Here is a 53,803-nt window from a genome sequence, read left to right on the forward strand (position 1 = left end):
AGACTCCTCAGGACCTTCATTTTCTTGTGTAACATCAGTAACATATTCATTTCGTTACTAGAAGATCTATTCTTTTGATATGCATGAACATTCCTTTATGATGGTAACCATAATCTCATCGGCATTTTGGTGTTTCTTGGTTCTTGATTTACTGTGTAGTGTCTTTTGATGAGTTTTGACTCGAATACTCATGATGGGTTGGTTTCATCATATTCTTCACTTTCTGAAAAATCTTGCTAAGAGTCATATCTGGTTCGTTGCAGATTTCTTTCAACATGTGTTGATGATATTGGTGTGCTGGAATGACTATATTTTGGTTGGTCGATTTAGAGGTGCAGAACGTAATGGTTATTAATTTACAAGTTGTTAGCAACCTTTAGATTTCTAACTGGGTAAACAAATGACTCTCTTCCATTCTCGTCCCTGTAGGCGGAGGAGAATGCTTGTCAGCATAGAGGAAATACTGGTGGTAAGGTTTCTGTACTTTGTATCGTCAAGGAGAGATAGGAACCAAGGACTGTACACATAGCTCGAAGTAGTTTTGGTTTAAGAATGAAAATCAACAGCTATTTGTTAGAATATATGTTCCCCACTTGTGAGACTACACTGAGTTTGTTGTTGTTCTTTTTGTTGTTGTTGTTGTTAGAATATATGCGCCTAATGTTTATTTTAACAATGTCATGAGAAACAGGTCACTTTGAGTTGAAAGCCGGCCATGGTCGGGGTACTCCATACCCTCCAACTTTCTGCCTTCCATGTTCCATAGTTTTCTTCTCCCAATCTGTTCTAGTTCACGGTTTCCGTTCCATGAGGGGTCACTCAAGGCATTCAGTATAGGAAGCGAGCATATGCTTGAAGAAGATTGGGCTAGAAAATCAATGGGTAGGTGTAGGTGAAAGCTACTTATATTGAGGTTTCTGGAAAACAGCAATGTCAGTTATGTAACTTTAATATGAATTTGTCCTATGAAATAAATAGCAATGTCATCTCTCACGTTTATGTCTGCCCTCTTTCTCACCACCCTTTTGTTCCATCTCAAGTCAACAGGTGCCTAGATCTTAGTATCTGTACTTGGTGATGAATTTATGTCCATTTATTGGTGTAGGAGTTCTGCTCTTAACAGTTATGCAGGTTGCCTTAAGTTCTTTGATAGATGGCCACAATCAGCTCTATGTAACTTGCTGAGTCCTTGCTGTTGCAACTGAAAAAATGAAAATTGCAGTCCTACGCTCCTTTTGGTGTATAATTTCAAGTTTACAATGGCTATGATTTTGTCATAGCGGTTTGTGTACGGTGGCGGTCAGTCGGGCATTTTGAGAAGAGAATTTAAAAGAATGCCTCATTGAACCATCTTTATCTCTATACCAAAAAAGCTTTTCTTATGTCAAAGAGATTTAACAATTATATGTAAACAAAAAACGGTTTTTAACTTTTTACCCTATTTGCGCTCTATTATATTTCGACATGGGGGATTAGAAAAGAAATTAAAAAAAAAAAAGAAATAGTATTCAGTAAAAATCTCCCCCCCCCCCCCAGATGACCGACGCATATCCAAATGATATTAAGAGCTTGTTTGGCCATGAAATATTTTTTACTTTTTTCGAAATCAGTGTTTGGCCATAAAAATTTCAAATTTCACTTGAACATGAATTTTGGAATTTTTCGAAAATTTGAAAAACTCCAAAAAACTATTTTTCAAAAGTTTCACGCACATCACTCACAAAAAATAAAAAACAACCCAAAATTATATTCATGTCCAAACACAACTCTAATTTTTAAATACCATTTTCACTTGAATTTTTTTTCCACTTTTTCCGGAATTTTACAGTTCTTATATCCAAACGCCCACTAAAATTGCTCTTTGGAAACAAATAATGATCTAAGTTTCATAATGAATTAGGCTTCTGTATATTTCTCCATTATTATGGTAAAAAGACATTTTGAACCCCCAAAACACAAATGGAGATTGGGATAGAAACGCAATGAAGACTCTTTGAAATTAAAAAAGTTGAAGAGAAAAAGCAACAATCGCGATCGTTATATAAAGTGGCACATTTCATTTTATGTAACATTTCGTCGTTACGTAACGACGGATTTAACGATACGATACAATAAAATTTAAGTAACAACCAAAACTTAACATCATATTTAAAGTAACAATACGATACGATACGTAACGACCATCCAAACAAGCTGTAAGTTTGCCCTTGGTTGAAGTGGGAAATTGTTGTATGGTTCTTTTGAGCTTGCTTGAGTTCAAATTGGAAGCTTGACTTTTGCCTTTTAATTTGCAATCTCAATAACAGAGGTGCTGAAGATGGCAAATCTGCAAAGGATCAATTCCAAAAAGTCAATCAAGTCTGTACCAACTATTTTTTTTTAAGCGGATAATATGGGTTGATTCATATTTGACCCGCTTTTAGTGGATCAGGTATGCAATCCATTTTTGAATGGATAATATAGGCGGATATTGATGGGCTAAAATTATCATTATTATATGTGAACCTAGTCGACATTAAGAAAGCTTTCGAAGGCTGTCACGTGTCATTGACTAGATGCAATGATTTGGTTATAAAAGGTCGACGTCACGAGGTCGAGGTGGCTCAATAAAAGACGAAGACGAGGACGAGCACTCCCTTTAGTTACTATTTAACATCAACATTCCACGTGACATATCTAAATTTCAAGGGCATTGTGGTACATTATCCATATTTTTAGTTTAAGACTATAAAATTCAAAAGTCTTCTTTACTTTTCTTAAAACACGTGCTCAATCAACGCGAGACACAAAATAAAATGGAGGGAGTACTACTTTGTACTCCCTTCGGTCCATAATAAGTGACCTTTTGGCCTTTTTATTTTGGTTCAAAATAAGTGTTCTTTTACATAATCAAGAAGGAATTAATTTTATTTTGGGATAATGCATAAAATCCATCATATCCTATAACCCATTTACCAACTACACACCTTCTTTTTGGGGGTCCTATTACTCCCCTAAACTTATTTTTACCATAATTGATTTAACATTATATGCTCAATTAATCCCGACCGTGACTACACCTCTTCCAAGCGTGTGAGGACTAATTTTAAAAGGCCCTTCTGCTATTCAATTGCCACGTGTAATGCGGGTCCCAAATGTTAAATCAGTCATCTCAAAGATATATTTTACAACTATATGAGCTTCTTAAAGCTGCAGTATCTGTTGTTTTGGATGTCAATTTGGAATGTAAGAATGAAATAAAAGAGACCAGTTGAAACTGAGAATTCACAGTAAATAAATTATTAAGATACTCTTGAATTGATCTAACGATATAGCCAATAAACCACTTTATTTTTACATTCTCATGGAAAAGAGGCGGAAAATTGAAGAAGAAACATTAAGGCTTTTGAATTTGAGCAAATAATTTTACTTTCAGAAAACGTAGCGGCGCCGGAACCTCGCCAGCAACTCGAACAGAACTAGCAACCAACAAACGGAGCTTTAACTGAACTCGATCTCAATAGAAACACTGCTTTTATGAGGAAAAAGGGCTGTGAAAACGGAAGGAGGAGAGGGAGGTTTAGCTGCGGCCGCTTCTTTCTTTTTCTGTCCAGAGCAAATTTGAGCAAATATTCTTCAAGATTTTTGGCTAAATCACCACCCCAATTGGATTTTAAATCCCTGGGTGGCTGTACAATACTGTGGAGAGCTTATGTCTTTAAATTTGATGGAAGATGCTACTAGTATTCATAGAGGAAAAAGAAAGTGGAGCTGCTACTGGAGTGATTATGATTGGAGTGATTTTATGGAAGGAATCGAAGAGGGGGATTGAGAATTTAGTTTGGACCGTCCGTCGAAAATGGGAGAGTATGAAAGGAAATAATGAAATAGGGTAGGGTTTAATTAATGAATGGGTTTAATTTAGTTTAGAATAAAGAGGATCTGATAAAATAAAAGGGAATTGGGTGGGACCCATTAGCGCGTGTATACACTGATCGTCTTATAGATGGGGGTTGGGTTTAATTGAGCATATAATGTTAAATCAATTATGGTAAAAATAAGTTCAGGAGGGTAATAGGACCCCCGAAAAGAAAAGGTGTGTAATTGGTAAATGGGTCATCGGATGGGGTGGATTTTATGCATTATCCCTTTTATTTTCTAAAATTTGCCTTATTTACATATCCCAATTTGTCAAGGTAATAATTAATTAAGGATAATTTAGTAAATACATCTTTTTTCTCTAGGAGTTTGAATTTTCTTATGGGGTGTCCCAAAAGCTAATAAGTCACTTATTATGGATCGAAGGGTATATTCTTAGAAAAGAAAGAAATGGAGCAGTATTCAGTAAAAATCTGCTCCCCCCAGATGACCGACGCATATCCAAATGATATTAAGAGCCTGTTTGGCCATGAAATATTTTTTACTTTTTTTGAAATTAGTGTTTGGCCATGAAAATTTCAAATTTCACTTGAAGATGAATTTTGGAATTTTTCGAAAATTTGAAAAACTCCAAAAAATTGTTTTTCAAAATTTTCATACAGATCACTCACAAAAAATAAAAAACAACCCAAAATTATATTCATGTCCAAACACAACTCTATTTTTTAAATACTATTTTTACTTGATTTTTTTTTCACTTTTTCCGGAATTCTACAATTCTTATATCCAAACGCCCACTAAAATTGCTCTTCGGAAACAAATAATGATCTAAGCTTCATAATGAATTAGGCTTTTGTATATTTCTCCATTATTATGGTAAAAAGACATTTTGAACCCCAAAAACACAAATGAAGATTGGGATAAAAACCCAAGGAAGACTCTTTGAAATTTAAAAAGTTGAAGAGAAAAAGCAACAGTCGCCATATTTCCCCCTTGGATCTTCACGGGTGAAATTTCAATGTATCGTTTCAGGTTTCAACTTTTCTACTCCACAGCTGCAGCTGCTGCAGCAGCTCCCCGCAACAATTTGTTGGCGGAAATGCTAGTGAACTCACTTGGTTTCTCCACAGAAAAAGCTATTTCTACTAGCGCCAAGGTAACATTCTTGAAACCTGGAAACAACAAGCCTCAATTAGTCATAAATTTCTTCCAACAAATTGGTTTGGACAAGACCCACATCAAAACCCTTGTTTGTGCAACCCCTAGTTTGCTGTTTTCTGATGTTGACAAAACCCTTAAACCCAAAATTAAAGTTCTTCAAGAACTTGGCTTATCTGGGTCCGACATAGCTAAAGTCCTCTCAAAAACTGGGGATTTCTTGTTTTCAAGTCTTGAAAATACAATCAGACGCAATATTAATTATCTCCGACAACTGTTAGGTAGTGATGATTCTCTTGCTAAAGCCATTAAGAAAGACTCTAAAATCCTTTGGTATAATGCCCCTAAAGTAATGTCACCAAATGTAGCTTTCCTGCGAAATCTTGGGTTTTCAGGTACGGATATTGAGAAGCTTATTGTACGAGATCCAAGGATTCTTCTTCTTAAAAAGACTAAGTGGCTTGAGAATGCAGTGAATCGAGTTGAAAGGAATTTACACATTCCTCGCGACTCCAACATGTTTATCTATGGATTTATGGTTACTGCATCCCTTGGGGAATCGTGTTTGGAGATGAAATTACGAACTTTCAGGAGATTTGGGTGGTCCGATTTGGATATTCTTACACTGGTGAAGAAACTTCCTTTATGCTTGACCTTATCAGAGGCTAGGCTTGGTAAAGGATTGAATTTTTTCATGAAGGAGCTTGGGTACGGAGCCGGTTACCTGGCTTCTCGCCCCGCTCTCTTAACATTCAGCTTGGAGAAGAGGGTATTGCCTAGGCATGAAATCTTGAAACTTCTTGACCAGAAGAAGCTAGCAAAGAGTAGCCTAATTCTTTATAGTGCTCTGACGGTGCCTGAATCAAAATTTTTAAATAATTATGTGCTGCCTTATACAGATGAGATGCCTGAGCTATATGAGTTATACATGAATAGTAGAAGATAATAGAATGCGTCGAGGAAACCACTTTGTGGATAATGTTGTTCTCAAGAAAATCTCTTCTTGGAAATGTTAGCTGGTTCACCTTTCATAGCTTAGGAGAGATTCTGTTGACAAATAGATTCTTATTTGCCATTTGATGCTGTTTTCCTAAGTGGAGAATGAAGACAGTTTTACCTTCTATTATGTGGATTTATAAATGCAGAAATGCAGGGTAAGACTGCGTAAAATAGACCCTTCTCCGGACCCCGCACATAGCGGGAGCTTAGTGGGGCTGCCCTTTTTTATGTGGATTTATAAATTTATATCTCTATCAAGATAATTTCCTGGTTGTAGCTGAAATTTCCACCTTTCGGTCGTTATGAGTTTGGTGCTGCTAAAGCCATAACCTGCAGCACTCAATTCAAATGATATATTCTTTCTTGGGATGATTTGCAAGTCTCTCTTTTATCAGTGGATAGTGTTGCTGCTAAATTTCCTTCATTGTCTTTCACTGTCTTTCATCTTTTGACCCCCTCGGGTGAAGGGGAGAATGCATGTTACAGCAACAACAACAACTGCTACTGCATCTCGGTCCCAAAGGAGGATGCTTGTTAGCATAAAAGAAATACTATACTATGGTTTTTGTAACTCGAAACTCCAAGAAGATAGGAACTAATAAGAGTACACATAGCTGAAGAAGAGTTGGTTAAGAAGTGAAATTTAAAGCTTTTTTGTAAAAATATATGCGGAAAATATGTTTCCAAATGCTTAATTTAATCAGCATTGTAGGCTCTAAAAGCAGCTTCTTTACATAAATAATCAGCATTTACCCCATCTTCGAAGATTCCTTGGTGCTGAACGTGTCAATAGGATTTTAAATGCTACTGGTGTAATGGTTTGGAACATTTTCAACATCAATGTACACATGCCTATTTCAATCTGGATACTCAATGCCAGCTTCATTTATCCGCACTTTTCTCATAGAAGGAGATGGGACTTCTTTGGAGGAGTTGTCTGTTTTACGCAGATGCAAGGTCCTTTTTGGTTCTCGAGTTCTTGAACCAGAAGTATACAAAAGAAAAAAGAAAAAAAAGCTTATTTTAAACAATATCTGGAGAAATCATCGTGAGTTGAAAGTCGACCATCGTCTGGATATTTCTTTGCTCTATAGACTCAAGCTCTTTGCCTTCCATGTTCCATGCTCACTGGTTTTCTTTTTCTCTGTTTCTGTTCCGTGAGGGGGCAATGAGGAAATCAGTGTAAGAATCGAGCATGTACTTGACGAGATTGGGTAGGAAATCTATGGATTGGTGTAGATGAAGCTACTTATGTTGAGGTTTCTGGAAACGCTAACTTAGGCGTCTAATTTGATCTTGTCTTCTGATTCTCTGGCAGATGATTTTTGTGTCTGCCCACTTCCTCACCACCCTTTTGGTCTATCTTAAGTGAACAGGTACTTGGTGATGACTTTGATGTTGGAGTTCTGCTTTTAACCACTTTACAAGCTGATTGGAGTGGTGAATTCCAAGCTTTAACTTCGTATTTAAGAACTCCTGGCATTACCCTATGTATTTCATACCCGCACACACCTCAACAAGCTGGTTGTGCCGAGTGAAAGCATTGCCATGTTACTGAAATAAGCCGAGCACTCTTGCATTATGCATCTGTTCCTACTCGCTTCTGGTCTAATGCCTTTGAGACTGCCGTCTACATCATTAATTGTCTTCCCACGCCTTGTTTGCATCATTTATCGCCCTTTGACTTTTTGATTAACACCAAGCCTTACTATAATTTACTTCGTGTGTTTGGTTGTTATGTTTCCCTTGGCTACGTCCTTACATAAAAAATACATTAGAGCCTCGGTCGAAACCATGTGCTTTCTTGGGTTATAGTAGGACTCACAATGGTTAGAAATGCTATGATCCATCCTCTGATAAATTTTTGTCTCACGCCATGTTCTATTTGACGAATCTATTTTCCCTTTTCAGGCACAAAGCGGTGTGACGCCCTCTCCATCGCCATCGACATCGACTGATTTACCTCTCATAATCACAGTTTCTATACTATCTGTGGCTACTGCATCATCTGGCTTCCCACCTTAGACACTAACAGTCCTCGCTTCACTGTCCACTCCAGCATTTACTTTCACATTACCTGGTAATTCTGTGTCTTCTCCTATGTCTATACCGAGTTTAAATGGCATGGGTCTTGGGTCTTCTGTTGAGTTGGATGCTCATGAAGCTATCAGTTCCTCTTCTGTGGAACGTGCTCCGTCTCCGCGCCCATGAGTTCACCCTATGGTCACTCGTACTCAAACGTGTAATCTTAAGCCGAAACATATTCAGTCCTTTGCTGCTTTAACTATGCCGGAGCTTACTATTTATCTCCAAGCTGCTAAATCTCCTCACTGGCGTGATGTGATTTTTGCTGATATAATGCATTGCTCTCCAATGGTACTTGGCGCTTGGTTTCTCCTGTGCTGTCTCAGAATGTGGTTGGTTGTCTCTTTAAGACTAAGCTCCTTGCAGACGGATCAGTGGAGCGTTACAGGGCTCGCTTGGTTGCAAAAGGTTATAACCAGTTACGCACCCGTTCGCCACTTGGTTCTCAACTCTTCTCACATCCTGGGCATTTCTGACACCTTTTGTCCCGTGGTTAAGCCCACCACCATTCGGCTCCTTCTCTCAATTATGTTGCTATAATAAATGGTCTACGTACTGGTCTATCAGTCCAAATACATTAAAGAGTTGTTGTGTCGTAGTGGCATGATGAACTGTAGCGATATCTCTACTCCTTCTTCGCCGACAAGAAAAATTAGCGTTGGGCGATAGTGAACAACTCGATAGTGCGTCTTTATTTCGTAGCATTGTTGGTGGGTTGCAATACCTTGCCTTTACCCGATATCTCTTAGGGGTCGTTTGGTAGGGTGTAAAAGAATAGTGCGGAATACAGTGTATTAGTAATGCAAGCATGCATTAGTTATGTAGATATTATTTCTTATCTACTGTTTGGTGTGGTGAATTAAAATTATAATGCATTGCATAATTTTTAATAAAAATAATTGTTTACAAAAATGCCCTCCATATTTTTTAGCTTTAAAGGACTTTAAGGATAATTTTGTCTTTAACCATACTAATGCATGCATTAATGGCCTTGGTATTACTAATGCCATGGTTTTCTATGCATTACTTATACATAGGATAATACCAAATATGATGTAAAATTAATACAAGTATTAGTTATACACAGGTTGAAAAAATATACCAAACAAGGTATTAGTAATGCATAGAGTTAATGCTTGCATTATTTTTTTTAATAACTCATGCCAAACGACCGCTTACTCAGTTAATAAAGTTAGCCAATATATGCATTACCCTACTATTCATCATGGGCTGCTGTAAAGCAGAATTGGAGATATCTTAAAGCCACTCCTACTCATGGTCTGTTCTTTCCATTTCATGGTTCGACTTCTGTGCATTGTGATTCTGATTGGGCGTGAGACGTTGATTCTAACGGTAACTGTCTGTAAATTAAACGGAAAGGGCCAAAACTGCCCCTGAACTATTGGCCAAGGGCTAAACATATCCTCTGTCCACCTCCGTTCATTTCTTCCCGGACTAACAATCAATCTGAATTCAAAAAACTTTTATTTAAATTTCACATGTCATTTTATTACTGGTGCAGTCCAATTAAATAAATAAAAAAAGTCCAAAATTGTCCCTGAACTATTGATCGGGGCTAAATATACCTTCCGTTCACCTATCGATTCAAAATGGCCCAATAATTTTACCCACCTGAAAAAATTCCCAAACCACCATAAACCCTTTTTCACCTTAAACAAATCTACCTTAGTTTTTTTTTTCCCCAATATATAAGAATCACGAAGAAAGAAACTAATTTTTTTTCTTCATTTTGTTTGTAATCCTTTACCAACAATATAACAAAATATTGTGAATATATAGGTAGATCTATATACATACGGAGAAATCATAGAATTACAATATGTTATAAACGGAAGCAACTAAATATCATAATAAATAGAAGTATGCTTAATGTCATGATTCTTTCATAGGTCTTCTAATTAGAAATAAAATAAGGTTTTGGTAGTTTCAATTTTCATGAAAGAACAAAGCGATGAAAGCTAGCATTGTAGGAAAAATGTTGGCATCAAATTGAGATTATCCACAAGAAATAAATATTGACAATTAGGAGTAATGAATATGCATAATTTGTTTCTTATTTCTTGTGAAGGATCGGATTTCCAATAACTAATGAGGTCAGTCACTGACCAATATTATTCTATTAATTTCGGGCAAACGAATTAGTGCTTGCATCAAATATAAGTTAGAAAATCGGATATTTTTAAGGTGTATTTTTAAAATTAATAGATGGATAGAGAGTATATTTAGCTCTGACCAATAGTTCAGGGACAATTTTGATCCTTTTCTATTTATTTAATTGGATTAGACCAGCATGGAATTTAAATAAAATAAACGGAAAAGGGCTAAAAGTACCCCTATCGTATTTTAAATGGTTTACTATCGCGCGTTCCGTTCACCTATTGGTCCAAAAATATCCCCACCGTTATTTCTATTGCTAAAAATACCCTCGATTTAACGACATCAGATGTGGGGCCGAATTTTAATGTGTTGGCAGCATTTTATTAGGCCATGTCGCTCTTAATTTCACTTCATCAATATGGGTATCGTAAACCCGCTTTATTTTTTTTTCCGCCCCATTTGTTTGACCTGCTCAATTTCTTTTTTCTTTTTCTTCCTTATCACCCACCCCCCCCCCCCCAACTTCTTCTTCCAGCTTTGAAAGAAAATAAAAAAAAGGTCAATCCACTCTCCTTCTTTATTATTTTCAATTCACTCCTCTCATTTTTCACTTCACAAACTACCACCCACCACCACCCCGCTGGAATTCTTCCTATCCTAAAGCCATCACCCTACCCTTTCCTCCTACTCAAAAATTAGCCCTAAAAACAAACCTTTTTTACCTAATAACAACCGCGAAATCACAGAAAAAATTCTGGAGGAGCCCTAAAAATGCAGTTGGACGCCACTGTGCAGCAACTCCAAAACACCATCTCGTTTAGGCCATCTAAGCCACCCATTTTCCTTAAGATCTCAGTCTTCTAAAACCCTCAAAAACAACCATTAAAGCAACTCCATAACCATCACGAAAGCTAGTCAGTTTCCTCCAGCAAAACACCCACCACACTACTAAAAAAATGCACCACCACCAAGGCCAAACGCCTCGACTTTCTTCAAAATCAGATCTGAAAATCAACTTTCTGCACCACCAATCGATAATTTTTTGAGTTGGGGTTCAAGGAGTCAATTTACGTGTGGTTTCTGGCGAGATTTTTGGTTTGTGATTTTTGTGTAATCCCGTCTAGTCAATGAGGAAGAAAGAGAGGAAAAAAGCAAAAAATAATAATTATTAGATAATAAAGCGGGTCAAACAATGGTACAGGTGAAAAATGGGGCGGGGTGTAATTGGTATGGACCAATTGATCACGTGTCCCAATCACATCGTGATAGCACATTAAAAGATGGGACCACAGATGATTCCGTTAATTGCGGGTAGTTTTAGAACTAAAGATAATGTTACGGATAGTTTTGGATCAATAGGTGGACAGTAAAACATTTAGAATATATTTTTAGCCCTTCTGCGTAAAATAAATTAAGTTTGACGCTAAGTCAACGTAGCAGAAATAAGCCAAATGTTGGGAGCATTTGAAGAATATTTAGCGCTTGAGCAATTTTGGCATGAGAATGAGAATTGAAATGGAAGACATGAGAATTAAAAAGATCCTAATGCAAATCTTATCCAAATCAAATCATAGCTAATAGAGGATTCTGTATTTATCAACTCTAAACTTTGGTTGTTGGGATGTCTGGGTTTCTCAACAATGGCGTTAAGCATCTCCTTCACGTTTATCCCTTCAGATTTCATGTCTTTTACTCAACAGCTGCTGCCGCAACTTCCGACACCAATTTCTTAGTAGAAACGCTGGTGAAATCACTTGGCTTCTCCCTACAAGAAGCCCTTTCTACAAGTGGCAAGGTAAGTCGCTTGAGACCCAGATATTACAACCCTAATTCTGTGCTCAATTTCTTGGAACAAATCGGTTTAGACAAGACCCATATCAAAAAAGCTGTTTCTTCAGTCCCCACATTACTGCTTTGCGATGTAGATAAATACCTTAAGCCCAAAATTGAAGCTCTTAAAGAAGTTGGGTTATGTGGGTCGGATGACCTTGCCAAAATCATCACAAACAGTGGATGTTATTTCAGCACTAGGGTAGGGTGTGCTATCAGACAAAATGTTGATTATCTTCACACCCTATTATTTAATGATGATTTTGTTGCTAATATCATTAAGAGACATCCTAATGTATTTTTTAGTTATGCATTTCATGAAGTAATGCCACCCAATATATCATTGCTGCAAAATCTTGGATTTTCAATTGTTGATATAGAGAAGCTTATGCTTTGGAATCCTAGAATTTTGACTCAAAAGGCAGAGCGCCTCAAAGACTTAGTGGATCGAGTAGAAAAAACTTTCTTTCTTTCTCGCGATTGCAACATGTTCATACATGGGGTTTATGCACTTGCATGGCTTGACGAATCGACGGTGAAAAAGAGATTAGAAATCTTCAGGAGCTTCGGGTGGTCTGACTCGGATATTTTTACATTGGTCCAAACATGTCCTCAATGTTTGACAAAATCCGAAGCTAAGATCAGAAATGCATTGAATTTTTTAATGAAGGAAATTGGATATGAGTCTCATTACCTGGCTTCTCATCCCACGTTTTTGACATGTAGCTTGGAGAAAAGGGTTCTGCCTAGACATAATGTTTTGAAGCTACTCAGCCAAAAGGAGCCGAAAAATTGTAGTCTGAACCTTTATACCGCTGTGATATGTTCCGAGTCAAAGTTCTTAAAAAGATATGTGCTGCCTTTCAAGGATGAGATGCCCGAGGTGTATGATATATACATCAAAAGTAGAAGCCAATAGAGCATTTTGTGAGTTTTACCAAATTTACTGATATGTTGTTTCTAGTCTGTTTTTTTTTTAGCTCAAAGTTATTGTTGGCTTATATCTCATTGCTATCAAAGAGGCTAAATCATTACGTTTCTCCATAGTTGTTTTTGTTTTTTTCTTGAATGCTTGTAGATTAGGTTTTTGGTTCTTCGGTTTGTCATGTATTGTTCATGATAGTATTCCTCCTAAAGGGCTATTGGACCTAGTGAAGTTCTTCTAGATCCTAGAGGTAGTATCTTGTCTCAGCTTTGGTTACTCTGTAGGTATAGTAAGCAAAGGTCAAGTGACAATCAACACTATCCAGCACAGATAAAGTATTCTTAAAACAAATTCTTACTCCAGTTTGTCTGAATGATTTTCGTCTTCAGATACTTGGTGGTCACAATCATCCGGTGATACTCAATTGTAGAGTATCAGTTGATAAACCAATGAAACAGTAACAAAAAGAAGAGAAAAGAGGTACAAGAGAAGAGAATGAAATAGAGATAGAGAGAAAGGAGAGTGAGAAGAACTCAGATTTTCTTATAACATGATAATTGTGTGAATTACAAATGCTATGCTCTATTTATAAGTGTTGGAATTTGAAATACAACAAAAGGAATTACAGAATTTGAAATAAAACTGCTAACTATTTTTCCCGCCACTTTAGATCAACTAAAATTCAAATGGTTCCACCCTTAGCCACTAATATTCGTATCAATACCCCCGGATGAACAACACCCTTGTCCTCAAGGGTGAAGGAAGGAAATCGAGCTTTCAAAGCAGAGGCCAACTCCCAGGTTGCATAAGAAGAATCTAAGCCTGTCCATTTAATCAAGCACTAAGCTACAACCCTATTACCTCGTTTAACTAATCTGCGATCAAGAACAGCTTCGGGAGAGGGGCAATATTGGCTGGCTAGATTAACAACAGGAGGGTGAATAATGGTGGAAGGAATTTGATAACAAAATTTCAGTTGACACACATGAAATGTAGGATGCAATAAGATCTCAGGAGGAAGGAGGAGTTTATAGGCTACTGCACCTATCTTTTCAACAATAGGGTAGGGACTAAAGTATCTCAAAGTGAGCTTGTGATAAGGGAAGGGAGAGAGTGTGGACTGTCTATAAGGTTGGAGTTTGATGAAGACCCAATCCCCCACTTTGAACTGTTTATCAGACCTATGGGCATTAGCATGGGCTTGCATTCTTTGTTGGTCTCGAGTAAGGTGGAATTTGGCTAGCTGAAGTTTGAATTCGCGAAGCAGTGCAACCTCTTCAATAGAAGTAGAAGCAGAATCACCTTGTAAATATGGAAGATGAAGAGGAGGAGGGTACCCATATAAGAGTTCAAAAGGGGAGGTTTGAATGGCAGAGTGACCAGTCTGCAGGAGAATCTGTGCAGAAGCAGCGTAGGTATGTCTCTAAGCAACGATTAAGCACCTCTGATCATCTGTTTGTGGGTGATAAGTACTGGAAGTTTGTAAAGTAACACCCTGAGCAGTAAGGAATTCCTTCTAGAAGGTGCTGATAAAGATGGGGTCCCAATCACTTGTGATTGTAGCTGGGAAACCATAACCATGAAGCTTGAAAATGTTATCTAAGAAATTAGGGACTTAAGATTGGGCTGTGTAGGGGTGAGATAAGGCAAGGAAGTGAGCATGTTTGGTTAGCCGATCAATGATTACCCAACTGAGTGACTTCCCTTTAGACTTAGGTAAGCCCTCAATGAAGTCCATATTAATGTAAGTCCAAGGAAGAGCAGGGATAGGTAGAGGCTGCAAAAGGCCAGGAGAAGCAACAATATCGTACTTGTTTCTCTGAAAGATAGTACACTTGTGAATGAAATTCACAATGTCATTGGTGTTTTTAATCGGACTTTATCCCTCAAGAAAGTTGTCCAAAAGATCCATCATCGGGAAAAGTCCAAGCTTTTTCTATTTTTTTGTATTTTTATATTTTTTTCTTTTGACCCCATTTGTGGGATTTTACTGGGTTGTTGTTGTTATTTTTTTCTTTTCTAAAACAAACTAAACTAAAACTGACTAAGTAAAACTAATAAAATAAACATATTAAAACTAATGAAAGAAACAAATTGATACAAGATATACAAACTACATCACAAGTAGTATTCCTCCCACCCCACACTTAGTCTATGCATAGTCTTCGATGCATATAAAAATGTAAAACAGAGTAGGGTGAAAAGAAAAACTCCCTGTCAGTCGGAGTCCTCCTCTTCAGCGTGCCATCCATCAGCAACTCCGTCCACATCATCATCAGGTCCTAGAGGCACCAAAACCAGGGGCCCCGTAACATCATTACCAACCTCGTCCTCCGTGTCTGAGCCCTTGATAGTGTTTGCGTCCTCCGACGAGTGAACGGGGTTGCCAGGTGCAATCCCCAACATCTCCTTGGATGAGCTCGACAAGTCATTGCGTAAATTCATACGCTCCTCGTCTGAAATACCAGCCTTGCTCATGAGTAAATTCAAAGAGTTATAGAGGTACCTGTTTAAGTTCTTGTCTCGTTCGTTCCTTGCTGCTTGAGTGAGCTTCGATGACGTCTCCAACAATGATGTGATGTCCAATAACCCTGTAGGAGCCTCCACCACTTTATCATCCTGGATACCCTGGCGCCTCCTGGGAGAGCATATATTGTGTGAGTAATTTGCCGAAGAAGAACCTCTTAATCTGCCACCCAAATCTCGTGCTCCACTGGCATGAGTTTGGCTTGCACAAAATTCTGCCACACCTTGGCAGTCTTGTTAAAATCAGAGCGAACCATCGAAAGGTGAATATCGCCTTGCTTCTTGGTCCACTTAGCATTTGAATCCACGCCACGGAGAGTGACATATCAATATGTATTTTGTTCTGACAAAGTTCTGGAGCCTCCTCGGGTCAGCATTCTCAACCCCTAAAACTCACATAAGGCCCGCCTATCCAATGGCATGTCCTTCCCACGTACATGTGACATAGACAATTTATAATTCCAGTTGGCGTACAATTCCCGAACCATGCTCAAATTTGTATGCCCGGGGCATCCTATGAGTTTGTCCATGTTTAATGCGCGCAACCGGCCAAGGACATCTGGGAAGTTTCGTTCCAAAGCTTTGACATTTATCCCCATCTCGGAGACATACTGCCCATAAAAAATAAAAATAAATGAATAAATAAATAATAAAATGATAAGTCGAGTGTCGAACCCACGGAGACTTGTATCAACTACCCACTAAATTCACCAAGATTGTTATTCAGTCAAGCCAAATTCGAGTTCAAGAATGTGATTATACTAAACTATAATTCTAAGTAGTAACTAAATTATCAAGCAGTAAAATGATTGTTATGTATTCAATAGAGACAAATATTCCAGGGTTGTGATCGATTCACCAATCCTATTGAGTTCTAGTTCACTCTCCCTTTCATACAATTCACTCATTGTTGCTAATTAATCGGTAATTGCTCTCATAGCCTTCTCCCGAAGTACTACTCGCCTATTCAAAATAGATTAACACCTATATTCCTATGGAGTCAATCTATTAAGAACGCATTAAGATTACGATATTTAATTAAGCACGGTGACTAGGTATATTCCTATCCTAACCACAAATCTACCCCCTAAGAGTTAAGATCGTGCTCTCTTGAATTCTTCTCTAATCTAAACATGGCTTTCCCAAGCATAGCATAGATAGTAAATAGAACCTAACTGCTGGCCAGACAATTAAGCAATTAATCATAGAATTGAAGAAACAACCATATATTAGTGAATTGAAATCAAGGTTAAGTCAACGTTGAACAACAATATTCATGGCTAAATCACAACCCCAGAACTATGGGTTTTTAGCCACTCATGATAGTATCAAACAAATTCATAAGTGTTGGATAATTGAAAGTACTAAGAAAAGAGGAAGAAATCTGAGATATTCTTGCTCCCGAATGTTTCCCGTGTGTAAATCCTCTTCAAAGTGGCCTCCCCTAAAAATAAGTTTAGTCTTGCTTTTATACTTGTTGGGTAGGTCTAGGGCCGAAATAATCTTGTACCGAGCAAAGTTGGACAAAAATTCCGTCACCAGCGCCCAGCCCACACTGCCTCTGGCGCCACATGTAGCATGGGGCGCTGTATGTGGTGCTAAAAATGTCACTTTTCCTTTTTTTCGCCCGTTTTGGCTCTAATCTCGAACCTTTCGCCCCCAATTGCTCCCAGATCATTCTTATACATAAAAACACCTCAAATTGCTCGCATTAAACATGGACAAACTCATAGAATACCCCGGACATACAAATTTGAGCATGGTTCGGGAATTGTACGCCAACTGGAATTACAATTTTTTTATGTCACATGTACGTGGGGAGAACATGCCATTAGATAGGCAGGCCTTATGTGAGTTTTTAGGGGTTGAGAATGCTGACCCGAGGAGGCTCTAGAAATTTGTCAAAAGCCCAAAATACACATTGATATGTCACACTTTTTGTGGCGTCGATTCAAATAGAAGCCCAAAATACACATTGATATGTCACACTCTTTGTAGCGTGGATTCAAATGATAAGTGGACTAGGAAGCAAGGCGATATTCACCTTTCGATGGTTCGCTCTGATTTCAACAAGACTGCCAAGGTGTGGCAGAATTTTGTGCAAGTCAGACTCATGCCAATGGAGCACAATAGTGACTGCACTCGAGCTATAATGTGTCATATTCTTTTTGATGACTGCCAGACCCATTAATGTGGGTGAGATTATGCTCGATGAGATGGCCCGCACGAGATTTGGGTGGCAGATTAAGAGGTTCTTCTTCGGCAACTTACTCACACAATATATGCTCTCCCGGGAGGCGCCAGAGTATCCAGGATATGATGAAGTGGTGGAGGCTCCTACAGGGTTATTGGACATCACATCATTGTTGGAGACGTCGTCGAAGCTCACTCAGGCAGCAAGGAACGAACGAGACGAGAATGTCAACAGGTACCTCTATAACTCTTTGAATTTACTCATGAGCAGGGCTCGTATTTCAGATGAGGAGCGTATGCATTTACGCAATGACTTGTCGAGCTCGTCCAAGGAGATGTTGGGGATTGCACCTGGCAGCCTCGTTCACTCGTCGGAGGACGCAAACACTATCAAGGGCTCAAACACGGAGGACGAAGTTGGTAATTATGTTACGGGGCCCTGGCTTTGGTACCTCTAGGACCTGATGATGATGTGGCCGGAACTGCTGATAGATGGCACGCTGAGGAGGAGGACTCCAACTGACAGGAAGTTTTTCTTTTCACCCTACTTTGTTTTACATTTTTATATGAATCGAGGACTATGCATAGACTAAGTGTTGGGTGGGAGGAATACTACTTGTGATGTATTGGTATATCTTGTATCAATTTGTTTCTTTCATTAGTTTAATATGTTTCTTTTATTAGTTTTACTTAGTCTAGTTTTAGTTTGCTTTAGAAAATATAAAAATAGAAAAAGCTTGAACTTTTCCCGATGATGGATCTTTTGGACAGTTTTCTCGAGGGATAAAGTCCGATTAAAAACACCAGAAAGATATTTTTTTAAGGATAGTTAGGTAGTATCCCTTGGTTTTTCTTTGGGCGCCGATTCTTTTCCAAGGGTGTAGCTCGAACCGGGTACTTAATTTTTTTTTAGGAGTAGTTTAGGAAGAAGCTGAGTTGCTCTGGAATACTTATTGACATTGTTGATGCTGGCACATTAGGCTATGACATGCATTCTATCTTCCCGTGTATTTGGTTTGAATTCTAACGTCTAAGTAAAGTAAATAGCCTATTTTGTGACGCTTTTTCTCAGTTGTTCGACTTGTATGCCACATAGTGCAATATTGCTTAATTTTTCTCAATTATGTGTGCTTGCTTGACTTGAGAGTTGAATAAAACCGTCGTGATTGAGTCATGTGCAATGTGTGTGTGAGGATTTGTGATTTTCTGTGTTATCCTGTGCAGTCTAGAACTTGCCTCGTGTGTTAATCGAAGCGAAATTGTAAGTTGTGCTAATCTAGGAGATGACATAGGCGTTCCTTGTTTGATCATAGATGTGCTTGTCACACAAAAATAAAATTTTCCGTTGCTAACCCCTTTGAGCCTATAGACTTTTCTTTTGGCACACATATTACAAGCCATACCCCTATTTTGTTCTTAATTGAGATTGTTGAACCTTTACCTCTTAAGGCACTTAGTGAATAAAAGAAGTAAAGTGAGAGATTTGGGGAGTAGCTCTTGAGTGGAACCATGGAAGGGCCCGTCGGTGCACTAAAGTTGAAATCAAAAGTCACTAGCTGATGAACTTTAATGTATGGAGTGTGTGAAGAAAAGAAAAAAAAAAGAGAAAGAAAAAGCAAAATTGCAAGAAAAGAGAAAAACAAGTGATAGTCAAAGTATGTAGAAAAATACACACCTCCAATTCTTATTAATTTGTGCTAGTGAGAGTATAGCAATGCTTAATGAAAGTAAGGGTTATGTTCCATATGGTTTGTGGCAAGTGAATTGGTTGAGAAGAATATGTTCTCGAATTGTGAGTGTAGTGTATTAAAGTGCTTAGGAGGGTTAGTCACTATTCCTAAATGTATCACACCCCTCCCTTAGCCTACATTACAACCTTAAAGTCCTAATTGATCCTAGATTTGGCTAGCTTAGATTAGTAGAGATGTACACTACGGGCAAGCTTATGGTACGACCACGGGATGCATATGAATTCTTTGTGAGAGTGAGCGAATTTTGTTCAATTGTGTTATGTCCTTAATTTATATTCAAAAGCATATTTGAATGTGTGGACTAGTCTATATTCACTCTTTTGTTTGTTGGTGAGGGCACATGATCTCATGAATGATTGGTAATGTTGTAAACTTTCTTGTTGGGTGAGTACTCGAGTTGAGGGTTCTTAGTAGTTACAAGTCGGCTTTTGAGGTTGAGTGGTTAGAAATAGGTTGTTGGAATGGATGGAATTGAAATGTTATACTTGAGCATGCTTAAACGGGAAGAATGTGAAATTTTGTATGTTCGTGCTTGATTGCCGGTATTGCTCATGGTCAAGGGGAGAGTGTATGGTTAAAAGTTGAAGTGCTCCTCTATAGTTGAGATTTGTAGGTAGTTGAGGGTATATTTGATAGTCTCATTGCTCGAGGACTTGCGTTCTAATTAGCTCTTTGATGTTTGGCTTAAAGTATATATATTTATATGTATATCGCCTCATGTTTTACTTTTGTTTCGTGGATTTAGGATGTAAAATGTGTTGATTTATATTAATTTGAGGTGTTTTTATGTGTAGGAATGATCCGAGAGCAATTGAGGGCAAAAGGTGCGAGATTAGAGCTAAAACGGACAAAAAAACAAAAAAAGGGGAATTTCTAGCGCCACAGCCAGCGCCTGGCGCTACCTGTGATGCCAGAGACAGTAAGCTTCAATTACCAGTTCAGCCCCCAATTGATTGCTTCCAGATCATTCCTACACATAAAAGCACCTCAAATTAATATAACTCAACACATTTTACATCCTAAATCCACGAAACAAAAGTAAAATATGAGGCGATATACATATAAATATCTATACTTTAAGCTAAACATCAGTCATTTCGAATACCCTTCCAATAGAAATTAGAGAGAAGCTTCCTTGTAGTAACATCAATGCCAGGATGCCCCCTAGCAAGAGAAGAATGCCAAAGTGTGAGAATCTTAGTTCTCAGAGCAGCATCATTGCCAATCCAGGAGTGTGTTGGAGAGAAGCAATGAGGTTAGCAAGCTCAGGATCTGCATACCGGCTATCCTGAATTTCCTTCCAAAGATCAGCCTGCACAGAACTCATAAGGACATGAGTTCAGCACCTTGAACTCTAGATAATCAATCAGCAGCTATGTTTTCTTTTCCCCTTTTGTACTGAACTTCAAAGTCAAAGGAAAGAAGTTTGGCCAACCACCTGATCTGAGAGTAAGTGTGAAGTTTCTGCTCTAAGAGGTACTTTAGGGCCTTTTGATCAATTCTCACAATAAAATGCTAACTTAGCAAGTAGTGAGACCACTTGGTGACAGCAAACGCCAAAGCTAAGAGTTCTCTTTCATAGACAGAAAGAGCAACATGTCTAGGTGCAAGGCCTTTGCTAATGAAAGCTATAGGGTGATCAGATTGCATTAAGACAACACCAATACTAGCACCACTTGCATCAGTTTTGACTATAAAAGGCAAAGAATAGTTTGGCAAGGCCAATACTGGGGCAGAAGTGAGGGCTTTCTTGAGCTCAGCAAATGTTTGATCAGCAGAGACAGTCCAATGGAAGTTATCTTTCCTTAGCAACTCAGTCAAGGGTCTGCTAATAAGTCTATAGCCCTTGATAAACTTCCTGTAATAGCCAGCATAGCCAGCTAATCCCAAGAAGCCTCTCAATTGTTTGACAGTAGTTGGGGTAGGCCACTGCTGCACTGCAGCTATCTTTTTTGGATCAGTGGACACACCTTGAGCAGAAATAAAATGCCCCAAGTATTCAATATTAGGAGCACCAAACACACACTTGGACCTCTTAACCAATAACCTGTGTTGCACCATAACCTCAAATACCTGTTGTAAAGGCTCAACATGGTCTACTAAAGTCAAGCTGTAGACCAAGATGTCATCAAAAAAGACCAACACAAATCTTCTCAGGAAAGGATATAACAAGTGGTTCATCAAACACTGAAATGTAGAGGGTGCCAAATGGCATGACCAAATATTCATAGTGGCCCATGTGAGTCGTGAAGGCAGTCTTAGGAACATCCTCATGCACCATTCTGATCTGGTGATACCCAGACCTAAGGTCAATTTTAGAAAAGATGGTGGCACCAGTTAGTTCATTAAGTAAGTTATCTATAATGGGGATATGAAACTTGTCCTTGACTGTGCGTTGGTTTAGTTCTCTATAGTCCACACACAATCGCCATGTACCATTCTTTTTTCCCACCACTACCACAAGTGATGAGAATGGATTGTTACTGTATTGGATCACCCCATGCTGCAACATTTCTTTCACTAACTTCTCAATAATGTCCTTGTTCATAGAAGAATACCTATAAGGTCGAATGTTGACTGGTTTAGACCCAGATTGCAATGGAACCCTGTGATCGAAGACACCTCATTGAGGAGGCAGGGTAGTTGGTTCAGAAAATACTGCCATGTAAGTGCTGCGAAGATCATGAAGAGGCTATGGTACTGCCTCATCTTTGGAAAGGTAGAGTGCATTCAACTTAATAGGTTGTGGTTGGTCGACCATGACATGCAGCATGAGGAGTTCCACCTCTTCCCTATTAGACTTGAAACAGCCTTTGGGCTTGATAGTCTGCAAGCATCAGGAACATCCTTCAAGATATGCTGTTTACCCAAATAGTTATAGGTCATGGTAAGGGCAGAATAATCCATAGTCACTGGACCTAGAGTTCTCATCCATAAGGCACCCAGGACTAAATCATACTTCCCAACTAGAAATACAATCAAGTCAGATTCACAGGCTGTACCTTCTAACATCCATTGGAAATTCCCAACTACACCAGAAGTGGCTTCCATTGTGTTGTTACCTAAGCTGACGTATCCCACCTTAGTTGGAATCACAGTGCATCCCAACCTCTTGGCTGATTCAGAGCCAATGAAGTTATGTGTGCTACCTCCATCCAATAAAATTTGGGTAGGCCTCTTGTCACTATAACCAGTAACATGGATGGTTTGAGCACCTTGAATTACTGTTATAGCACACAAGGAGATGAAAGGCTGCTCACTTCCATGAGATGACCACTCCTCACTTGGTGAATCAGTCTCACTGTTGTTATTACCACTATCAGTAAGTTCACTCTCAGGAACCTCCAATTCTAACACAAACATTTGCTTTGGAAGGGTGCACTTATGCCCACGAGAAAACTTATCATCACAGAAGTAACAAAGACCTTGAGCTCTCCTACGTTGCATCTCAGCAGGAGAGATAGTTCTCCTTGTTTTAGGAACAATAGAGGTAGAATTAGCAGGTGAAGTCAGTCTAGGTGGATGTGTAGGTTGGTGATATTGGTGACTCTTGAGACCTGGACTGTCATACACAGGCTTCCTAGCTGAACAGTATCCCCCAGATGAGGCCTGCTTTAAGGCTCTAGCATTAGCGGCTAATGTTGCTTCTGCTAACCTAGCTCACCTTTAAGTTTTGGACAGTGATTTAGGTTCATGCATCTTAATAGAGTGGACCAACTCTTCCTTCAAACCTCCCAGGAAATAGGAAATGGCTTGTTCAACAGTTAAACTACACTGTGCTAGCAACCTATCAAATGCAAACTAGAATTCCTTCACAGTACCAATTTGCCTTAATTGCTTGAGTTCTAGCATAGGATCAGCAAATTCTTCACCAAATGTTTCAATTAATTCTGAGATATATTCATCCCAAGCAGGTAGTGTAGGTAAATTTCTACATTTCAGATAGGACTGATGCCAAACTAGGGCATCATCATCCAAGTTCATAGCAACTAATCTCACTCTCTGATTGAGAGGAGTTTCATCCTCAGCAAAGTACTGACCGATCCTATACAACCACGTCTTCAAATTCTCTCCATTGAAGCGAGGGAAAACCAGGTTATGATTTCGATTAGCATTAACACAGTAAGAATTTGGACCTAGAATACCCTGACTTGACTGGAGCATTTTGTCCTTAGCAGCTGATGTAGATGCACTATCCTTTGATTGTTGATTCAATTGCCGGCCATCAAAGGAATATTTGAGAGCACTCACCATGTGCAGAAATTCACCATGGTGTTTGTCCAAATCATCTCTTAATTCTTGCTGTTTTTGTACTAATTCTGCTCGCAGATCTAGCTGTTGAGCTGTTAGATCCTCGTACTGCTCCTGCAAATCCATGGGTTGATTACCCGTCACAACGTCAACAGCTCGTCGTGGGCCCATCGTCTACCAAACTATGATACCAATTGATACTCAATTGTAGAGTATCAGCTGATAAACCAATGAAACAGTAACAAAAAGAAGAGAAAAGAGGTTCAGGAGAAGAGAATAAAACAGAGATAGAGAGAGGAGAGTGAGAAGAACTCGGATTTTCTTATAACATAATAATTGTGTGAATTACAAACGCTGTGCACTATTTATAAGTGCTGGAATTTGAATACAGCAAAAGGAATTACAGAATTTGAAATAAAACTGCTAACTACTTTTCCCGCCACTTTAGCTCAACTAAAATTCAAATGGTTCCACCCTTAGCCATTAATATTCGTATCATCCTGACAGTAGATTCAATTCAGCTACAAACTTGACTATCTAGCTGTACTACTTTCAACTGCACAGTCCTACACTTCTTTGCTGTTTTTCTTACCAAGGCGGAAGGAAGTCACCAATAAGGACAAAACAGCAGAGATCACTCCTGAACAGATCTACACCAGCTAATTCTTTTATGTATTAGCTTAGAAATTTATGTTCATCTGTTTCTACACAATAGATAAAATATGCAGAAGGGACAACACACATTTGTCAAATAACTAGCTTTTTTGGTAAATGGAGAAGAAATTTCGGGGAGAAATTAACTCTTGTATCTGTAAAGTCATTTCATCAATGCCAATCCCCTATCTGGAGAATATATCTTCTTGCTTCTTAAAAAATCTTCTTGCTTGCTAATTCTTTTTATTCTTTCATTGTGATCAAGTGTGTTAGTATCTTCATTGCCTAGGGGAGTTGGAGATTATTTTTCGGTATCTTCATTGTCTATGGGAGAGTATATTCTCTCAGTGTGATCAAGTGATCAAGTGTGGAATATTAAGAAGCTATTGTTTGTTGTTTGGCACATTTACAAATATGACGGTACTACATGTTGCTGTAACCTTTGGTTGACAATTTCAAAAGAGATCATAGGATATTGCCTTTTTAAGTAGGGCCCGAGAAAAATATATGTTCCTTGAGATAAACGATACAAGAAACTTTTCGCTCAAATTATTCAGTAGATCATTATTCACTGGTGTCAATATCATAGCTCTCTTTAATAACATGGTGGTGTGGACAATACATGGGATTCAGTGACCAAAGCTACTATGGTTAATGTTATCCAACAAGAATGAGTCTAGAAAGGGAGAGAGAGTCTACTACACCCATGTCGCTGCTTGTATCGGCCAAGGCTTTACACCATCATGACATGTTCTGAATCAAAGTTCTTATAGAAGTATCTACGGTCTTTTAGGAATGATTTCATGATTCTGAGGTGCTTGATGTATACATCAAAGATAGAAGCGATCAGGAAGATTCTTTATGGTAATATGCATATTGCAGATTCGTTGTTTATGAGGTTATTTTTTTGATATTGTTTACTTAATCCTCTCTGGAGTATTACTGCTAGTTGACATCTGATTGCTGACCGCTTATTTACTTATTTATTTTGAATTTTCCTTGATGTTTCTTAATCCTGTCTAGAATATTTTCCTCTCCTTGTTGACTGCCTCCATTGATCAGTTATACTGGAAATGGAAGGTATTCGGATTTTGTTGTCCAATGATGCTTTGTAGTAAATGTGGAGAAAATAGTGGAAGTCTTATTTCTTTCCTTTGTTTATTTACCTATTCTGTGAATCAATTTCTCAATCGAGATAGCTTCTTGTTTTTGGCTGAAAATACCAACTCTGTTTCTGTGACAGGGTACTGTGAAATGGAGTGCCTAGCAAAAGTCTATGCTTCCTTCCATCTATTTGTCTGACTCTTAGATTGTTGTTATTATCTCTCCGGCATTTGTTGTAGATATTGTTTGTTTCTACTGATTCTTTTCATCTCTTGTTAGCCGAGGGTCTATCGGAAACAATCTCTCTATCTTCTCAAGGTAGAGGTAAGGTCTGTGGACGCACTACCCTCCCCGGACTCCTTGTGGGACCCCAAAATATACTTGTTGTAGTCGCCAGATTGATCTAGTGGTAAGAAATCATTCCTCAAGAATATGAGTAACCACAGACTTGCTTGTTTGATAAATTGAAGTACTCACATTATTTAATGAGGATTCATGTTGTCGGCTTCAACTTATTTGGGATTGAGGCATAACTGATGTCATATGCTTCATTGTCTTACATTTTCCTTTGTCATCATGTTTAGATCAACAACACTCATCGTCGCATACTTTGTTTGTTTCTACTATTTTTTTTCCATCTTTCGTGAGCCGAGGGTCTATCGGAAACAACCTTTCTATCTTTCCGGTGTAGGGGTAAGGTCGGTGTACACACTACCCTCCCCGGACCCCACTTGTGGGACTCCATTGAGTTGTTGTAGTCGACAGATTGAGCTAGTGGTAAGAAATCATTCCTCAAAGAATATGAGTAACCACGGACTTGCATGTTTGATAAATTGAAGTACTCGCATTATTCGATGAGGATTCATGTTGTCAACTTCAACTTGTTTGGGATTGAGGCGTAATTGTTGTTATATATGAAATATAATCCAGGTTTAAAATTTAAAATTTCAAAACTCTTACAATCACACAAATATTATGACATAGGCTTTTACTCATTCTTTATTCTATTTTTTTGAGGAAAAAAAATAAGGGAAACTTACATAAATATCCCAAATAAGTTTCAACTTACCAACCTCTAGCCATTAGTCATAGACTTACCAAAACTAGCCAAACATATATAAAAATTGAAAAACCAAATAAATAAGGTTCTTTCTCTCAAAGAATCACATGCAAAAATCACCTTCCATATATTTTAAGCGTGATTAGCAACATAAGATGCAAGACGGAAAGAAAATTTCATGGATGAGGTAGCAAATAAGGTGATAAAATACAAAAAAAATATACAATATTCCAAAAATCTAAACGAAAAAGGAATTTTTTTTAATGGGTATAGTTGAAATTCATTGAAAATATACAGATACGTCAATATATAAAATTTGAGGAAGATTGGAGGTGATTTGGACTGGTTTTGTATCAAAATTCGTAATTAATCGAGTTCAAAAAATTCTTCTGCGACACATGTATCAAACATGTATGACGCATGTATCTCACACACAGGTATACATGGATATACATGTGATACACAATCGATACAAATATGATACATATGTGATACACAAATGATAAACAGTGTGATACACATATTATTTTTTTCATATTCAGTTTTTACTTCGAATTTTCAATTCAAACCACCTCAAAACTTCACCAAATCATCCCAAAATTGAAATTCAAGCTCCTTAAGATATACCCAATCTATTCTAATAGCATTCACTCAAAAAAAAGTAAAAATTTGATATTTTTTTGCTACAAATAGTTAATTGGCCAATTTGGCTAATATTAGTAATATTTTATCAATTGGCCAATTTTTATAATGAGCTACCTATAAATAGACATAGCTGATAATTTCCCAAAAAATAAAGGGTAACTCGACTTCTTAGCTAGACCAACCTGTTCCTTGAAGCACCTTATATTTCTGAGTCCTTGCCGTTGCATAAAATAAGATAAAATCTTTTTTTAACAGACTCCTAAGTTCCTAATTATTGTGCATAATTAGAATTTGATAATAACTTTGAGCTTGTTATCGCAGTCAAGAGTAGTTGTGAGTTAAAAAAAATGAGCTAGCTTTAGTCTCATCATGTTGTGATTTCGTCAAATTTTGATATACTTTTGGAACTTGCAAGTTTGATGTGTAAATATAGATAATATTTCCCAATGAAATTAAAGATTCATAGTATATTCTCATCAATGTTAAGCTGAGACCTGATATTTTACTCTTCCAAGTATACGTCTTTCTGGATTTCTCTGCTATGGCCAAAAAAAAAAAAAACTTCAATCACAGTTCATTAAAAAAAAAATCAAGTTGTGAATAGTACACCAGAAAAATTAAATAGCCGCTCATCTAATTTTTTTAAATTAAAAATACCAACGGATGTATAATCTATGTATAATTCATGTGTAATGTGCATAATTATGTATAATTAATTTATTATCTATTAATACTGGCTAGAAAAATAAACAGTGAATCTGACTGGCTATTTGTGTAACAAAATTACCCAAATAGCTGCACACCCAATCGTTTAAACTAAAAATAGCCGTATAACCTGGGCACCAACATCTCTATACGCATATGTTTACTTAATATAATATTTATCTTTGGTAAAAAAAAGAGGTTGTTATTAGTTGAACTTTCGGATTTATCACGTTCTCTCTTTTAACTTTTTAGACTCGTAATAATATCTGCTATTTTCCTCATTTTTTTAATTCGTTCTAATCATATTCATTCATTATTCTAGCGTTTTATTTTCTTTATTGTTTTTTTAAAATTTTCATTTATGGCGTTTTATTTTCTTTGTAATTTCTAGCTAATTACTAGTATAGTTATATTGTTTGTAGTATCCCTAATGGATCTATCACTACAACAGCAAAAGAAGTTTGAGATTATGTGGTAGTTGCTCCTTTCATGCACTGTAGGCCGCTGATCTGGCAAAGTCCATGCAGTCAGTGGTAGTGAGCGTGTAGTTGGTAGACCTTGCTTATCATCTTCCCAAATTTTTCTAACAAAAAGTGGTGCCTGATCAAAAACTTGCATTGTATAGTTCCCTTCCAAAAAGCTTCCTGATTTTGCTAGTTGATCTGCTAATTTATTTTGTTCTCTGTACGCATGGCTAACTATTGAATTATGGAGCTTCCACAACAATTGCCTGCAATCGCTCAATAGATTAGCATAAATTAAATTGTCACCATGTAGCAGTGTGATTACCTCCTTAGCGTCAATTTCCACGTGAATTGGCAATAGGTTATGTAGTATTGCCAATGTAAGCCCCTGTAACAATGCGTACATTTCTATCGCAATAGTAGATTGACGCGGTATGTTTCTTGAGAAACCTATAATCCAGTCCCCATTGTGATCTCTAATTATTCCTCTGATACCATTTGTATTTGATGTTGATGAGTGCGCCGCATCCGTATTTAGTTTATATATGTTAGGTTTTCGTGGTATCCATTTAAAAGGAACCTTGATACGTCGTTGTATCTTATGGTTTGAAGCTGCGAGATAACAAAATTCAATAGCTTGTTGTGTAGTAAATTTGATGCTAACAGATTTATGTATTCCTTTATGTATATTTTTGTTTCTGGTGATCCAAATGTTCCACAATCTTATAGGCAAATAAGTATGTGGATTAATATTGTATGGTAATTTATGGTCTTTGTAGTTAATTAAAGAGAGTAGCCATTCCTATGGGGTAGTTAAGTTAAGTAAACTATTTATATGTCTTCCTATTCCCAGTTCATTCCAACAAGTTTTTGCATTAACACAAGTTAGAAATAGGTGATTTAAGGATTCGTCCGCTTCATGGCAATATGGACATTATGCGTTAGTTATAATGTTAATTTGTTGTAGAAATTGAAATGTTGGCAGTCTATTATGGTTAAGTAATCAAATGAAATATTTAATTTTGGGATGTATAAATAGATTTCATATCCATATGAATTTACACACTGTATTGTGGTCGTTAGTGGATTGATTTTCCAAGGCTTTATAAATTGATTTAACCTTAAAATTTTCATTTGTTGTTAAAGCCCAGTAAATACTATCAGGTTTTTTATTGTGAGCGTAGATGTAAGGAGTCCTTATAAGATTTTTTATATCATCTGTAAGTAGGGGTGTTCACGGTTTGACGGAAAACCGATCCAAACCGAAAACCGAACCAATATAATATACAATATAATATCTTTTTGTATACAAAATTTAATAATTATTTATATACAATATAATATCTTTTTGTAAATAATTTTAAATATTTTATGCATTTTAATTGTTATTTTGAATTTTGGTTTATCCTTTTATATCTTAAAAGATTGCCTAAGCGCAAAACAATAGGAGTCGACCAATTTTCTTTTCATTAAGAGACTCTAGTTCTCTAACCCTCCGCACATACTTTTGCCTAATAGAAGAGTTAAAAAAAACCACCACAAGAGTAAAGAAAACAAATTCAAATTGCAAGACAACAATGGCTAAAGCTTGAGAAAGCAAACTTTTAGTTTGTTTTTTGTTCATTCTTTTCATATAAACAGGTAAATAAACTTTCAGTTCTAAAAGAAATATATAAAAAACCATAAATTTAGCAAATTATTTTCAGATTGTTGTCTAGCGTTGTTTTACTATTATCGACTTATCATTAGCTTACTAAGAACCGAAAAACCGAACCAAACCGAATCAAACCAACAACAATCAAACTGATGGTTTGTATTTAATTTGGTTTGGTTTTTAAAATTTTAAAAATCGATTAAATTGGTTTGGTTTTGGTTTTAATCAAAAACCGACCAAACCGAACCATGAATACCCCTATCTGTAAGTTCAAAAGGCAGATGGTCCCAATTCCATCCATTAGAATTATAGATAGAATCAATTTTTATTTTTTGATGTGTCAAGGTAATGAACCTCTTATTAGTGAACGAATAGTAAACCCACCCTTTACCCATGAGTTCTCCCAAAAATTAATGTGCGTACATGTTGATATTTTCCATTGTAATCCTAGTTGACAATATTGTCGTACTTTTAGTATGTTACGCCAAGTTGTGGAGTGATTTATAGATGATGACAAGTGTAGGAATTTATTAATTAATATCTTAGCCCAAAAATTTTGGAGTGAATGAAAAACTCTCCATGCTAGGCTTGCAAGTTATGCATTGTTCTTGTGGTGAAGGCATTGAATTCCTAAGCCTCATATTTCTCGAGGTGTAGTAATTTTCTTCCATTTTAAAAGATGCATTTTTTTCTTGTTGTGGTTGTTCCCCATAAAATATTGCGTTGGTACTATTCCATCTTATTAAGAATGCTTGTTGGAATGTGAATGTTTTGCATGATATGATTTGGCAAGTTGTTTCGAGTTGTTTTGATTAGAGTAGCCCGTCCTACCATAGTTAGGAAGTTCGTTTTCCATCCTGCTAGTCTAGATTTAAAATTATCTAATTGGAATTGGAAGTCAGTCTTTTTTTGGCGTGATTAGCAAATTGAGAATCCTAAATATTTACCAAAAGTAATTCTTTCTTTGATTTGGAAGCATTCCAGTACAAAGTTTCTATCATTTGTTGTACAGTTCTTTGAGAAAAATAATTTTAATTTCTCAAAATTTATTCTTTGTCCTGAATGTTTGCTGAAATGATTTATTACATCTATAATAGCATTGTAATGTTTGTCACACCTCCTTTTTACGCGCCCGGGGGGGGGCGCAAGGGAGTTTTTTCCAATTAAAGGACAATCGAAACAGGATTTGTTTATTTATTTCAGAGTCGCCACTTGGGAGATTTAGGGTGTCCCAAGTCACCAATTTTAATCCCGAATCGAGGAAAAGAATAACTCCATATTACAATCTGCGTACCAGAAATCCGGATAAGGAATTCTGTTAACCCGGGAGAAGGTGTTAGGCATTCCCGAGTTCCGTGGTTCTAGCACGGTCGCTCAACTGTTATATTCGGCTTATTTATCTGATTTTAAATACAATTGTGAACCATGTGCAAATTTTATCTTTTACCGCTTTATTATCATTATTTTAAGGAATGTGAACATCGCTTAAAACATGTCTTTGGACTGCGTCACATGAAATGCACCCACAATCCGGAACATATTTTATTTGACGTTTTGGTATTTGGATTTGGGTCGCATGAAATGCACACCCAAGTTTAAGAAAGTAGATTATTAAACACGCGCCTAAAGAGACTATCGTGTTATTATTTTGGGAAGGCCACGAAATTCGCTAAGCGGCCCTCCTGAATTCTAAGTAATTTTAAAACAAGTATTTACTGAGGGCCCCGCAATTTGCATTTTTTGTTTGTCGAGGCTCGTCCCATTTATTATTTTAAAAATGAATTTGCAACGTCATGGAAATGCATCTCAGACCACGTCACAGTCAATGTACCCGTGATTAGAGACACATTTCGATTTCGTTGAGATTTGGATTTGGGTCACATAAATGTGCACCCGAGTTTAGGGAGATAACATCATTAAAGGCGCGCCTAAAGCAACTAGCGCATTATTATTTTTGGGGTAGGGCCGTGAGATTTGCTAAACGACCCATCCCGGAATCTAAATATTTCATACATATATTTTGTGAGGGCTTCGCAATCTGTACATTTTTATTTGGCGAAGCTAGTCTCGTTTTCTATTTATTTATTTATTTTTTTTCCTCTTTTTTTTTTAGAAAAAGGACAAGACTAAAATAACTATGTTTTTCGCTACTTCATGAGATCATGGGTTATAAATTGAACTCATTTGATGAAGCGGTTTTTTTTCTGCGGAATTAAAATTGCTACTAAAATTTTAACATTACTACCACATGTATAAACAACTATTAAGACAAACTAAGTAATTAACACCTTTCAAAATAGGAAATCGGATATTCAACAAATCCGATACACAAACAGTGCATAGGAAATCCATATCATTTCATTCCATTTAAGCAAATATAACAAGTTTGGAAATGGGTATGCACCTGTTTGAAGCAAGAACAACAACCAAACTGTCCCGACAACTATCGGAAACCTCTCCAATGACGGAACGACGGAACCTCGACGTCAAGCTCAACGTACCGGACCTCGACGAACCAAAGTCGACCTCGACGGAAAACAGAACACTCGGCCAAGCAGGATCGCAGCAAACCACAGCTGCTCGCGAAAGATGAAACAACGTCGACAACAGTAAGGTCGACGCGAGGGGGCTGCTGACGGGCGTTTGAACGGCGTCGACGCGAGGAGGATGAAGCAGAAAAAGGGGTCGTTTGGACGCGAGGAAGGAGCAGCTGTGCGTCGCTTGGAAGCGCAGCAACGACTGCTTGTTGGACTAACAATGGCGGAAGTGCTGGGGTTTTGTTCGGGCTGTGCGTGGGGGTGGTGTTTGGACGATCGAGCTGGGTCAGTGGTGGTGGGTCGTTGATGCTGCAGCTGTTCCGGCGAGGAAGAAACAGCAGCTGCTGCGTGATAGCAGCGGACGTGGGGGTCGTTTGACTTGAAGAAGTCGGAAATGGTGGTTTCGGCGATGGTTATGGTCGTTTGAGCAGTTGACGGAGGTGGAGGGAGACGGGGTGGTGTTCGGACGGTAGTCTTCTAGGTTTTGCGGGTGGTTTTACGTGAGGGTTTTGGAGTAGGGTGGTGTACGCCGGTGGTCGACGAGGGGAAGGTGATGGGTCCGACGATGGAGGTGGTCGTTTGGTCGTTGGTTGGACGTGGACGCAGGTGGTTTCAGGCGTTGGTGAAGGGACGGAGGGAAGGTTGGTTTGCTGATGGTGTTCGTGAAGCTGGTGGAGGGGGAGTTCGGTTTTTTACAGTAGGTTTTTGCCTTTTGTTCTTTCAAGGGAGGAAGGAGATGAATAGTCTCTTCCTCCCAAAAATTTTTAAAATCCGTCCTTTTGCCCAGTCCAAGTCTCGTGCATTTGTAGCTTTGGCCAAGACAAATGAGCCCCACGCGTGGTGGGGTTCGAGGCTTGTGTCCCCCCACGCGTGGTGGGGTTCCCCATGTGTCGTGAACTCGGTTTATTATGGGCTAGGTCCGAAAATTAGGCCTAAAACCGGGTAGTTTGAACCCGAATATTATTCTTTTGCCCGGATCCGAGAATAAGAACACGACGTTGCTTAACTAATTATGTAAGCAAAATAGCTACTAAATAAGACTAATTATTTAAAACAAAACTATATTATTATTTTCTTAATATTTTCGAGATTAAAATAGCTACAAAATATTAATAAAACTATTTTTGTAATTTTCGTTTTTTTTAAATATTAAGATAAAATATGAAGTAATATTTTTTTGTATTTTTCAAAGTTATAATGACTGCAAACATTAATAGAACTATATATTTTTGTAATTTTCGAATTTATATAAAGTACCAAAATAAAGTACAATTTTTGTATTTTTTCCACGTTTATGAGAAATGCATAAACTAAAATTTATATATGTATTTTTTTGTGATTTTTTCTTTTTGCAACGAAATAAAGTAAAAATAGTTAAAATGGCTATATTAGACCCAATTTCACATATTCACGCTAAAAATGTGAAAATTCTCGGGGAGGGTCAAAAATCACGTGCTTACAGCTGCCCCTCTTTGACTGGAAACACGAAGAGTTTTCCGACAAAGAACGACTAGACGTGTTTTTGACCCGACCATTACTTGGACGGACTACACTTAAGGAAAGGGAGGGAATGTGACCGAGCCCTGGTATCTGAGCTGCCTACATATCCTTGGTTATACAGGAATCAGGCCACGTGTAGTTCGGACGAGAGAGAGATGGTAGAGTGCACCGAGGTGGAGAGCCGATCGAGGTGCCGTTCCGTTGAGGTTCCGGTCCTGTCATTACAACAAAAATGAAAACTGAAAAAGACTAACTAAGCCTATCAGCTACTAGTTACAAGGATTCCTATCTCTTAAGTCTTCTGAAACTTGGTCTTGAGTCTTGAATGGTGCTTCATACAGACTTTGGATCTGAACCTTGATACTTGCTAGTTGTAGGTGCTAGTTCTTGAGCAGACCACATCTGTTCTCAACTTCCGTAATCTGGGTTCTTTCTTTTTCTTTTTTTTTCTTCTTTTTCTTCTTGTTTTTGTTTTTTGGTGACCAGCTTTTGTTGATCATCCCAGACTATTGATTCACGTTCTTGAGGCGAGCTTCTAACTTGGATTGAATGCTGGGGATTTCTGTTGTAATCCTTCTGCTTTCTAGTGGGTCACTGCTTGATCTTTGACAGGCGGACTCCTGACTTCTTCGATCTTTGACATACCACAAACTCCGTTCTACAGGCGGGTCCCTGACAATCAAAACAAACAAAACAAACAAAATTTCCTAACCCAGTTTGCACTGGGGAGGTTTGTGAGTCGTTAGCAAAATCGTAGCCCACTGATACTACTGATGCAGTGCTGAGAGTGAACTAAACACTAGATTAGGATGTATTCCCTTGTTATACAGGTGGGCGCCTAACTTCAATGCTTGAAATGTAAGGACTGAAATGTATTCCTCTGTTCTATGGGCGGGCTCCCAACTTCAACACTTGTAATGAAAAAGACTGAAATGTATTCCTCTCGTTATACAGGTGGGTGCCTGGTTTTAGGAAAATGACTCTTTTTCAAAATGTTTTTTTTTTTTAGCATCTTAGGAGAAAGATTCATCGGACTAAGATTTTGATCCTAGGAGAAGGTTCGTCAGACTAGGTCTCTATCTTAGGAGAAAAATTCGTCAGACTAAGATTTTGATCCTAGGAAAAGGTTCATCAGACTAGGTCTTTTCTTTTTGGTATCTTAGGAGAAAGATTCATCAGACTAAGATTTTGATCCTAGGAGAAGGTTCATCAGACTAGGTCATTTTTTGTTTTTGGTTATCTTAGGAGAAAAGATTCATCAGACTAAGATTTTGATCCTAGGAGAAGGTTCGTCAGACTAGGTCTCTATCTTGGGAGAAAAATTCATCGGACTAAGATTTTGATCCTAGGAGAAGGTTCATCAGACTAGGTCTTTTCTTTTTGGTATCTTAGGAGAAAGATTCATCAGATTAAGATTTTGATCCTAGGAGAAGGTTCGTCAGACTAGGTCTCCATCTTAGGAGAAAAATTCGTCAGACTAAGATTTGGATCCTAGGAGAAGGTTCATCAGACTAGGTCTTTTCTTTTTGTTTTTGTTTTTTTTTCTTCAAAAACAACTTAGGAGGAAATGCATCTCCTATGGGTAAAACTTAACTTTGAGGAAGTGCGTCTCCTGTGGGTACAATAAACTTAGGAAGTGCGTCTCCTATGGGTACAATAAACTTAGGAAGTGCGTCTCCTATTGGGGATAACTGTTCTTAGGAAGTGCGTCTCCTACTGGGTGAAACTAAACTTTAGGAAGTGCGTCTCTTATGATAAACTGAACTTAGGAAGTGCATTTCCTATGGTAAAACTGAATTTTAGGAAGTGCGTCTCCTATTGGTACAACTATTCTTAGGAAGTGCATCTCCTATTGGTGAAACTTCTTAGGAAGTGCGTCTCCTATTGGTACAATGGATCTAGGAAGTGCGTCTCCTATTAGTAGAACTTAACTTAGGAAGTGCGTCTCCTATTGGGTACAATAAACTTTAGGAAGTGCGTCTCCTATTGGTAGAACTGAATTTTAGGAAGTGCGTCTCCTATGGTAAAACTGAACTTAGGAGGAAATGCATCTCCTATGGGTGAAACTGAAACAAACCTAGGAGGAAATGCGTCTCCTATGGGTAAAACTAAACTTAGGAGGAAATGCATCTCCTATGGGTAAAGACGTGGAATGTATGCCTCTGTTATCTGGGCGGGCTCCCAACTTCAATACTTGAAACGTAAAAACTGAATGTATGCCTCTATTATCTGGGCAGGCTCCCAATTTCAACACTTGAAAGGCGGATGAACCCAACATATCCTATTTGAGGGCGGATGAACCCAACATATCCTATTTGAGGGCGGATGAACCCGACATATCCTATTTGAGGGCGGATGAACCCAACATATCCTATTTGAGGGCGGATGAACCCAACATATCCTATTTGAGGGCGGATGAACCCAACAGATCCTATTTGAGGGCGGATGAACCCGACAGATCCTATTTGAGGGCGGATTAACCCGACATATACTATTTGAGGGCGGATGAACCCGACATATCCTATTTGAGGGCGGATGAACCCGACATATCCTATTTGAGGGCGGATGAACCCAACATATCTTATTTGAGGGCGGATGAACCCGACATATCCTATTTGAGGGCGGATGAACCCAACATATCCTATTTGAGGGCGGATGAACCCAACATATCCTATTTGAGGGCGGATGAACCCGACAGATCCTATTTGAGGGCGGATGAACCCGACATATCCTATTTGAGGGCGGATGAACCCAACATATCCTATTTGAGGGCGGAATGAACCCAACATATCCTATTTGAGGGCGGATGAACCCGACAGATCCTATTTGAGGGCGGATGAACCCGACAGATCCTATTTGAGGGCGGATGAACCCAACATATCCTATTTGAGGGCGGATGAACCCGACAGATCCTATTTGAGGGCGGATGAACCCAACAGATCCTATTTGAGGGCGGATGAACCCAACATATCCTATTTGAGGGCGGATGAACCCGACAGATCCTATTTGAGGGCGGATGAACCCAACAGATCCTATTTGAGGGCGGATGAACCCAACATATCCTATTTGAGGGCGGATGAACCCGACAGATCCTATTTGAGGGCGGATGAACCCAACATATCCTATTTGAGGGCGGATGAACCCAACATATCCTATTTGAGGGCGGATGAACCCAACAGATCCTATTTGAGGGCGGATGAACCCAACATATCCTATTTGAGGGCGGATGAACCCGACATATCCTATTTGAGGGCGGATGAACCCGACATATCCTATTTGAGGGCGGATGAACCCAACATATCCTATTTGAGGGCGGATGAACCCAACATATCCTATTTGAGGGCGGATGAACCCAACATATCCTATTTGAGGGCGGATGAACCCAACATATCCTATTTGAGGGCGGATGAACCCAACAGATCCTATTTGAGGGCGGATGAACCCAACATATCCTATTTGAGGGCGGATGAACCCGACAGATCCTATTTGAGGGCGGATGAACCCGACAGATCCTATTTGAGGGCGGATGAACCCAACATATCCTATTTGAGGGCGGATGAACCCGACAGATCCTATTTGAGGGCGGATGAACCCGACATATCCTATTTGAGGGCGGATGAACCCGACAGATCCTATTTGAGGGCGGATGAACCCAACAGATCCTATTTGAGGGCGGATGAACCCGACAGATCCTATTTGAGGGCGGATGAACCCGACAGATCCTATTTGAGGGCGGATGAACCCGACAGATCCTATTTGAGGGCGGATGAACCCGACAGATCCTATTTGAGGGCGGATGAACCCGACAGATCCTATTTGAGGGCGGATGAACCCGACATATCCTATTTGAGGGCGGATGAACCCGACATATCCTATTTGAGGGCGGATGAACCCAACAGATCCTATTTGAGGGCGGATGAACCCGACAGAGCCTATTTGAGGGCGGATGAACCCAACAGATCCTATTTGAGGGCGGATGAACCCAACATATCCTATTTGAGGGAGGATGAACCCAACATATCCTATTTGAGGGCGGATGAACCCAACATATCCTATTTGAGGGCGGATGAACCCAACATATCCTATTTGAGGGAGGATGAACCCAACATATCCTATTTGAGGGCGGATGAACCCAACAGATCCTATTTGAGGGCGGATGAACCCAATATATCCTATTTGAGGGCGGATGAACCCGACAGATCCTATTTGAGGGCGGATGAACCCAACAGATCCTATTTGAGGGCGGATGAACCCGACATATCCTATTTGAGGGCGGATGAACCCGACATATCCTATTTGAGGGCGGATGAACCCGACAGATCCTATTTGAGGGCGGATGAACCCGACAGATCCTATTTGAGGGCGGATGAACCTAACATATCCTATTTGAGGGCGGATGAACCCAACAAATCCTATTTGAGGGCGGATGAACCCAACAGATCCTATTTGAGGGCGGATGAACCCGACATATCCTATTTGAGGGCGGATGAACCCGACAGATCCTATTTGAGGGCGGATGAACCCGACATATCCTATTTGAGGGCGGATGAACCCGACAGATCCTATTTGAGGGCGGATGAACCCGACAGATCCTATTTGAGGGCGGATGAACCCGACATATCCTATTTGAGGGCGGATGAACCCGACATATCCTATTTGAGGGCGGATGAACCCAACAGATCCTATTTGAGGGCGGATGAACCCGACAGAGCCTATTTGAGGGCGGATGAACCCAACAGATCCTATTTGAGGACGGATGAACCCAACAGATCCTATTTGAGGGCGGATGAACCCGACAGATCCTATTTGAGGGCGGATGAACCCAACATATCCTATTTGAGGGCGGATGAACCCAACAGATCCTATTTGAGGGCGGATGAACCCGACAGATCCTATTTGAGGGCGGATGAACCCGACAGATCCTATTTGAGGGCGGATGAACCCAACATATCCTATTTGAGGGCGGATGAACCCAACAGATCCTATTTGAGGGCGGATGAACCCAACAGATCCTATTTGAGGGCGGATGAACCCAACATATCCTATTTGAGGGCGGATGAACCCAACAGATCCTATTTGAGGGCGGATGAACCCGACAGATCCTATTTGAGGGCGGATGAACCCAACAGATCCTATTTGAGGGCGGATGAACCCGACAGATCCTATTTGAGGGCGGATGAACCCGACAGATCCTATTTGAGGGCGGATGAACCCAACAGATCCTATTTGAGGGCGGATGAACCCAACATATCCTATTTGAGGGCGGATGAACCCAACAGATCCTATTTGAGGGCGGATGAACCCGACAGATCCTATTTGAGGGCGGATGAACCCAACAGATCCTATTTGAGGACGGATGAACCCAACAGATCCTATTTGAGGGCGGATGAACCCGACAGATCCTATTTGAGGGCGGATGAACCCAACATATCCTATTTGAGGGCGGATGAACCCAACAGATCCTATTTGAGGGCGGATGAACCCGACAGATCCTATTTGAGGGCGGATGAACCCGACAGATCCTATTTGAGGGCGGATGAACCCAACATATCCTATTTGAGGGCGGATGAACCCAACAGATCCTATTTGAGGGCGGATGAACCCGACATATCCTATTTGAGGGCGGATGAACCCGACAGATCCTATTTGAGGGCGGATGAACCCGACAGATCCTATTTGAGGGCGGATGAACCCGACAGATCCTTATTTGAGGGCGGATGAACCCGACAGATCCTATTTGAGGGCGGATGAACCCGACAGATCCTATTTGAGGGCGGATGAACCCGACATATCCTATTTGAGGGCGGATGAACCCGACATATCCTATTTGAGGGCGGATGAACCCAACATATCCTATTTGAGGGCGGATGAACCCAACAGATCCTATTTGAGGGCGGATGAACCCGACATATCCTATTTGAGGGCGGATGAACCCGACAGATCCTATTTGAGGGCGGATGAACCCAACAGATCCTATTTGAGGGCGGATGAACCCAACAGATCCTATTTGAGGGCGGATGAACCCGACATATCCTATTTGAGGGCGGATGAACCCGACAGATCCTATTTGAGGGCGGATGAACCCAACATATCCTATTTGAGGGCGGATGAACCCAACATATCCTATTTGAGGGCGGATGAACCCAACAGATCCTATTTGAGGGCGGATGAACCCAACAGATCCTATTTGAGGGCGGATGAACCCGACAGATCTTATTTGAGGGCGGATGAACCCAACAGATCCTATTTGAGGGCGGATGAACCCAACATATCCTATTTGAGGGCGGATGAAGCCGACAGATCCTATTTGAGGGCGGATGAACCCAACAGATCCTATTTGAGGGCGGATGAACCCAACATATCCTATTTGAGGGCGGATGAACCCAACATATCCTATTTGAGGGCGGATGAACCCAACATATCCTTATTTGAGGGCGGATGAACCCAACAGATCCTATTTGAGGGCGGATGAACCCGACATATCCTATTTGAGGGCGGATGAACCCAACATATCCTATTTGAGGGCGGATGAACCCGACAGATCCTATTTGAGGGCGGATGAACCCAACAGATCCTATTTGAGGGCGGATGAACCCAACATATCCTATTTGAGGGCGGATGAACCCGACAGATCCTATTTGAGGGCGGATGAACCCGACAGATCCTATTTGAGGGCGGATGAACCCAACAGATCCTATTTGAGGGCGGATGAACCCAACATATCCTATTTGAAGACTGAAACCAACATATCCTATTTGAGGGCGGATGAACCCAACATATCCTATTTGAGGGCGGATGAACCCGACATATCCTATTTGAGGGCGGATGAACCCAACAGATCCTATTTGAGGGCGGATGAACCCGACAGATCCTATTTGAGGGCGGATGAACCCGACATATCCTTATTTGAGGGCGGATGAACCCAACAGATCCTATTTGAGGGCGGATGAACCCAACAGATCCTATTTGAGGGCGGATGAACCCAACAGATCCTATTTGAGGGCGGATGAACCCGACAGATCCTATTTGAGGGCGGATGAACCCGACAGATCCTATTTGAGGGCGGATGAACCCAACAGATCCTATTTGAGGGCGGATGAACCCAACATATCCTATTTGAGGGCGGATGAACCCAACAGACCCTATTTGAGGGCGGATGAACCCGACAGATCCTATTTGAGGGCGGATGAACCCGACAGATCCTATTTGAGGGCGGATGAACCCAACAGATCCTATTTGAGGGCGGATGAACCCGACAGATCCTATTTGAGGGCGGATGAACCCGACAGATCCTATTTGAGGGCGGATGAACCCGACAGATCCTATTTGAGGGCGGATGAACCCAACAGATCCTATTTGAGGGCGGATGAACCCAACAGATCCTATTTGAGGGCGGATGAACCCAACAGATCCTATTTGAGGGCGGATGAACCCGACAGATCCTATTTGAGGGCGGATGAACCCGACAGACCCTATTTGAGGGCGGATGAACCCAACAGATCCTATTTGAGGGCGGATGAACCCGACAGATCCTTAAGACTTGAAATGTCTTACCTCGAATACTTGCTGGGGATTGGGATGAATTTTCCCTCTTTTTTTTCATTATTATCTTTTTATTCTTCCCTTTTTATTTTATTCTTGTTTTTTTATTCATAGCTTCTTCCTTCGAAGACTACCTCCTTTTGAGAGCGTTTTGCCTTTCCCCGAAAGGAACCGCTGAGGATACCGACTTTCCAACCTTGTGTTGGACTCCTCGCAACTGCTAGGGATAACACTGTTGGGGAATTATTTACTTACCTGTTGGGGGTAAAATGTTATCAGTTGAGGGTACCTGACTTCCAGAAAATTTTCTAAATGGAAGGAAAATTTTCTGCCCCAGTTTGATAATATCCCTTGTGGCATGCGTTTCTGCATCAATGCCATTTCCTTTACCTGTTTCAAATCAAAAAAAATTTGTTAGTTTAAAACATGGTGGTTGGTTGTGATACTCCCAACGGGATGGCTTTTCCTTTTTTCCTTCCTTGCTTTGCGTTGCACAACTTGTTGGGGATGATATTATGTGCTGGGGATAATCCCTTCCTGCTGGGGGATATCCCTCTTCTTTTGTGGCATATCTTGGAAACTGGCATTTCCCCGACCTTTTAGTCTAGTATGGATTTCGCCAAATCATGCTCACTGCTCTCCTTGCTTTGTTCACGGGCCTTGTCTTTGAGGTTTATAACCTTGGTTTTGGCAAGGATATCCCTCTTGACGCTCGTCAATCCTTTTGTCAATTCCCTTTTGCTGGGGATATCTTTATTGACACTGACCTCGCGCTTGTTCCTTGCTGACTATACCATTTGGATGTACTAGTCAGATCTCATCTTGAAAAGCTGATGGCATATTTGAAGTCATTTCATACTTGTTCTGGCCCGACAGACTCTATTGGGGAATTTTCTATGAAAGGAGAAAGATAAAGGAAACAAAATAAAAGACAAAGGAAACGAATGACTCTTTTACAAAAGAAACTATAAATAAAAATCTATCAAACGCAGATACCGACTCTAATGGCCATGACATGCGTATGTGGTCTATCCTCTGCCGTCAATCATCTTTTAAGATCTTCAATTGGCGATTCCCCCTCTGATTCTCAATCTTATTCGACTTGTAGTGCCCGAAGGGTTTTTACTATCAAGTCTCTCTCATTTTTGGGTTCTTCTCTCAGCTTTCATCGCCTTATGGTGCCTGTGAAGGTTTTCACCAATAAGACTCTCTCGTTTTATATCTCTCTCCAGCTGGGGATTTGGAGTGTTGCTGGTATGACTCTTTCTGTTGGAGATTAGAGTCCTTTCTGCTGTGGAACAGAATGTTATGTTCGCCGGTAAGACTCTTCATTTGTCTGACTTGGCATTTTTTAAAAACTGATCAGAAGGTCTTTCTTTGGACCGTAATGTGGGTTTTTGGATAGGGCTAGAAAAAAAGGGTATTAAAGGCTCAAAAATGCATTAATTTTGGGTTATTAATTACAACCTTCGGAATTAGATTTATTTACATCAAACGCAACTTTTGCCCCAGTTTCTTGCTTGGGGATATTTTAATTGATTTTTTCATTTTTCAAAACTATGACCGAGCCGTGAAGCGCCTACGTATCCTCTTTGAGGAATCAGGTCAAACGTAGTTCCCAATTCCTCTGTTTCATTTGACTTTCTTTTCCTTTGTTATCAATTTTCTTTTCTTTTCTTTTCTTTTTTTTTCTCTTTTTTTTTCGTTGTTGTTTTCTTTCTTTCTCTCTTTTTTTTTCCGTTGTTACTGATTCCGAACGAGGGGTATGAAAGAAAAATAAATAAGGCTCAAAAGGGGTAACGAAGGATAAAGTGTTTAGGTAGCAGAACAAAATGCCTTCGTCATTTCAGTCTTCAAAACATGCCAAGTGCAAACAACACACTTTAAATTTGTAGTCTCTTCTGATGGTGCTGGACTTGACAATTATGTTAAACATTTTATTTTTCCTTTGTCATTTCTAAGCACCGTTGGGCGACACTCTCATTATCATGACCGACCCTCATGCCAATTTGGCGAATCTTGCTTTTAACGGTTTTCTTTGTGCTTAACTTGCCCCAGTTCCACATGACTCGAGCTCTGAATAATCTCAAACCGTCCTTATTTTCTTTAAATGGTCTGATCGCCTTTCCAGGGTTTTATGATTAACTTTAAAGACTAGGCCCAAAGTGTGTGCGCATGTCATGTCCCTAGAATCGGCATTGAACGAAATGATAAAAGGACTAAACAAAAGACGACTGGAACTAACAAAAGACCGACTTTGTATTAGACTACCGGCGAAATGGTTTGAATAATAAAACAAACAAAACAACCAGAATAAAATCCTAACACAAACTGGACAAAATTTAAACAAACTGCTATGACAAAATGGAAAGATAAGAAGGTTTGACACAGGACAAAATCCCAATTACAACCTTAATAATCCGAACAACAGAAATGACCACAAAATAAGCCACCACAAGCTTCTCTCTTGCTGACCAAGGAACGAAGCGTCCTCCAAAAAAAATTGGCATCTTAGCCACTGAGCTTTGCATCAATACTGCCAAGACCATTACCCGCTTCAACATCGTCACCCTCTGTCAACAAGTTCTCGATAGGGTTCGAGTGCTCCCTGTCACTGTTATTGATCACAATCCGCCCTTCTTGGATCATTCTTTCTATTTCTCTTTTCAAATCCCGACAGCTTTCAACATTGTGCCCCTGGGCATTGGAATGGTATTCACACCTTTTAGAAGGGTCAAAGCTTCTTGCACGTGGGTCCACACGATTTGGAGGAATAGGTGCAATCATGTCATGATTCTTTAATTTCTCAAATAAGCTTTCATAGGACTCTCCTATTGGTGTAAAATTATCTTTCAACCTTTGTTCCCCTTTATACCACTGGCTTGGCTGTGGGTTATAGGGCACCTGAAAATTTTGTGGAGACTTCTGGAGATTTTGTGATGCTCGTGCTCGCCTCCTGGGGTGTTTTGGTGGCTGGACAACATACTGAGGTGGAGCGACAGAGTATTGAGCGTCCTGAGGTGGATAATACTGCTCAGGGGAGCCATAGAAATTTTGAGGAGGCTGCTCATACCTTCGAGATGTTCTCCTGGGACCTCTTCTAGACCCTGATGTCATCATGATTTCTTCAATCTCCTCATTTGTGTCGCTAAGATTATCTGACTCAACCCGGACAGCCTGAGTTGCGGCTTTAAGAACAACTTGACTTATAATTTTGCCTGTCTTAAGACCATTCTCTACCATTTCTCCAATTTTGATTGCTTCCGAGAAGGTTTTGCCAACTGCGGACACCATGTTTTGAAAGTAATCTGGCTCTTGCGCTTGAAGGAAGACAGTAATTAGCTCGTGGTCATCCATGGGTGGCTTAACTCGAGCTGCTTGCTCTCTCCATTTTATGGCATATTCCCTGAAACTTTCACTTGGTTTCTTCTTCAGGTTTGAAAGGGAAATGCGGTCTGGGGGAATGTCAATGTTGTATTGGAACTGTCTGACAAAGGCCTGTGCCATGTCATCCCAGACATACCAGCGAGACGTGTCTTGATCCATAAACCATTCGGAGGCTACTCCCGTAAGGCTTTCCACAAAATAAGCCATCAACAATTCTTCATTTCTTCCCGCACCTCTCAGTTGATTGCAATACCTTTTCAGGTGGGCTATGGGATCTCCATGTCCATCGTACTTTTCAAATTTTGGAGTCTTGAAACCAGGCGGCAAGTGGACATCGGGGAACATACATAGATCTTTGAAGGCAACACTCTTTTGGCCTGCCAACCCTTGCATGTTTTCCAACCATTGTTCTAAGCTTTTCACTCTTTGGGTCATTTCTTCCTGTACCATCTTTCGGGCAGGCTTCTCAGTTTTTGCAGCAAGATCAAACAAGTACGAGTGGTACTCAGGAGAGTGGTACTGCTCTTGTTGTGTCGCAAATTGTGACTCATGACGAGGAACCCTCCGACTCTGAGTCTCTGGAGCACTTGTAACAGCTTCGACGTTAGTTGTCATTTTTCTTTGAGGCACAAACCGACCACCTCAACTTTCTTCACAATTCAACACCAAATATGTTAGAATGGACTCAGTCGGTCCTTATTATTATCAACATATATATATATATATTATTGACAACATATTTTTTTCTTTTTTTTCGATTTTTTTTTCATTCATTTTTTCCTTTTTTTTCATTTTTTTTTTCTCTTTTTCTTTTTCATTCTTTTTGTTTCATTTATTTTTTTTTTGTTTTTCTTTTTGTTGTGGTCGAATCTTATGGAGATTGCCTACGTATCATGACCCCGCATGAATCAGACCTTGCGTAGTTCGGACCACTAAAAGATAAACAACACTAAACATTTTTTCATATTAGAACAAACTGGGTTTCAAAGGTTTGAAGATGACCTACAAACTCGAAAATCAAACAACCCACATATTCTAATCAAAAGCTTTACAAACTTAAAAACAAAAGGCTAGCTCCCCTTCTCTGTTCGACAAATGCAACCAAACGGTTATTTTTGCAAATGTAGCCCCTTCCAAATTTCACATGAATTTTGAGGCCGGGGAAGATTATTTATGACACTTTACAAACTTGTCCGTTCTTTTACGAAAATAGCCTTTCGACAACTGAAAGATACTCTAAGGCTATTTCGGCAAGAACGGTTTATGACGCGGCCGAAGCTGGCTCGGCTTATTATGACAAAATTCAAACGGTATTCACCTGACCGCCGACTCTGTGTTTTTTTTTCTTTTCAAATTATAATAAAAACTTGGTGTTGCAAACACGGCCCTTCAGCGCCTTGGGGACGAAAATTTTTAAGGCTGTGTGGGTCAATTGGACAAAAAAAATCCCAAACATGACCCAAAAGGTGGCTGTTTATTTAAAGTCAGCCTTCCGGCGTCCCTTTCGGGAACATTCGGCTGTTTATGACAAAACAGCATCACCTGACCTATTCACGACTCTTTTATCGTTTTTCAAATTAGAAAACTCAATACTGCAAACACGACCTTTCAACGTCTCGGGGACGAAGATTTTTAAGGTTGTGTGGGTCAACTGGACCAAATCTTAAAAAATGACCCAAAGATGGCTGTTTATGCAAAGTCAGCCTTCCGGCGTCCCTTTCGGGAACATTCGGCTATGTCTTGATAAAACAGCGTCACCCGACTTCTTTATGGCAAAATTAAAATTTTGACATGTTTTTCTTTTTATTTGTTTTTGGCTATTTAGCAAAAAGGTGGGTTGGACATCACCCGACTTATTTATGACAAGATTAAAATTTTGATTTTTGGCTATTTTAGCAAAAGGTGGGGTTGGACCCGATGAGGGTTGCCTACATATCTCACATCCGGTGAGAATCAAACCCGCGTAGTTCGGGCAAAAGAACTACTTTAAAAGAAGAAAGGAAGCATTTTTTGATTGATTTTCTTTTTACAAGAAACACTTCTAAGATATATTTTGAATTTTCATTTGCTCTTTTTTTTTCTTTATTCTAAAGAAGAAGAAGAAAATATTTTTCGGAATTTTGCTTTTAATAAAAGAAATGCTTCTAAAAATGTTTTTTTTTGGATTTTGAATTTTCTTTTCAATTTTGAAAAAGAATCAAAATATTTTCGGATTTGTTTTTTTTTATTTTATATTATATTATTTTTTTTGAAAACAATTAGAAAGACTTCCTAGAGAAAGCCAATAATGGAGAAAATATTTTTGGATTATTTTAATTTTGTCATTTTCATAAACAAATAAATAACACATATTTTAAAAACAAGACTCTTTTTTTTTCATTTTTATGGCAAGACAAACAATTTTCTTTTCTATTAATGTTTTTTTTAAAAAAAATAAATAAGACAAAACAATGATTATTTTTTCTACTTTTCCTTTAATTTAATAAAACAAACTAATAAGACATATATTTTTTATTTTATATTCTCAAAATTTCGGCAGAGTTTCGACACTACTTGGACATTTTTTTTGGTTTCTTTCTAAAAATAAGTAGTTATATCTCTACACTGCCATTTCCTCGTCTTTTCACGATTTTCTAATTTGTGGAAAATGATGACAACATACAAAATCTTTTGAATTTTCATGCCTTGTTTTTATATGTATTTTTATTTTTTTATATTTATTGTCATTTTCAAAATGTGGCATGGGAAACATAAGGATTTCCAAGACATCTTGGATTTCGCAAGTGTTCCCCATGCGCTTTTTCCAACATATGAAGCGTGGGGGACATATGGGAATTCCAAGACTTCTTGGATTCCACAAATGTTCCCCATGTGTTTTCCCAAAAAGCAAGCGTGGGGGACATAGGGAATTCCAAGGCTTCTTGGATTCCACAAATGTTCCCCATGCTTTGATTAAAATAACATCATGCTGGACATGACCAAATGACCCATTCGCCCTTGACTGAATACAACATGTAGCACATAGGATGCCATAAGATGGTCTATTATTTTCAGGTTGCTTGTCCTAGACGGACCCAACCCCTGTGTTGAGTCCCCTAAGTCAAATGCACATGATGCAAATAAACGTTCCTACTAGGGATCCGGCATGTGGCTTTGTTATACTAGGTTCAGAACCTGGGTGTTTGTTCTAGACCTGGCCTACCTGAGCGGACAGCTCGAGCCGAGGGGGGGCGTACCGGGAATACAGAAGCTTCACCGGCTTAGCAACTTGTCCGAACCTCGTTCTAAATTGGGATTTGACACTATACAGAAAAGAAGTCGTACGAAGTACACCCTTCTTCATGATTTAGAAGACTCAGAAAGAAGATGGGTTTCGGCACAATTTATATACAGTTCACATAATATCAAAGCGGTAAAAGCAACATTTAGCACATTAGGCTCAAAACATGTAAAAAATCAGATAAAGCCAAATATAACAATTTATCTAAGCTCGAATTTCTAACCCTGAACCAGTGGTTCTGGGTCAGTCCCCAGCAGAGTCGCCAGAGCTGTCACACCTCCTTTTTACGCGCCCGGGGGGGCGCAAGGGAGTTTTTTCCAATTAAAGGACAATTGAAACGGGATTTGTTTATTTATTTCAGAGTCGCCACTTGGGAGATTTAGGGTGTCCCAAGTCACCAATTTTAATCCCGAATCGAGGAAAAGAATGACTCCATATTACAGTCTGCGTACCAGAAATCCGGATAAGGAATTCTGTTAACCCGGGAGAAGGTGTTAGGCATTCCCGAGTTCCGTGGTTCTAGCACGGTCGCTCAACTGTTATATTCGGCTTATTTATCTGATTTTAAATACAATTGTGAACCATGTGCAAATTTTATCTTTTACCGCTTTATTATCATTATTTTAAGGAATGTGAACATCGCTTAAAACATGTCTTTGGACTGCGTCACATGAAATGCACCCACAATCCGGAACATATTTTATTTGACGTTTTGGTATTTGGATTTGGGTCGCATGAAATGCACACCCAAGTTTAAGAAAGTAGATTATTAAACATGCGCCTAAAGAGACTATCGTGTTATTATTTTGGGAAGGCCACGAAATTCGCTAAGCGGCCCTCCTGAATTCTAAGTAATTTTAAAACAAGTATTTACTGAGGGCCCCGCAATTTGCATTTTTTGTTTGTCGAGGCTCGTCCCATTTATTATTTTAAAAATGAATTTGCAACGTCATGGAAATGCATCTCAGACCACGTCACAGTCAATGTACCCGTGATTAGAGACACATTTCGATTTCGTTGAGATTTGGATTTGGGTCACATAAATGTGCACCCGAGTTTAGGGAGATAACATCATTAAAGGCGCGCCTAAAGCAACTAGCGCATTATTATTTTTGGGGTAGGGCCGTGAGATTTGCTAAACGACCCATCCCGGAATCTAAATATTTCATACATATATTTTGTGAGGGCTTCGCAATCTGTACATTTTTATTTGGCGAAGCTAGTCTCGTTTTCTATTTATTTATTTTTTTTTCCTCTTTTTTTTTTTAGAAAAAGGACAAGACTAAAATAACTATGTTTTTCGCTACTTCATGAGATCATGGGTTATAAATTGAACTCATTTGATGAAGCGGTTTTTTTTCTGCGGAATTAAAATTGCTACTAAAATTTTAACATTACTACCACATGTATAAACAACTATTAAGACAAACTAAGTAATTAACACCTTTCAGAATAGGAAATCCGATATTCAACAAATCCGATACACAAACAGTGCATAGGAAATCCATATCATTTCATTCCATTTAAGCAAATATAACAAGTTTGGAAATGGGTATGCACCTGTTTGAAGCAAGAACAACAACCAAACTGTCCCGACAACTATCGGAAACCTCTCCAATGACGGAACGACGGAACCTCGACGTCAAGCTCAACGTACCGGACCTCGACGAACCAAAGTCGACCTCGACGGAAAACAGAACACTCGGCCAAGCAGGATCGCAGCAAACCACAGCTGCTCGCGAAAGATGAAACAACGTCGACAACAGTAAGGTCGACGCGAGGGGGGCTGCTGACGGGCGTTTGAACGGCGTCGACGCGAGGAGGATGAAGCAGAAAAAGGGGTCGTTTGGACGCGAGGAAGGAGCAGTTGTGCGTTGCTTGGAAGCGCAGCAACGACTGCTTGGCACGCGGTAGTAGCTGCTTGTTGGACTAACAATGGCGGAAGCTGGGGTTTTGTTCGGGCTGTGCGTGGGGGTGGTGTTTGGACGATCGAGCTGGGTCAGTGGTGGTGGGTCGTTGATGCTGCAGCTATTCCGGCGAGGAAGCAACAGCAGCTGCTGCGTGATAGTAGCGGACGTGGGGGTCGTTTGACTTGAAGAAGTCGGAAATGGTGGTTTCGGCGATGGTTATGGTCGTTTGAGCAGTTGACGGAGGTGGAGGGAGACGGGGTGGTGTTCGGACGGTAGTCTTCTAGGTTTTGCGGGTGGTTTTACGTGAGGGTTTTGGAGTAGGGTGGTGTACGCCGGTGGTCGACGAGGGGAAGGTGATGGGTCCGACGATGGAGGTGGTCGTTTGGTCGTTGGTTGGACGTGGACGCAGGTGGTTTCAGGCGTTGGTGAAGGGACGAAGGGAAGGTTGGTTTGCTGATGGTGTTCGTGAAGCTGGTGGAGGGGGAGTTCGGTTTTTTACAGTAGGTTTTTGCCTTTTGTTCTTTCAAGGGAGGAAGGAGATGAATAGTCTCTTCCTCCCAAAAATTTTTAAAATCCGTCCTTTTGCCCAGTCCAAGTCTCGTGCATTTGTAGCTTTGGCCAAGACAAATGAGCCCCACGCGTGGTGGGGTTCGAGGCTTGTGTCCCCCCACGCGTGGTGGGGTTCCCCATGTGTCGTGAACTCGGTTTATTATGGGCTAGGTCCGAAAATTAGGCCTAAAACCGGGTAGTTTGAACCCGAATATTATTCGTTTGCCCGGATCCGAGAATAAGAACATGACGTTGCTTAACTAATTATGTAAGCAAAATAGCTACTAAATAAGACTAATTATTTAAAACAAAACTATATTATTATTTTCTTAATATTTTCGAGATTAAAATAGCTACAAAATATTAATAAAACTATTTTTGTAATTTTCGTTTTTTTTAAATATTAAGATAAAATATGAAGTAATATTTTTTTGTATTTTTCAAAGTTATAATGACTGCAAACATTAATAGAACTATATATTTTTGTAATTTTCGAATTTATATAAAGTACCAAAATAAAGTACAATTTTTGTATTTTTTCCACGTTTATGAGAAATGCATAAACTAAAATTTATATATGTATTTTTTGTGATTTTTTCTTTTTGCAACGAAATAAAGTAAAAATAGTTAAAATGGCTATATTAGACCCAATTTCACATATTCACGCTAAAAATGTGAAAATTCTCGGGGAGGGTCAAAAATCACGTGCTTACAATGTTTAGTAGTTATTTTTGAAAAAAGTATGATATCATCTGCAAAGAAAAGATGTGAGAGTTTTGGTCCCGTTTTTGCAATATAGATGGGTTGCCATTGTAGGCATTCAACAGATAAGGTAATGCATCATGAAAATATTTTCATACACATTATGAATAAGTATGGTGACAAAGGATCACCTTGGCGAATGCCTCTGGAAGGTATAAAATAAGGAGTATGTGATTCGTTAATGAGAATAAAAGTGGAAGTAGTAGTAATGCAAGACATGATTAACTTAATCATAGATGTAGGGATATTAAAGTAGAGAAGTGTTTTCCTAATAAACGAACATTTCAGCCGATCAAAGGCTTTTTCAAGATCTAATTTTAGAAGCATATAACCAGTCTTTCTTTTCATTTTTGCAAAGTGATTTAAAGCTTCTTGTACTATTATGGTATTATCAGAAGCTCTTTTACCCTGTTGAAAGTTGGTTTGTGTTGGTCCTATTATTGCCGAGATAATAGGCTTAAGTCTGTTGACTATGATTTTTTTGATGGTATGCCTCTAGGTCAACCTAAGGATAACAAGGAAGGGAAAAAACTGAAATAAAAATGCGATGACCCAAAAGGTCATCACTTGTTTCAAAATAAAAATTTTACATTTCGAGGCCTTAAAATCTCTTTTAGCATCACTTCGGTTTGCGTGCACAGTCTGGGCGCGTAGCCGGAAAGCTATTATGTGAAAATCTGTGAAAAATGATAAATTTTGGCTATAAAATAAATTAAGTTGACTTCGGTCAACATTTTGGGTAAACAGACCCGGACCCGTGAGTTGACGGTCCCGGTTGGTCAGTAGGAAAATATGGGACTTGAGAATATGCCCGAAATCGAATTCCGAGGTCCCAAGCCCGAGAAATGATTTTTTAAAGATGATTTTTTAAAGAAAATTATTTTCTGAAATTAATTATGAGATTTGGAAATGAATTTTGATTAAAACTTGATAGTATCGGGCCCGTATTTTAGTTTTCACGATCGGTATAGGTCTTATATGTGATTTAAAATAAGTCTGTGAAGTTAGGTAAGAAACGCACTTGAAATAACGTGAACCAGATCGTTTCTGAGAAAATTTGAAAGTTTGAAGTTCTTAAAAAAAATTCATGATTTTGATGCTAAATTCATAGTTGTTGATGTTATTTTAGTGATTTGAATACATGAGCGAGTCCGTATGATATTTTTAGGTTGGTGAGCATGTTTGGTTTGGAGCTCCGAGGGCTCGGGTGAGTTTTGAATAGGCCACGGGGTGTATTTTGGACTTAGAAAGTTGCAGGTTTTCAATTGTTGCATTGCAAGCCTGCAGGCTTTGCATTTGCGAAGCCTTGATCACAAATGCGAAATCGCAAATGCGATAGGCCTGTCGCAAATGCGAAAGAGGCCCAGGCCAAACCATCCTCGCAAATGCAAGGGTTCTATCGCAAATGCGATCCCCTCCCTTCCTAGCCAGTGCTCGCAAATGTGACCCTATCTTCGCATTTCCCAGTTGGCAAATGCGAGCCCTTTTTTTGCAATTCCCAACTTAGCAGAGGTGGCGAACCCCTGTTCGCATTTCCCATACCTGCAACTTTTATACTTAGCTGAAAATCAACCATTTTTCACATCTTTTCTAAACACAAACTCCCTAGGGCGGTTTTTCAAGAACAACTCTTCTTCCAAATTGGTGTAAGTCAATTTTAACTCGTTTCCTTCAATCATTAACATTTTTTAACATGATTTCAACTCAAAATCAATGTTTTTCATGGGGGAAATTGGGTGTTTTGGGTAGAACCTAGGTTTTTAAAAAATTGGGGATTTGGACCTCGATTTGAGGTCCGATTTAAAAGCAAATTATATATTTGGGTTCGTGGGAGAATGAGTAATCGGGTTTTGGTTTGAACCTCGTGTTTTGACCATGTGGACCCGGGGACGATTTTTGACTTTTTGGGCAAAACTTTGGAAAATTCATTTTCATGCATTCGAATTGATTCATTTAGCGTTTATTGATGTAATTAAGTAACATGTGACTGGATACGAGCGAATTGGTGGTGGAATCAAGAGGTAAAGCTATAATTGAAACGTGAATTGTGTTCGTGGCATCGAGGTAAGTGTTTGGTCCGACCTTAGCTTGAGGTATTAGGAGTTGTGTCTTATTTGCTACGTGTTCATTGTGGAGTACGACGTATAGGTATGGTGACGAGTATCTATACGTCAGTGTCAAGCATGCCCGTGAGTCTTGTATTGTAATTGTTATGACTCCGTTGTGAATTATTGCACTTCACATGTTACTGAAATATCATTGTTTTCTTGATGGGATGTTATTGAGATATTATTGTTCCCTTGCCGGGATGTTATTGAGATATTATTGTTCCCTTGCCGGGATATTATTGAAATAT

General features: G+C 39.3%; 3 protein-coding genes across 14 annotated transcripts in view; 2 read left to right on the forward strand and 1 right to left on the reverse strand.

Annotated features, from left to right (window-relative positions):
• LOC107832301 (uncharacterized) overlaps positions 1 to 1,003 on the forward strand; it is a 3,784-nt gene extending 2,781 nt beyond the window's left edge. For 4 of the 11 annotated variants that reach the window (XR_001658541.2, XR_012710209.1, XR_001658536.2 and 1 more), the window contains 3 exons: positions 264 to 332; positions 430 to 469; positions 692 to 1,003. Coding sequence is in view for 2 of the 11 variants with exons in the window: in XM_075254510.1 (XP_075110611.1) it covers positions 430 to 469; positions 692 to 837 (186 nt within the window). In the remaining 9 variants the exon portion in view is untranslated. Of the gene's footprint in view, positions 1 to 263; positions 342 to 429 lie in introns of all 11 variants that reach the window. The other 7 variants (XR_012710210.1, XR_001658538.2, XR_001658540.2 and 4 more) reach the window with 4 other exon arrangements.
• Positions 1,004 to 10,806: 9,803 nt separating this feature from the next.
• Positions 10,807 to 26,056, forward strand: LOC107832303 (transcription termination factor MTERF15, mitochondrial-like). 2 transcript variants are annotated; one of them, XM_016660117.2, is made up of 2 exons: positions 10,807 to 12,975; positions 25,592 to 26,056. In XM_016660117.2, exon 1 carries the CDS (start codon positions 11,840 to 11,842, stop codon positions 12,965 to 12,967), a length of 1,128 nt encoding a protein of 375 aa, XP_016515603.1. In that variant the 5' UTR covers positions 10,807 to 11,839; the 3' UTR covers positions 12,968 to 12,975; positions 25,592 to 26,056. The 2 variants fall into 2 exon arrangements, with proteins under 2 accessions (XP_016515603.1, XP_075110615.1); XM_075254514.1 differs by having other exon boundaries at positions 25,732 to 26,056.
• On the reverse strand, positions 20,648 to 23,865 carry LOC142181667 (uncharacterized). Its single transcript, XM_075255066.1, has 5 exons — positions 23,273 to 23,865; positions 22,229 to 23,098; positions 21,741 to 22,001; positions 20,992 to 21,553; positions 20,648 to 20,755 (listed from the first exon to the last, which is right to left on the reverse strand). Exons 1-5 carry the CDS (start codon positions 23,863 to 23,865, stop codon positions 20,648 to 20,650), a joined length of 2,394 nt encoding a protein of 797 aa, XP_075111167.1.
• Positions 26,057 to 53,803: the final 27,747 nt, after the last annotated feature.

The sequence above is a fragment of the Nicotiana tabacum genome, chromosome 6 (assembly GCF_000715075.1).
Source record: "Nicotiana tabacum cultivar K326 chromosome 6, ASM71507v2, whole genome shotgun sequence".
In the NCBI taxonomy this organism is placed as follows: domain Eukaryota; kingdom Viridiplantae; phylum Streptophyta; class Magnoliopsida; order Solanales; family Solanaceae; genus Nicotiana; species Nicotiana tabacum.

Coding starts and splice junctions, on each gene's coding strand:
- LOC107832303 (XM_016660117.2), top strand. CDS start 11,840: ATGTCTGGGTTTCTCAACAATGGCGTTAAGCATCTCCTTCACGTTTAT.
- LOC142181667 (XM_075255066.1), bottom strand. CDS start 23,865: ATGGGCCCACGACGAGCTGTTGACGTTGTGACGGGTAATCAACCCATG. Junction 22,002..22,228: donor TCAAGTCTAATAGGGAAGAG/GTGGAACTCCTC, acceptor TCGACCTTATAG/GTATTCTTCTATGAACAAGG. Junction 21,554..21,740: donor AAAATTGACCTTAGGTCTGG/GTATCACCAGAT, acceptor CTTGGTCTACAG/CTTGACTTTAGTAGACCATG.